Source organism: Lycium barbarum, chromosome 1, assembly GCF_019175385.1.
Source record: "Lycium barbarum isolate Lr01 chromosome 1, ASM1917538v2, whole genome shotgun sequence".
Lineage (NCBI taxonomy): Eukaryota > Viridiplantae > Streptophyta > Magnoliopsida > Solanales > Solanaceae > Lycium > Lycium barbarum.
In genome coordinates, this window is record NC_083337.1 from 157,827,734 (window position 1) to 157,884,430 (window position 56,697).

General features: G+C 35.8%; 5 protein-coding genes across 14 annotated transcripts; all 5 read left to right on the forward strand.

Annotated features, from left to right (window-relative positions):
* Positions 1-4,641: 4,641 nt before the first annotated feature.
* LOC132623791 (protein SOB FIVE-LIKE 4-like) lies at positions 4,642-5,527 on the forward strand. Its single transcript, XM_060338635.1, has one exon. It carries the CDS (start codon positions 4,803-4,805, stop codon positions 5,280-5,282), a length of 480 nt encoding a protein of 159 aa, XP_060194618.1. The 5' UTR covers positions 4,642-4,802; the 3' UTR covers positions 5,283-5,527.
* A 4,947-nt stretch (positions 5,528-10,474) lies between these two features.
* On the forward strand, positions 10,475-21,262 carry LOC132600159 (uncharacterized). 5 transcript variants are annotated; one of them, XM_060313270.1, is made up of 6 exons: positions 10,475-10,710; positions 15,826-15,998; positions 16,654-16,708; positions 16,837-16,910; positions 20,805-20,847; positions 20,960-21,262. In XM_060313270.1, exons 2-6 carry the CDS (start codon positions 15,830-15,832, stop codon positions 21,033-21,035), a joined length of 417 nt encoding a protein of 138 aa, XP_060169253.1. In that variant the 5' UTR covers positions 10,475-10,710; positions 15,826-15,829; the 3' UTR covers positions 21,036-21,262. The 5 variants fall into 5 exon arrangements, with proteins under 5 accessions (XP_060169253.1, XP_060169250.1, XP_060169244.1 ...); XM_060313267.1 differs by having other exon boundaries at positions 10,476-10,718; XM_060313261.1 differs by lacking the exon at positions 10,475-10,710 and adding an exon at positions 14,821-15,010.
* Positions 21,263-24,205: 2,943 nt separating this feature from the next.
* LOC132623884 (uncharacterized) lies at positions 24,206-25,552 on the forward strand. Of its 2 annotated transcripts, none has more exons than XM_060338725.1 (4): positions 24,206-24,351; positions 24,589-24,725; positions 24,856-24,914; positions 25,058-25,552. In XM_060338725.1, exons 1-4 carry the CDS (start codon positions 24,347-24,349, stop codon positions 25,346-25,348), a joined length of 492 nt encoding a protein of 163 aa, XP_060194708.1. In that variant the 5' UTR covers positions 24,206-24,346; the 3' UTR covers positions 25,349-25,552. The 2 variants fall into 2 exon arrangements, with proteins under 2 accessions (XP_060194708.1, XP_060194775.1); XM_060338792.1 differs by lacking the exon at positions 24,206-24,351 and adding an exon at positions 24,398-24,489.
* Positions 25,553-30,917: 5,365 nt separating this feature from the next.
* Positions 30,918-36,544, forward strand: LOC132600198 (uncharacterized). Its single transcript, XM_060313292.1, has 3 exons — positions 30,918-31,420; positions 34,458-35,748; positions 36,114-36,544. The coding sequence occupies exons 1-3, from the start codon at positions 31,058-31,060 to the stop codon at positions 36,341-36,343; spliced, it is 1,884 nt and encodes a 627-aa protein (XP_060169275.1). The 5' UTR covers positions 30,918-31,057; the 3' UTR covers positions 36,344-36,544.
* A 12,920-nt stretch (positions 36,545-49,464) lies between these two features.
* On the forward strand, positions 49,465-55,533 carry LOC132600209 (transcription factor BIM1-like). 5 transcript variants are annotated; one of them, XM_060313308.1, is made up of 12 exons: positions 49,469-49,721; positions 49,827-50,197; positions 50,299-50,370; positions 52,009-52,356; positions 52,614-52,725; positions 52,815-52,948; positions 53,032-53,140; positions 53,492-53,561; positions 53,639-53,731; positions 54,246-54,688; positions 54,888-55,017; positions 55,116-55,533. In XM_060313308.1, the coding sequence occupies exons 2-12, from the start codon at positions 50,161-50,163 to the stop codon at positions 55,215-55,217; spliced, it is 1,650 nt and encodes a 549-aa protein (XP_060169291.1). In that variant the 5' UTR covers positions 49,469-49,721; positions 49,827-50,160; the 3' UTR covers positions 55,218-55,533. The 5 variants fall into 5 exon arrangements, with proteins under 5 accessions (XP_060169305.1, XP_060169300.1, XP_060169291.1 ...); XM_060313317.1 differs by having other exon boundaries at positions 49,468-50,197; positions 53,044-53,140; XM_060313302.1 differs by having other exon boundaries at positions 49,469-50,197.
* The last annotated feature ends 1,164 nt before the right edge of the window (positions 55,534-56,697 follow it).

A 56,697-nucleotide genomic window follows, 5' to 3' on the forward strand; every position in this document is an offset into this window, starting at 1 on the left:
ATTGGGTGTCAACAAAGTCTATTCAGATTCATCCGAAGCTACAAGGCAGCCTGGTGCACTAAGCTCCCGCTATACCGGGGTCCAGGAAAGGACCGGATCACAAGACTATTGTACGCAGCCTCATCCGGAAGCTACAGTTTTACTTTTCTTCTTTTTCCTTCTTTTTTCAACTTCTGAATGTGATAAATGAATTTTCAATTCTAGGGATCTAAGCACACTGCTTGAATTTTTAATATAGCCCCTAATGGCCTAATCGATTACGGATAAGTTTCATGGAAGTATAAAGGAAGAGAACAAGAATAATTTATTTAGTACGTTTAATATTCTCCCCAAAATTTAAACAAATATACGTGATATTTGGAAGCAGGTGAAGGAATAAAGAGAGAGCAAGTAGCAAGGCTACTGAAAATTCTCAGGATTAGAAAACGTAACGAGAATATTAAAATACCCACCTTTTAAACATGTAATGAGAAGTGGCCACGTACCCAAATTCATAAATAAGATTCATCTTCTGGTCCTAGTTTGTTTCTTTATTTATATATTCCACATACAGAACCGTTGTAGGAGATACGATTCTCCAAAGAGATCAGTCCAGTTAGATATTCAAATATTCTTATGTTAACAATATATACCAAAACGTGCAAAAAAGAAAAATGCTTGATGCACTCATTTATTGTATCTAGTAGGATGATATGATTCCTTGCCGTATTCTCTCTAAATCACAATATTTAATTGGGTACATTGTCTATAAAAGCAGATAACTCATCCAGATTCATTCATAAACCAAACAAATTACACTGTAAAGAGAAATGCAGCCAGGTGCAGAATGGGAGACAGTGAAGTTTATAAAAACTTCCGCTGAATTATGGCAATGGAATTCACCAATTCCATACTTATATTGTGCTCTTGGGTTTATTTGTGCTGCCATTGCTTTTGCATTATTCTATCGGTTACAAATTCGACAAAATTCTATTTCAGTATCCGAGCCCTTATTTCTGGAGGTAGATGAGGAAAATAAAAGGCATCAAATACGTGCACTAGATGCAGAGCCTAAATTTGTGGTAGTGTTTTCTGGAAATGATAAATTACCCTTGTATCTTGCAAAGCCTACGTATACTCTTTCTTCAAATTCTTCCCGACAATTTTAGTTTAGCAACTCCTCATCTTTTGTTCTCTCTTTTTCTCCTTATTGTAACACGCTTTCTGTTTTCTAAACTTAATTTTAATGTCGCAACACGCACTCCCTTATGTGTGGTTTTTTTTTTTTTTTCATGGCCAAACGCGTAGTTTTTTTTTTTTTTTTTTTGGTGTGATAGTGAGATTTGAAACCCAAGGCCTCTTGTTTGTTCTGATACTAGATTATGTGATCGTTTCGTTTAAAAATCTAAACTGTTAGCGAGAACACAATTTTAATTACCTATAATATTATAATTATGGCGTACCATTTTTTTTCCTTTTATGGTGTGCCTAGATTGCCGAACTTCTCACCTCATTTATACATGTTCTGGTGCACTAACCACTTGGAACTAAGGACTACCATCTATTGTTCAATAATAAAAAGTTATCCGTATCCGGTGTTTACACTAAATTCTATTCTCCCGGTCCAAAATAATTGAGATTTTAGACTTGGGCACATGAATTAAGGAATTCACTTACTCCTAAAAATGAAGAGGTGTATTGACTAAAATATCCTTAATTAAGAGGGACTTTGAAACTATGACAAACATTAAATTTGGCCATTGAATTAAGAATGTGTCAAGAATAAACTGGAAAAAGAAAAAAATAACTTCTTGATAGACTAAAGCCTGAACAATTTTGGACCAACTTTTAGTGGCTAAATCCTCAATTATTTTGAACCAGAGGGAGTACTATTTTATTCAAGTGCGGGAAAGTTTTTACCCTGTCCAAGTGAGTTAGAATCAAGGAGTTCAAATTGCATGTGACAATATTTACTATGGAGGGAAAGTTCCATGAGAAAAAGGCAGCAACTTCATAAAATCTCTAACCACATAAAGAACCCGTTTGGATTGGCTTATAAGTTGCTTATAAGCTGTTTTTAGCTTTTTTGAGTGTTTGACTGGCCAGCTTAAAGCCATTTTGTGCTTAAAATAAGTCCAACAAATTAATTGAGCCCGTTTGACTTAATTTATCTAAAGCAGCTTATAAGCTGTTTTTTTTAAGCCCATCCAAACAGGCTAAAATCTGTTCACAGAACAACTTTAAGTTACATGGGAGGAACCATAATTGTATAATGCCCCATCAGAATGTGGGTGGACCTAATAATAAAGTTTACTTTTCTGATAATAACATGAACATGGGGCTTTATATTTATTCCTCCCTTTGCAATGCGAAAGACAGATTTGGCGTATCTAAGTTTGACTTGAACACTTATAAAACATTATCTTATTGTTTGTTGTTTGTTCCCTCATCCCTCTTATACTTCCCACCACATTTAAATCAAAGGGCAAAAAGTGAACTGGCCTGTTTAGATTGAAATCTTTCCAGCCTTGGGATATTTGTCTTATAGCCAAAAAGAATTTGCAGCACATTTTTACTTCACATGGAGCCCAAGAAAAGTCCAATTCAAGAGATTATCACTCAAAAGGACAAGAAACAAGAATAATAGATGGGCCTAAGTTGTCTGGCAATTTACTTATTATAAGCCAATGTCTAGGATTTACTAGTGAGGAACAACTAAAAAGGGGTTTAGAGGCAGGGTATGCCCCATCCCCATTTTTTTCCTAAATCTTAAGTCCCTTTTGCTCTTTCCCCTTGATATCAAGAAAAATGACACCTCAAAAAAAGCCAAAAAACTAGGACTTCCCCACGTAACATGAATAGCAACAAAAGAGATTTTGATAATAAGTAGTAGTACTAATGTTTTTAAATTATAGATCTAACCATTTGTCCAGATCACCATCCAAGATTGCCATCTGTCAATACCACAACTGGAAATAGATAAACAGTAACATGTACTTGCATGTAATTAAAAAGAAAAGTAAAAAGGTTTTAGAAGTATAATTGTGGTGCATGGCATGAACAAGGTTTTGGGAAAATTATAGAAGAAAAGTCCAAAGAAAATAGAAATAATAAATTAATAAAGAGAGAAATAAGTTGATTAACTATCAACGGGTATGGTGGGATCCCTCCAATCTTAACTAGAGGTTTTGTTCAAAGGCGAAGCCACGATTGAAATTTATGACCTCTGAACTTGCTACTTACCCCATACCTCATTTTAGTTATTGGGTTTGCAATTAAAAATTAATACATATATACAAATATAGGGTCTAAGTAAAGTTATTTAGTTCGTCCGAACCCGCTCGGCTTGAACCTGGATATGAAAACTCCTAGTATGGAGCTCTTCCTCTTCTAACGTGCCATTCACAGCGCGAATCAAGATTAATTGAGTTAGTAAAATTTTGATACCGAATGATTATGAGCCCGTTTGGCTATAAGCTATTTTCAACTTTTCTAAGTGTTTGGCTGGCCAGCTTATAAGTCATTTTGTTCTTAAAATAAGCCCAAAATAATAAGTTGGCTCGTTTAGCTTAACTTTAAAAAAACAGCTTATAAGCTGCTTTTTTTAAGCCCATCCATACAGGCTATATATCAAAAAGAAAAAGAAAGAAGTTAACTAAAACTTATATTTGTCCCCTTGGCACAAATCTTCACTGCTTGCTGAGAAGACTAGTAATAGAAGACAACTCCAGTTGGCTTCTCCTAGATTTGTAGTTGGCTTCTCCTAGAATTTCACAGAAGAAAAGCTGAATTTTCATTTACTCGCATGCCTTTTGTTTAATTTGACATGACATTAGAAATCAAGCAGTGAAAAATAAATGAGGCTTGTGGGGAGTATACATTATTCTCACTAGCACATAAAGGCTGTGCACCTCCTCTGTATTTTGCATTCAAAGTATACAGTTTCTTATTAATGAGTCATATTCAGAATTCACAGTAATAAAGATTTATATCTCCTCTTCACCTATTAAACCCCATGACCCTAAGATAGAGCAGCCCCAATTCTGTCCTTTCATATTTACTCTTAAGGTAAAATTTGGGGCCTTTTTTTCCCTTTATGCATTCTTATCCAAACCTTGGTCATTCGACTAATTTGAATTCGTGCAGTGTATGTCACAACACTTGCAATGAGTTTCTCCATTTTCAAGGCTTTAACTCGGAACATCTTGTTTATATCCATTCCACCACACTTGTTGTGGTGTGTTTCGTGTCTTTTTTTTATTTATGCATTTTTATTCGAAACCTACCGAGCCGACCAATCTTAATTCGTACAGTGTTACCCACCAAAGAGGAAACGCTTCTTACTAGGAGTTGCTTCATTTTTACTGTTCAAAACTAAAATATTTAATTAAAGATAAAAGGATCACATCTGTCACACCGTTCCTTTTAATAAGACAGGTTTCTCTATCAATATCTTTGACAGCTTCTACCTGTCCCTGTGGGTGATGTAAAGTCGGGAAATAATGGCTATGTACATATGTCCAGGTGGTAAAATTTAATTCCAGCTATTGAAAAAAGGGAGAACAAAAATTAAATACGGGGGTTTGGTGTTGCTTTCAAAAGTATAAGTCTGGCACGTTCTTTTCTTTGTGGGAGAATTGTATTGGTCTGCGCAGAAAAAAAACACATGTTATTAATATTTGTTTTCACCCCAATATCTTTCGCCTTTTTTCAACATCACAAACTCCAGTACTATTCTGTCTTTTAGCTCATCTAATGCACTGATCTTCATTCTTTGAAATTGCTATTACCATTTTCTCACTTAGTCTGTTTCTGGCGAATTGATGGATTCTAATTCCCAATTCTTTGGAGAAGCTGAAGAATGTAACAGCAGTGAATCTGGCTGGACAATGTACATTGGTTCTCCTTCCAATGGTGAGGGTGATGGTGAGCTGGAATACAATGGGGATTTTGATGAATTTGAAGATCATAATAACAAAGAAGCGATTAATCGAGACGATGATGAGGATGGTGACACTGATGATTCAATGGCTTCTGATGCATCTTCAGGGCCAAGTCACTTTTCAAGAAATGGGAAGAGTGGTGGTGTAGCTATGGTTCATTACAAGAATCCAAAGGAAAAGGGTAAGGCAAAAGATTGCAGCTTTACTAATAATAAAGCCAAAAATTCAGTGAAGAATGGGTACAAGAATGATCAAGGTAAGGTGAAAGAGTCTATGTTTGCTACAAAAGGAACTAAAGGTGCCTCCAATGGTGGTGGTAATAAGGTTAGGAAGAGTATTTGGATGGGCAAAGGGAAGTAAAAGTTAGTACCTCTAACTTAGTAATTCTCACTTTAGATAGTATTAGTACTACTACAGTGTATCTTTCTTTGATTTCTTCTTTGTTAGAGCACGCAAAAATTATCAGGATATTTTCAAGTACTAGCAATAAGCACGTTCTTTTTTATTTTGCTGTCCTTATGCTGGTACAAACATCCGATGTAAAAGGGTCAATCATCAAACATGTATTCAGTTGGCTTTAAAGAAGTGCATTAATATTATCATCCACACAATTGACTCTATAATTCAAAATGTGCCATGTTACTGTCGTAAAATGCATAGAGCTTAAACTTTATGCATTGAATGTAGAAATACATTTATTTAATCTGGTCACTTAATAGGTGATTTCAGATAAAACTCTATGATAACCATTGATTGTTAACTTGATAAGAAAATGACAACTAATGTGCCACCGTAAATTTGTCTATAGTATAATTTTCCTACACTGTCAACGACTTAACGTATATATAACTTAAATTCAAACATTCAACTCTAAAAGTTAGATCAAGAGGTGAGAATTGTCCACGAGGCTATAAGAAGACATATTGTCACCCACCCACCGACATAGGATTGCTAACACCCCTACATGCCTAGGCCTGAAAACTAGCGCGTGGACACATATATTATATGGGGATTCAATATTGTTGGGTGAAACAAGAAGTGGATGGGCATAGCTGTGATACCATGATAAAAAATGAACCTCGGATACAACTTTAATTCCGAAAGCTAACAGTGTAAGACCAAAGACAAATTGTCATACAATCCACCAATGTGGTACTACTAACAGTCCCAACTCCCACAAAAGAAAAAACTGATGCCTATAGAGAAGAGACTGGCTTATTCTTTGTAAATGTTCCTTATGCCTTCCTACTTATGAATGTCCTTCTATATATGACGCCCTTGATCAACTTAACTGTACCATTTGAGACGAATATGAAGCTAACATTACTACGAATCTGAAACTAACATTACTACGTACTGATGTCCTCCTATTTATTTTAACACTATAAGCTAAAACATTTTACTTTTTAAGTTCACATTTAGATATTCCGAATTTTGAACGGAAAATCCTAGGAGTACTATAACTTGCACTTCTCTAATACAAAAATGATAAAAACTATATTTCAAAATTCTAGTCAAAGTTTATTTGACTCATGGGGAATTTGGAAAAAGTGAAGAGGGGAGTATGACATCAATACAACTTCTAGGTTAGCTGAACCTTGCTCAATAAATACATGGGAAACCTTAATATCTAAGCAAGATTTTGTCTGAATTTTCATTAACATGTTCAACGTCACTAGTTGAAAATTTTCAGCAATTCAACAGACAAGAGCTATAAAAGGTCTTAATCCTAAAATACATAATAGTAGGTGAAAATCTAGTCAACGGCGCATGCAAAATGAAGTAAAGGAGGTTAAATCAAATATTCCACAATTTTTATTCTTCGTTAAGCTATAATATATAGAGACGGAGTCAGAATTTGAAGTTTATGAGTTCAGAATTTTAGTTCTTTTACAATACTAGGTACTAAATTAATAATTTGTACAAATGTCACTGGATTTAAATAATTTGACTCACAGTTAATGTGTTTGACTGAACCCGTAAAGTACACACTAGCTCCACCCTTGATAATGCATGAACGGACAACATGTTCAACGTCACTAGTTGAAAATTTTCAGCAATTCAACAGACAAGAGCTATAAAAGGTCTTAATCCTAAAGTACATAATAGTAGGTGAAAATCTAGTCAATGGCGCATGCAAAATGAAGTAAAGGAGGTTAAATCAAATATTCCACAATTTTTATTCTTCGTTAAGCTATAATATATAGAGACGGAGTCAGAATTTGAAGTTTATGAGTTCAGAATTTTAGTTCTTTTACAATACTAGGTACTAAATTAATAATTTGTACAGAAGTCACTGGATTTAAATAATTTGACTCACAGTTAATGTATTTGACTGAACCCGTAAAGTACACACTAGCTCCACCCTTGATAATGCATGAACGGACAAGTGGTTCAAGTGAAAGACTAAGGCACCAAAAAAAAAAAAAAAAGCAACCAATTAATACACAGTGCTAGCTAGCTCATGAACATCACGCATGTATGTGAATTGAATGTAAAAGTAAATACTAAGGGGTCGTTTGGTAGAAGTTATAAGCTGGGATATCCCGACACTAATTTTTATATCATGTTTGGTAGAAGGTATAAATTTATCTTGTATCAAACATGGTACAAAAAATAGTGCTGGGATATCCCAGCTTATACCTTCCTATCCCACTTATACTGGGATAAATTAGTCCCGGGATTATAATCCCGGGAAAATTTCAACTATCTACCAAACGACACCTAAGGCTTCTCTAAATTCGAGTTACAAAATGCTCCCAACCTGTCAACAGCTGGAAAACGTGATTGTGTAATCCCGGGATAATTTCATCTATCTACCAAACGACCCCTAAGGCTTCTCTAAATTCGAGTTACAAAATGCTCCCAACCTGTCAACAGCTGGAAAACGTGATTGTCACTGTTGCAGCAAAGGATAAGGTACATATTAACTTCCTCATCTGCAAACAGAGGCAGATAGATATATAGTGCCTATATAATCTTTAGCATAGATCATAAAATGTACTCGTACATGTTAATATAAAAATTTCTGGAAAGTAGTATAAACATTAAGTTTAGAACACATAGTTTTAAAGAATTCAAAACTTTAAACTCAAAACACGTAAACACGTAACTTCTTATTCAAAAATATTAGTTCTGACCCTTAATTAAAAGTGTTTTTCACCACTTTGATGCTCAAAAGCTACATAAATTCAGCTAATCAGCCTAATCCATACGGACTTTAATTGGCTGTTCTTTTGGTATATTATATAAATTAACCGTACCATATAACTGCTGCTTCTTCTTCTTTTTGATTGATCCTCTTTTGAACGTTCTTTAGATGTAAGATAACAAAAGTGACATGCATGATTAGTTGTTGATTCATTGATTACTCTTTTAATCTCATTCCCCTCGTCACAGTGACAAGAATTTAAGCTGGCAAAAGGTTTAACCAAGGAGAAAAAGGAAATAAAGAATTATAGTGTCACGGACAACTGTCAATAGTCAATCAGGTTTGTAAAGTGCTAATTTAGGAAATAACAGTTAAATAAGGTACTAGCAATTCTTAAAGGTTTCGATAATTCTAGTGGGGAAATAAGCGAGAGCTTGCATTAGTGTAGGAAGCAGCGGAACTTGTTAAAGAATACACAAAGATTGAAGCTGGAAGGATCAGTGACTGCATCATTCACTACCCATGTCATCATGTGACACAGATCTCAACTGTTAATCCACAAAGTCCCACTGACTTTAGTTTTGTGAGACAGAAAAAACGAACCTAAAATTTGTGGACCCATTAGTGTAAGATGTGGGTCTATTTTTTGTCTCACAAAAAGGAGCCTCACACAACTAATGTCAGTTGTGTGAGGCACATAGTAAAAAATTTCACTATTTTGTAGGACATTTTTAATCTAATTTCGCCTACATATGTATAGGCAAATCTGCCTACCAAAGTTTAGGAAGATAAACAAAAATTATTAAACTTTCTTTTCTTTTCCGTTAAATTAAAATTGAACTTTTGTCTGTGATATTTTATCATTTCACTTCGTTGGTTACTGGATCACACCCTTTGGCATAAACTAACCAAATATTATTCGAAAAAATTAGGGGAAAAGGTAAATGCCTGCATGAGAGATCGTTCTACTCGGTTAAAGCTAGGTTAAATCTTGGCTCGATGAAGCTCAAGCTCAATTAAACGGCCTTGGCTCAGGTTGCTTGCTTTAGTCATGTATGATTACTTTAAAACGCAATCACCCATTAAACTTAGTTTCTACGTAAATTAATAATACACCAATTAATTAAGTAGTTAATAATTACCACTAATAAACATGTTATCTTGCACTTCTTGAATTAAGTCGATGTAATTAAACTTTTAATACACACCATTAAAGTCAATTTTGTTGTTGCTTTATCTTCCTTTAAAGTTTTATTTTATGTTCAATATTAAGTTAACCTCATCTAAACTAATACTAATACTTATATATTTTTTGAAAATCAATTAGTTTATTTTTATGAACTAGTAATTTTTTCTAATAGTCAACGTAAAAACTAAACATAAAAGAGCCGATTGAGATAGCTCGGTTATACTCTAACATAGTTTTCTTGAACTCGGCTCGAGCTCAGCTTCGTATTGTAATAAGCTCGGTTGAGCTAGCTCTATTTGGAAGTAGCGCGACACGATATAATAGTAAACTCAGTTGGACTTGACGCCCTCAGTTTGACCCCTAGACAGGACATTATTGCTCATCGGAATTCCATTCCCAGCCCAGACGTTGTTGGGCTCTAGAGACTTGGTAGACGTTTGGCCATGAAAATCAAATATTTTTCACTTCATTTAAAATTTTGAAGTAGGAGTTGAAAAGAGTTGTGTTTGATTATAGTTTTTGGAAAGAATATTTGTTCTTTGAATGTATTGAAAGTGGAAAAAGTGAAAACAGAGTTTTAGTTGTTTTTCAAATTATTTGAAATTTTCATTGCCAAACGCTGATTTTAAAAAAAAGTGAAAAAATTTATGAAAAAAAGTGAAAAATTCTCATGGCCGAACGGGTCCAACTTTGAGAAGAAATTGCACGGTTTGCCCTGTTGGGTGTGCGAACAAAGTACCACATTGGTAGCTGAAAGAAAAAAGAGCTACTTATAAGGTATTAGATACTCTTAATGGTGTGAAGTCTTTTAGGAAAAACCGTACGGGCTTGGACCAAAGCGAACAATGTCACACCATATTAAGTGTATCTTTGAACCGTTTAGCCTAACATGCCTTTCAATTAGTCTGCCTTTTAGTTTATGCCTTTCAATTAGTCTGCCTTTTAGTTTATGCCCTTCAAAATCGAACTTATTTCTAACGGGCAGGCATAACTTGTGAGATATTATTATGATACGAAAATATAGATTTATGCCCCGAGAAAAAATTATTTGTTATGAGGTACAAAAATTAAAGACCAGCATAGGGACATAAGTGCAAATGGCCGAACTTCGAACATCAGAACCCAATCTTTACCTTATTAGTAAAAATAAAATAAAATATATATGTTGGTTATTTTCACTTTTACCCCTCTCCAATTTTGGTTTTCTGTCCGGCGAATACATACGTGGGAATCATAACAGTACTACTCCGACGCCATCATACTCACATAATCTTTTGAAATCAACCCACAAAAAAAAAAAAAAAAAAAAACCACACGTGTCATTGGCCTTAGAATAGAACACAATTATGCAAACAACATATTGTTCAGTGGGAGCTAATATTTAGTCCTTTGTGTAGTATTGAGTGCAACCATTGGCATTTCAATGGTTTACCCTCGTACGCCTCAAGGTGATCAGGTTTCTCTCGCTTACCCTGCAAATCTTTATTAATACTATGTCGTTTCCCTCTCTGTAATTTTACTCTTTCCGCATTTGTGTTAAACTTAACCCACATATTCTATTACTATAAGTGAACATATAAAACAAATGGAATTTTTCTAGTTTGAAAGAGAAACATACTAGTATATCAAACATTAAAATTTAAACAGTTTGATGAATATAGAAAGTGTATCCTATAAATTGGGATGGAGAGTGTACATGTTAAACTGTTTGTCCTCTTATTTTTCTATATTGTATTAGTATAAGTGAACATATAACATTTAGGAAGAAACAGAAAAATATTATTAGTATATCAAACTTTAAAATTTAGACGTTTGTTCTTATAAGCTTATCCATTGCTAGCCAATTTTTGGTTCCAAAGTATTCACAAAAGCTGTCAGCTTGCTAGTTTCATGTTCTCAATGGTGTTGTTGATAATAGTGTTGTTCAAGTAGCTGCCAAGTTGGAAAATATGATTGGGACTTGTCAGTTTATTAATTCATCTTATATTGAGAGTGAATATCAGAAAGTTGTTAAAATAGTAGTGTAAAATGAAATACTGCCAGAAGTTCTGAGCCATTTAAAAATAGGAAGTGTCATATAAATTGGGATGGAGGGTATACACGTTAAGCCATTTGTCTTCATATTTTTCTATATTCGCTTTACTTGTTTTTTCTATAGGAGGTCTCGAGCGTCACTGTTCTTGAAGATTACAAGGAAAGTGTGGTTAGCGATCCTCTTGAGTGAATGCATAGTTAGGTTTTATGTTTGTTTTTTTAACTGCTGTGATACGCCGTGTTTATTATGTGCAGAGGCAGATGTAGCCTTTTGGTACGGGGTTCATTTGAACCCATTACTTTTGGCGTGATGCATAAATTATGTATAAAAATTCCCTGAAATTGCAATAAATAGTATGTACGAATCCATAATTTTAAAGATATATTACGTTCAATGCTATCAGAAGATGAAAGTGGCGGAAATGAGAATGCTGCGATGGATGTGTGGGAACACGAGGAGCGATAGGATTAGGAATGAAGTTATCCGAGATAAGGTAGGAGTAGCCTCGGTGGAGGACAAGATGCGGGAAGCGAGGCTAAGATGGTTTGGGCATGTGATGCGGAGAGACACAAATGCCCCTGTGCGGAGGTGCGAGAGGCTGGCTATGGACGGTTTCAGAAGAGGTAGAGGTAGGTCGAAGAAGTATTGGGAGAGGTGATTAGACAGGACATGGCGCATCTTCAGCTTACCGAGGACATGACCTTAGATGGGAGGGTATGGAGGACTCAGATTAGGGTAGAAGGCTAGTAGGTAGTCGCGTTTATCCTTTCTTGCGAGTAGTTGCATTGATCTTTAGTTTCTTGCCCCTTGATTTGTGCGAGTTTCTGTTTGCACAGAATGGTTTATCATGGCTTATTCACTTTCGTTGTTTTCATTTTCATAATTGCTTTGAATTGTTTACTCATATCTAACCTTTCCTATGTTTTTTCTTGAGCCGAGGGTCTTCCGGAAATAGCCTCCCTACCTATGGTAGGGGTAAGGTCTGCGTACAATCTACCCTCCCCATACCCCACATTGTGGGACTCACTGGGTACGTTGTTGTTGTTGTTGTTGTTATTACGTTCAATGGTAACAACCTTAAATGTTGAACCCATAAAACATAAATCCTTCATCTGCCTCTGATTATGTGATCATCCAGCGCAACGTTTTTATGTCACTTCTTTGTTGTGATTTGTTGTCTGTATGGGCCTTAATGAAGAGATTCATTGGTTGCTTTATGCTTTTTGTATGAAATAAATTGGTGTTACTTTTGCGAGATTCTCTTGCTACTGCTTTGTTTGGGGTTGTGGAATTAAAGGACAATTAGAAACAAAGTCTGCTTGAAGAACAGAGTGTCTATTGAATAGAGTTACTTTTTTACCTACTAGAAAAATTCCTTCTTTCTAATGAAGTCACATCTTTCAGTACTTGAACTCCAGTCAAGTAGTTTAGATCATAAGCTATCTGCTCAGACAAAATCCAAACTTCGAAAAGTTTAATCAAGAACAAAGAAAGTTTCCAGGAGAGTATGCATGGCCTCTTAGGTATTCTTTGTGAATCTTTTGGAGCCCATTCTAAAGTACTTTTGGCTTAGGAAGAAAGGTTTAGCACATCATGTGCCACAATCAGACATAAACAAGTATGGTAATAGTTAGTAATTCTGTAGCAATTGGAAGTTAAATCTATTGGAAATGTTAGTTATGTGTTACAGTTACTCCAAAATCTAAATGGTGACGCATACATACTAAGGGAAGCATTTTGTGATTTGGGATTAAAGTGCTTGGTGAATCCTTAAAATAGATGTTCTCAGGACCCAATCACGGTTATTTGGTATTAGAGCAATTGCACGAGAGTAGTAGAAGAGAGCTGTACGTGGATGGAATTTTGGAAAGTGCCTCTTGTAGCAAAGCTGGGAAGCACAAAGATATTTCCTCTGTTTTACAGTTGAAATAATAAATGAAGTGTAGAACCATTCCATATGTCTTAACATTTACCTATTTGCGTATTTACCTTTCTGTGTAATTCTTGTATGGAAATCTTCTACTATCATTGTTATACTCTATGGCTCATAAAATAGAAATAACTACGAGTTGGTTTTGAGGCTTTAGGGTGCGGGCATGTGAAGAGGAGATGCACGGATGCCCCAGTGCGGAGGTGTGAGAGGTTGGCTATGGATGGTTTAGGAGAGGTAGAGGTATGCCGAAAAAGGATCGGGGAGAGGTGATTAGACACGATATGGCGCAATTTCAGCCTACCGAGGACATGACCTTAGATAGGGGGTTGTGGAGGAGACGAATTAGGGTAGAAGGTTAGTAGGTAGTACCGTAGTAGAGCATTGTCTCGCTTATCCTTCCATACTAGTAGTCGTAGCTTTACTCTGGCAGTTTCTTGTCCTTCGATTTTTGTCACTATCCATTGTTTCTTGTACTTCTATTACCGTATATTTGTTGTAGCTATTATTCCTCAGAATGCTTTGACATGCTTTCTATAGTATTTTGTCATGGCTTTTTCACTCCCGCTATTTCTTTTTCGACTTGCTTTGAAATGTTTTTCCTTTGAGTTGAGTGCTATTGGAAACAACCTCTCTACCTCCCAAGATAGGGGTAAGGTCTGCGTACACTCTACCCTCTCAGACCCCACTAATGGGATTACACTAGGTATGTTGTTGTTGCTGTTGGTTTTGAGGCTTTAGGTTCTCAACCACTTGAAAGACTTGGGTTTAAGCTTGTAAGCTAGAATGAACCCAACAAATTTTCTTGGCTTGTGGATGGTGGGTGGTCTCAAGTTTTCATAGTGGCTGTTAGAATGTGCTTTCAGCCAGAAGTGTAATTCATCACCGGTTGATAAAATCCTACGATCAGGTCTAACAAGGAGATAAAAGTTTTGACAGGGGAATAATGTTATACTGCTCCAATTTTGGAATATTTACAGAATGAAATTAGATGTGTATGTTTGGTGAGGAAACAAGAATCAGCAAGTTGTTTGGGCTACTAGCTATAGCCAGATTGTTACAATTACTGCCTGTTAATACAATCTTGTATAAGTTGTTCTATCTCCTGGTAAATACACTTTTGTATGACAATATTTAATAAGTCGCCATTAATTTGTATCATCATATAAGTGTTTATGTTTTATCATCCTTAGTTGGATTTTGTTCATCCTATAAATAAATAAAAAAGAATTTATCTTCTCCGTTCTGGCAGCTGCAGAGTTCTTTACTTAATGAAGAGTGTTTTTTCGTCATTTCTAGTTGATACTATCTGTGATCTTATGACCGCTTCTTTAAACAGTTGAATAACGGTCCTCCAGCTCCAACGTATATGACATGGTCAATTTATTGTTATTTGAATTTCCTCGTAGATCCATCTTGCTCCTCGTTTCCTGACTATGCTATGGCAGCGCACAGTTTGAATTTCTCTGGACTGGGCTCTTGGTGGGCTCAGTGAGAAGGGAATCTTTGTTTGGGCCCTTCAGTTGGAAAGTCTGAACTGCTGAGCTGGCTTCAGTACTCAAAATTCTCTAGAAAACCCATAGTTGTTGTTCCAACTTCCAAATGCTCAGACATTGATATTCTTTCCTACTTTATTTCCACGATCTCTATAAAGTTGGAATTTACTAATATAACCCGACTTGCTAATATCCACGTGTGTGTGTGTGTGTATATAAGGATAGAGGGTTAAGACATTAGGTTTCACTTCATTGTTCGTGTCGCCGCACTCTTGCAAGATACCTAGGTTAGTACCAGCTTTCAGTTTTATGAACTGATTTAAGTCCTTTTTTGGTCTTTATTAAATGTGTGTGTAAAATTTTTATCTGCCTGATTGATCTTGTTATCTTCTATTTTTTTTCCTGTATATTTTTGCTGCTACTTTTGTGATTCTAGATTAGTTCTGTAGCTTTGTCTTCCTTGTGTAGGTTTCATGTATTTTATCCATTTCGGCCTATCCCCTTTAAGTCTTCGCCTGGTTTTTCAAGTTAAAGCTTTGCGATGTCTAATTTTATCTCATATAAATGTATAATAAAGGCCTCTTTGCAATTCTGGAGTTAATGTACAACAATTTTAACCAATTCCCTCCTTCCCCCCACCCCCTTCTTCCGATGGGTTGGACTGGAGGTAAGCTAATAAGAATGCCGCCAAAAGATGAAATCATAAAAGGGAATTAAATTTCTAATTCTTTCCAAAAAGGAAAGGTCAATTGGTACTGCTGATTTGGTGTCCAGTTGCATTAGATAAGCTTGTGACAGCAATTGGCCTGCTGGGAACACGATGATGTATTGAGGTAATAGAGACATTGATCAATTATCTTTCATCATTCAAATTTGCTTCCATGGGCCATGAGAAGATGTAAAATTGATACTTATCTGTCCTGACAAAAAAGAAACTTCTGGTATGCATTAATCACCTCTTGTCAGTTTCCTGTTATGTTACAAGTCTTTAATATCTTGCTACAGCACTCATCTTAAGTTGTTCTAATACAAGTCTTCTAGATGTCTGATCATATTATGAACTCAAGAGAGGTCCTAACTTCTTTTTTGTCTCATCATGTAGCCACATGGAGAAGCAACAGATTGAGAAGTTGGAGAGGGAAAGTATTGAGAAGTTGGCGAAGGAAAGTATTCAGAAGTTGGAGAGGGAACAGGCTGGGAAGTTTCAGAGGTATGCAGTTGAGGGCAGAAGATATTTAATGTCCAAGTACTTCTCAGACAAGACTATATTTGGAGGTAAATACTTCTTTAGAATGCGGTTAGCGTGTCTTTTATAAGTATTAGAACAGAAGGGTTATCTTTTTGTTGATGTGCACTGTGGGTTGATAATTGCATTTGTATGTCAATACACATGATGGTTAAGGGCATTAGGAAGTGCATGCTTAACACTTGGGATCTGTTTTACAGCCTTGCAACAGTAATAAAGTAATCACCTAAGGCCTGTATAGTGAACCTCTTTCTGATTGAGAATCAACATGTAGTGATAAGTAATTGCTTTTCCAACAGTTTGCTGAGTCTACTACCTCTATTATGTTGCTAATTTTAGGTCATTTCAGGTTGGCATTGATAGGCTAACAATTACATTTGCTATTTTGCTGTCCCTTTTTCTTTCCGTCGTTTCTGCATGGGCTACATTTCTTTTGAGCCGAGGGTCTATCGGAAGCAACCTCTCTATCCCATAAAGGTAGAGGTAAGGTCTGCGTACATCTTACCCCCCCCCCCCCCCAAGACCCCACTTGTGGGATTACACAGGGTATGTTGTTGTAGTAGTAGTAGTATTGATAGGCTAACAATTGTTTTCTGTTGGAAGTCAGTCTTACCTTTTCCTTCCTTAATAGCAGCAGTAATTCATTACTTTGACATGATTGAGTATGCTGTTAATTGTTTACAGGAAACATATTTGAAGAAAAAATGACCAAAGATGGAGAAACCACAAAAATGAGCAGGTATATGAGAAAATAGTTTTAATCTGGCACATTTTGTGTTGTCTCACTAGCTGTTTTTGGCAGTCCCTTTTCTTCTTCTTTTTGTTTTTTATTTTGTTTTTGTCTTAACTTTGTTTCCCCCACCTCAGGTTTCCTGGTTACCAGTCCTATGCAGACCCTGCTAATTTTGGTGACGGTAGCAGTAGCAAGTCAATTTCTACAGGTGAAACTCCATTACATAGTGCCAAGAGGAAGCAACATCCAAAATACTACTAATATTTATCTTAGAATTTCTTTCCGTTTATTTTGCTGTTCTCTTAATAAGTGGTCTTAGATATACCTATATTAACATGTAATGAATCTTAACTTTTTCCTAGAAATTTCAATTCATCCTTGCCGATTGCACAACTAGCATCGTTATTTTCTAAAGGGAAAAGGGCCAAAAATATTCCTAAACTATTTGAAATAGGTCAGCTTTACCCTCTGTTACATTTTTGGCTCAAAAATGCTCTCCAACTAGCCAAATAGCTTAAAATTACTCTTCCTGCTAACGGTTGCTCCAAAACAACAAAGAAGTGGCCAATTTTGTCCCTGAACAATGCCAAAACAATTCAGCACAATGTAGACATTGGAATGTCATTAAAATAATTTAATCTCTAAAAAATTAAAAGGGAGAAAAGAAGAAACAATAAGGCAGTACATGTCCAAAGATATTAAAGGACACAAATAAGGTGAAAATCATATATTTTATAACGAAGACGCAGCTAAAAAAGAAAAAATACACTTTGTCAAGTGAGACCTAAAGTAAACAAATTACTAGAATTTGATGGCTCGAAGATGAAGACAGCTAAACACACTCAACAAATAAAATTTAATATTATATGACTGAAAATCTGAAATGTATATTTTTTGTTCCAAGTAAACTAATACATATCTATTTCCTTCCGAAGAGTGTAAACATTTTATTTCACACAGCAAATTTGGTTAAGTAAATAAAAATAGGGGAAATAACTCTTATATACGGTCCACATATTTAATTTTCAGCCAATGTAGCCCATTGTATTATCGATGTATAGATAATATATATGTTCTGTGTAGCTATGTGATCCATGCATCTAGTTTGCAGCCGATGTAGCCCACTGTATCAACGGTGTATAGATAATGTATTTTTTCTGTATAGTTGTATATAAACATTAAATATAGGCTTAATGCATATGCGGCCTCCTAAACTTGTCTTTTTTTTTCCCCATTTTGGCACCTCAACTAAGTGTTGTTCCTATTGAACCCCTGAACTCGTTCTCAAGTGTGTCTATCAAACCCTCTAAATCTGATTTTTATTAGAAACAAAAATTAAATTATGGTAATGAAGGTGAAGTAGTATTTTAGACGTGTGATAAGCTATTCTTTAGGTCATGAATGTGTCGGTTTCTGCAGATTCTACTCTTCCACTGCCAGCTTAATTAAGAGCTTACTCTTCTTTTCCCTCTCAATTGCTGCTAATCTTAGCTAAAAGATGGCATAATTAAATTAGAATATATATTAACATGTTGCAACATTGAAGATAGAATACTATGTAAGTCAGCTTGTATTTGATAGATACACTTGAGGACGAGTTCAGGGGTTCAATAGGAACAACACTTAGTTAAGGTGCCAAAATGGAAAAAAGGGATAAGTTCAGGGGGCTGCATATGCATTAAGCCTTAAATATATATATAATGTGTATGCTTTGTATAGTCATTTATAAACACATGAAACCAACTCAAGTTACAGCTGAATATATCAGTGTATATATAATGTATCTGCTTAAAAGAATAAAAACTTTCATAATCATTTTAAGTAAGGGATTTTACATAAATGACTACATTTTGGGGGTTTAAAATTTGTCATAGCTACATTTTCAATATTTACTTGGCACAGCTATTTTTTTTCGCTGTATTCATTTTTTTTCCGCTGTATACATTTTATTTTCACTTTATTCATGAATATAGCGATTTTTTTTTCTTTTTTCACTGTATTCATGAAATGACTATCTGTATTCATAAACGGGCTCATTGTATTCATGAATACATCGAGTAAAACTGAATACATAAAAACATAGATACTCCAAAAATTAACAAATACATCCTAAAAAAATGAATACAATCTAAAATATTAACAAAAAAAAGCTCAAAAAAAATGAATACAATCGTCTTATTCATGAATACAACAACACTAACCATTAGTTCCGGCCAGATTTGCCGGAAATTTTACAACAACAACAACAAGGCTTATGCCAACAAATACATCCCAAAAAAATGAATACAATCGAAAAATTTGACAAAAAAAGCTCAAAAAAGTGAATACAATCGCTGTATTTGTGAATACAACAACTTCCGATCAGATCTGACTGTTTCTGTCCAGATCTGACACTGACACCACTAGATCTACGAAAACATCGTTGTTACCAACAACCACCGTTAAAACGAAATCGAAGCTTGTTCAAGAACCAACAACCGCCATTACAACACCGCCATTAAAACGAAATCGAAGCTTGTCAGGGGCTATCCAGTCATCTCCATCCTCCATATTTTTTCTAAATTCAGAGAAGAAGAAGAAGAAGAAGCAGCAATTTTGGGAAATGCAAGGTTTAGAAGAGTCACGCCATTAGATCTTCAGTCAATTTGAAACTTCTTTTGTATTGGTTTTCTTTCTTTGTATATATCATATGCTTCACTTAGCCCATGGTTTCATGAGAAGGGGAGAGAGGGGCAGAAAATGGAGGTGAGAACTCTATCTACATGTGATAAGGTTTACAGAGGAAATGGAGGTGAGAGAATACAACAAAAAATCTAGTATGTGCCAAGCTGTATTACCTAATCTGTCAAAATTAGGCAAATTAAAGCCTTCTGCCGATTTTCCTTGAATTGAATTTTGAAATCAAGGGCAATTTCATCTTCCATTTTTGGTTTCTCCATGGATGAGCAATTGAAAATCATCATCTGCATGTGGGAACCCTTTAGGGTTATTCTGCCCATTGGTTTTGAATTTTCAAGCGAATTGAGAGACATGCAATCGTCGGAGAGAAAGACGAATACAAGTGATGAAAAGGATATCATCTTTCATTTTCATACATCTATTTTACACTCTCTCTCCCTCCCTCCCAAAATTATATTCTTTCGTCATCTCCATCACCAATAACTCAAATTTTCCTCTTCATTTTTCAAAAAGGATCCCTTCGTAGATCTATGGCACAACCTTAATTTTACCTAAAGTTATCACTTGTGAGGATAAAACAGTGACTAAGAGGTTCCGATTGTGGTTTTTTTTTTTTTTTTGGTCAGAACCCCTTATGCTATTGATCTCTCTTTTGGTAAAAAAAGAAATTTCAAATTATTGTTGTTTTGGAAGTACTTTAAATGATTATGAAAGTTTTTATTCTTTTAGGCAGATATATGTTGATAATACTCAGCTACAACTTGAGTTGGTTTCATGTGTTTATACATGATTTTACAAAACATATACATTATATATATTTAATCTCTATATATAGCTATACAGACATATACATTATCTATACACCGATGATATAATGGGCTATATCAGCTGCAAACTAGATGCGTGGGCGGTACGTATGAGTTATTTCCCAAAAACAAACTTGTGTGCTTCCATTTAAAGGGTACATTGAAAGAGATAAACGGACTATATGTTTTTATTTGGGCCTTACTAAACTGGAGGGAATCGAATAAAAATTGACAAAATTAAGTGGTATGACTTGTCTTTTTTGTTGGTCCAGTATTATTTCCGTCACTTTCCTGTATTTTGATTCTAGCATTCGCATATCTCTTATTCTATACTGCTTTGGATTGCTTGTTCTCATCACTAGCACTATGTGATTGTTTCTTTTACTGCGTTGTCCTATTATCTTGCTGCTATTACGGCTTATTATTATTGATGCGTTTTCATCTCTCCTTGAGCCGGGGTCTATCGGAAACAACCTTTCTACCCGTCAAAAGGTAGGGGTAAAGTCTGCGTACACTCTATCCTCCCTAGACCCCACCTGATGAGATTATAGTGGGTATGTTGTTGTTGTTGTTGTCCGTGGTATGACTTGATTGAGTTTGCTGTCAATTGTTTTCAGGTGTCAAAAAGACTAAAGATGGAGAAACCACAAAAGTGAGCAGGTATATGAGAAAATATATTGCATGTTTTAATCTGGCAGATTTTGTATTGCCTCACTAGCTATATTTTGATGGCCTTTTTCTAATTTTTTTTTTCTTTATTAATTTGCCTCAGGTTTCCTGGCTACCAGTCTCATGCAGACCCCGCTAATTCTGATGATGATAGCAGCAGCGAGTCAATGTCCTTTTAAGCACATTACCTAGTATATGGGACAATGTTGTCTTCTAATTGAATTCAGTAAGAGGATCCAAGCAATCCAACAAACATTTGAAATTATGAAAGTCATTCAAAAGTTTAGGGATTTTAAGTTCATGCTTCATCCTGAAGCTTTGATCAGTTTATTGAACAGTTATTTTTGGCCAGAATCAATAGTCCATCAACTACTCCATTTTGTGCCGACGTATTAGTCATTACTTATTTGTGACCCACTTTCTTCTTCTGCTTCTTCTGCTTCTTCTTTTTTTCTTCTCTCTCAATTGTGTCATCTGACTAGATAACAATGATGAAATATGACGACAATAGATATACTTCATAGGTGATTTCTTCTCATGAGAGTATTTAAACTTGACGAGTAGAGTTATTTGGCAATGTACTGATGCACAAACCACCATTATTTAGAAAAGGTAAACATGAATCATGTGATTGACCGTTTTGTTTTTAATTTGAGTTTTGTTGGTTTCATGTGTCCTTGTGTCCGGAAAAAGGCAAACAAGTCTTCTACTTTTCGAAAACCCAAGAATTTGAAATAGCAACAAGTTGGCGGGGCCAAGACTCAAAATTGCAAGACATCCCAAGTAGAATCCCAAAACTCTCAGTATAGTAGCTTCAGTTTCCGTACACTCAATTCCAGAGAAATGCATAGCAAATGATAGTTGTGGACTTGGAAGATATGTCCATTTTCAGTCTCCCAACTTTGGCCATTAAATACTAAACTATTACTCTGTAGTTTAAATACTGCTACCTCCGTTTCAAATGTTTGTCTTACTTTCCTTTTTAGTCTGTTTGAAAAAAAATGTCTCTTTCCTTTTTTGATAACTCTTTGATTTCAACTTTTCACATGATATGTTTAAGACCACAAGAGTAAAGGACACTTTGGTACATTCTACATATCTTTAGTGAACGACTACAAGATTCAAAAGTCTTCTCTACTTTCCTAAATTCTGTGTCAAGTCAAAACTAGACAAACATTTTGGAACATAGGGAATACTAAATTTCAGTAATTGCAAGTACAAGTAAAATATTAAAATATTGATTTGAGTTTGAGTAGGTAACAAAGTGAAATATTAGTTTTCATTCACAAATCTTCAATTTTGAGAAACTATTTTGTATGAACTAAAGTTCATGCCTAATATATTTGACCTCAACTTTCGAATGCTCTTTATCAATTCCAACTCTCCTTTTCAGCTTCAGCAAGATATTACATTATCCAAACGCCTACTAATTTGTTTGAGGATCATTTCGTTCAACCATTCTACGAAAGAAATACAGAACTGTTACGCCCAGTGTTGCAAATGAAGTATACTAAATATAGTAAATTCAGTAAGTTTGAAAATACAAGGCACCTTTGCACTTGTGTTTTTATTGAGCTAGGAAATTAATGAGGCCACGTAGCTCGTTTCAGAAAACCAATTTAATTCCTCTCCCGACAAGAAGCAAATTTCACAATTTGATGTCGACGCTTTTGTCTATTTAATTTAATGTACTTTTAGGGCATAGTCCACCTAGTACCACATTCGACTAATTTGAAGACTTCATCATCCTCGGTAAAAGTACTTTCAGCTGTAAGGTCTGACTCCTTTTGCCACATTTCATAGTGATCGCCAATAATTATTAATTTAATTAAGCTTCAAAATTAATCACCAAGTGATAAAATGAAAAAAGTGAAAGACCGAGCCCTCGTGTTGTGGACTTGTTTGTTAAATCCTAAACTGCAATGCTATTAGAAGGGTTATTTTATCAATTAGAGTAACATGATATAGATTGAGTGATTCTAGGCAGTTTACCACTTGCCCATGTTCTTCTCCTTCTCCTCCTTTTACCAATGTTTCAAAAATATGTCCGTTAATCACCATGCTTGCTTTACCTAATAAATTAAGTATATTTTAGAGTAAAAATATATATTAGAGTTTAAGTTTTATGCATCAACAGTGTAAAAATATTACACAATCAGATAACGTAAAAAATAATTTCAGGTAACTTTATTTGATTGAGAAACTAGAACTAAATGATAACTAGTTAAATTACATCGAAAATGTTTAAAAATTATTACACTATTGGAGGAAATATCATACTAAACATTCTTTTGGCTTTGAAAGAGGGCTACGTGAGAGAGTCCGCTTATCATGTTCTAATAACAAAAGTCACACGCTTAATGTATAAGGATCGGACGTAGTTCTTTGACTGGGATTGACCATGAACGTATACATGTGCTAAATCATAAATTTTATATTCTTGAAATATACCTACTTTCATTTTATCTTGCAGCGTAATACTTTAATTATCATTTTTTTAGTCTCTACATATAACTTAAAGGTGCCGATGAATAGTCAATGTAAAGCATAATTATCGCTATTCTAGCTAGTAATCTTTGGATTCTTTTATTTTAGCGGAATAAATAGAATTTCTAACTATCTATAGTTATTTATATATGTATGTTTTTCACGAAAAATTACTAAAAATGTTCGACTGCAGTTGAATGATAATAGAAAGAATTTTACTAATTTTATATACACTATCAATGTGTAGAAATTAAACTCTAAAATCTAAATTAAGAACTTGTTGCCTCTACGTAATCCTATCCAACAGACGAACTGAGCTAGATATATAGGTTACATGCATGGCAGCAGACAATAGGAAAACAGTTGTAGTATCAGCCCTTCCATGCAATTGTAGCTCTTTTTACCTAACATTGGGAATTCTAATTAGCCCTGAAAAATCTGCTGGAAATATTAGTAATTATACTAAAATGTTTTAGTTAGCTAGGTTCATTTGTCTTTTCAGTTAGTACTTGTGCATGCTTCATGTTTATGTCACAACTCTGTCATCTTTGTGCCATATGATATTTTGAAGAGTCTAATTTCATTACAACAAGTTAAGTGGTACTAAGTCGAAATCACCAACATAGTTTTCTTGCAAGGATTATTTTTCAAGGCAAAAGTGGAAGATATACACAATAACGCGTATGCAAAAAAGGATGCTGAAAAAGAAAATTATCAAAAGCAATTGAAGAATATACAAAGACATTATTTAACTTTAAGGGGAATGTTGAAATGTTAACCAAACCTTAAATGCTAAAGTATTTAGGTTCATTTGTCTTCTAAGTTATCCTATTTGTATTATGTAAGTATGACTTTTATGTTACCAAATTCACAGTGGATGTGAATGCATTTAATTAGTGTCTATAGAACTGTTTCTTGCCTTGGCACCTATAAAAATCGCCTTGTAATGTGTTGTTTCGTAGTTTTCTATAGTAATTAGTTATCTCCATTTTCTATCCAGCTTATGAGGTTAGTTTATATTTTGCAATAAAACCATCCTCTGTCTCTTTTAACTATTAGTACTATGAATATTGATCTATTTCTAATCAGTCTTTGAATTTCCCCAGGTGCTTCTTGTACCCGAAACCTTTTTTTAATCAAGAAAAAGTTAGTTGTAGTGAACCCAAGATTTGACTAAGTTTCGGACTTTGGGCTTTCTATAAATCTCCAAGTTTCTTTTCATGTGTTTCCTCTTCTTTTTTGCAGACTGATAGACAAACATACACTTAACAAAAGAAAAAGGCCAAGAATGTTGTCCTTAAGTTTTAACAGCTTTATGCTTGTTGTGATTTTCATTTTGCTATCCGTCAAAGATACTGTTGCTCATACTACTCATGACCAAGGTAATAATCATCCCTTTTGTTTTCCCAATTCAATATTTCTATATAATATCTTAATTCAATAAAAAGTTTCCTTCTTGAGAAATTTCAATGTATAGCTCTTTAATATATATACACTCCCTTCTGCATGCAGTTGAACAAAAATTTGGGGTCGATGAAGCTGGAAATCGCATTGCCAAGTCAGGAGAGAAGGTAAAAATGTGCCCTTGTTGTTGTCAATCCTTTAATTCACTATAATTCGTCACATTTCAAGATTAATTATACTCATGTGAGACCTTGTTTTTGCAAATGAGAGTGTGAAAAACTGAATTAAGGGGTTGTAATTGAAATTCCAGGAATTAGTTTCTTATGGTCATGTCCCAGCATCTATTGAAGTAATTGCAGCCGGTGGCAGAATTGGAGGAAGAAAAAGATTGGAAAGCATCATGACTAAGGAAAATTCCAAGAATTCAGTTGCAAGTGCAACATTTTCTGTTGGAAATTTTAACCATAAAGGGAAGGGTAAGTTAAGAATGCAAAGTAAATTGAGTACTACTGGCAGAAGTGTGCAGGTCAATAGAGGTAGTTTATTGGCTTTCAGTGCTGATTATCACATGCCAAAAACACACCCTCCACAGAATAACTGAGCTTTTACACAAGTCTTGAATTATTTGGCCTTTCATCATAATATATATTGTTGTGGCTGGTGAGAGAGGGAAAACTGTTTTTCCCATTCTCTTAGTTTCTATTTGATATACTTTAGTTAGATGCTCTTGCGAAAAGGGATTATATACTTGTATGTATCCAATCGAAAATCTAGCAAAGGTCTATAGAATTTTCATATTTTCATATCTGCTAACTATCTCAAATTGATGGTATTTAATGACTAAATATCTCATATCTGCTAACTATCTCAACAAATGGTCTGCAATTCTGCATCATGTGAATTTTTGTAACCTAAAATTTTTTGGCCAAAATCAAATTGCATTGCATGGTTAACTTAATTTCTTGATGTTGCAATGTACTGTATTCTCTCTTAACAAGAAGACATTCACATGTGACATAGTAAACGTGACCTGTTCATTTTAAATTGCAAAAAAATACTTATATTACCTCTTAAATTTATCTCGAAAAGTCATTTACAACTCTTAACTTTATGGCGTCTCTTTATCCCCTATTCTTATCGCAATTGTAACCAAGATCCTCCTGCATGGTAATGTGGCAAAGTACAGTCATTTTCTTGAAAGCTTATAAAAGACACAAAAGCCTGTTTGGATGGGCTTAAAAAAAGCAGCTTATAAGCCAAAAAAAAAAAAAAATTGGGGTAGCCCAACTTATTTTTTTTTTGCTTATAAGCTACTTTAGATAAGCTAAGCCAAACGAGCCCAATTATTTTTTTGGACTTATTTTAAGCACAAAATGGCTTATAAACTGACCAGCCAAACACTCAAAAAAGCTGAAAACAGCTTCAGCAACTTATAAACTAAGCCAAACGGACTCAAAATTAAGTTAAAGCAACTAAATAAGAATATGAGATAAATGAAGGCACTAAAGTGTAAGGAATGAAGAACATAAGTATTGGGTTCACATGACTCCAGCCTTTTCGACAAAATAAGAAATATATGTGAAAATCACTAAAAAAAAATATATTATAAATTCAGATTATGAACTCATGTTCTCAAAAGTGTAATGAGATCGGTGGGAAGAATCTCTGAAAATAAATTTTGAATCCGTTTGTGCGTAAAATTGAAGTGTAAATTACTTTTTGAGATAAGTTTCCGGGAAAATTTATATATTTTCCTTTTCAGTGTTACTATTAATAAATATTAGCATAACGAGCTTCGATTTCCTTTGCGTTTTCTTCCCCCCCCCCCCCCCCCCCTCCCCCCCTCTTGTTTCAGATGCATTAGTATCTAATTTTTTTGAATGATTTTTCATTAGCCTCGGAATTCTTCCAATCCCACTCACAGCTCTGGTAGAGCTGGTATATAGAGTTAAAAAAACAGAAAGTTTACCTTATATGTATATGTCAGTGTTATTTAACTAATTAAGGTAATTTCATCTAATCCTTTTTTTTTTTTTTTTTGGAAACTCCAGGAAAACCCGCAGCCGCTACACCCTCTGCCACAGCCTCTGCCCTTCGGGTGAGCACTCTGTGGTGAGCACTGTGTGCGCACTGGGTAAACCCCCCACTGTGAAATAGCCTGCAAACCCCACAGAGGATGTAAACCGCACTAGGCAAGCCCTGTACGACAGGCTCGACTGAGAAGGCATTAGGGGTGGTTCGATCCCGCGACCTCCCTTAGGGAAGCCTCCCCTCAAACCAACTCAGCCACACCCGAAGGTGCAATTTCATCTAATCCTATTCTGTGTTCCACATTAGATTTGCTATATATGGATAAACTTCACTACATAAAAGTTACTAATTCTATAAAAGGGACGCACACAATTTTATTCCACCTTTGGGTCATTAGCACTTTTGTCCCTATTTTGTGCTAATCTTTAATTTTTGTTCCTCAAGCCAAACAATTTCTCCTCCGAACATAAATTTATGTTTTTGCATTATAATATCCCACAAGTTATGTTCTGCGCCTTAAAAAACTGATGCCCCACTAAGCATAAGTTCGATTTTGAACGATAAAAAATAAAGACCCACCCATTTGAAGAAAAACCATGCAATATCTTCAAAAATTTGTGGTTGGGCTTGGGCCCTTTCGGCATGTTTTAGGGCAATTCGCAGAACATTTTTTTGCGCGGATTGCCCTTCTTTTGGGGGAGGTCTTTAAATTTTGCTCTTCAAATTTGTGGTCTTTAAATTTTGCCCCTCATATTTGTGGTCTTTAAGTTTTGCCCTTTGCTTGGAAAGGTGAACGAATACATGAAATTCTGGGTTCGAACCCCCGCTCAGACATAAAATAAAAAAATAATTTCGCCAGGCAGGACTGGAGGAGTGTATGCCGGATCCAGCATACAATCTTTAAGAAAAAGCTAAAGTTATTCCGGATCCGACATAACTAAAAGTCTGCCCCATAAGGCAGAATTTTTCCTAAGACATAGTTTAGTTATGCCTTATGGGGCAGAATTTTAGTTAAGGCATAACAAAATTATGCCCCGTAAGGCAAGAACTTTTCTTAAGGCATAGACTTTGCCTTATAAGGCAAAGTTTAAGTTATGCCTTAAGGAAAAGTTCCGCCTTATGGGCATACTTTTAGTTATGTCTTTGGGGCACACTTTTTAGTTAAGGCATAACTAAAAGTTTACCTTGAAAAGTAAATATATATATATATATATATGCTTCAAGGCAAAGTCTGCCGGAGGGGGCAGACTTTTAGTTAAACACAACTAAAAGTCTGCCCCCTCCGGCAGACTTCTAGTTAAACACAACTAAAAGTCTGCCGAAGGGGGCATAGCAAAATTTAAACTTTGCCTTATAAGGCAAACTTTTAGTTATGCCTTAAGGAAAACTTACGCCTTATGGGGCATACTTTTAGTTATGTTTTATGGGGCACACTAGTTAAGGCATTACTAAAAGTTTACCTTGAAAAGTTAAAAAAAAATATACGTATATATGCTTCAAGGCAAAGTCTGCCCCCTCCGGCAGACTTTTAGTTAAACATGACTAAAAATCTGCCGGAGGGGGCTTAACGAAATTTAAACTCTGCTTTGCAAATTTTTTTAAAATTTTTGACTAAGCGGGGGTTCGAACCCGGAACCTATGGGTTTTAGCCGAAGGGCAAAATTTAAAGACCACAAATATTAGGGGCAAAATTTAAATACCACCCCAAAAAAGGGCAATTCTGCGAATTGCCCTTCTTTTGGGGTGGTCTTTAAATTTTGCCCTTCGGCTAAATCCTATGGGTTCCAGGTTCGAACCCCCACACAGTCAAAATTTTAAAAAAAATCGCAAGGCAAAGTTTAAATTTCGCTATGCCCCCATCGGCATACACTTGTGAAGAAATTACCAAAGTTATGCCGGACCCGGCATACTTATGCCTTATGGGCAGATTTGGCATAAGTATGCCGGGTCCGGCATAACTTTGGTAATTCCTTCACAAGTTTATGTCGGGTCCGGCATAAAAATTTGCCCATTAAAAGTATGCCCCCACCAGCATAAACTTGTTAAGGAATTACCAAACTTATGCCGGACCCGGCATACTTATGCCTTATGGGCAGACTTGGCATAAGTATGCCGGGTCTGGCATAACTTTGGTAATTCCTTCACAAGTTTATGCCGGTGGGGGCATACTTTTAATCTGCAAACTTTTATAGTATGACACATAAGATAGAATTTTTCCTTAAGGCATAACTAAAAGTTTGCCTTATAAGGCAAAGTCTATACCTTAAGAAAAAGTTCTGCCTTATGTGGCATACTTTTGGTTATGCCTTAATTAAAAGTCTGCCCCATAAGGCATAGTTCCTTAAGGAAAAGTTTTGCCCCATAAGGCATAACTAAACTATGCCTTGGGGAAAAGTTATGCCCCTTCCGGCATAACTTTAGTTTTTCCTTAAGGACTTTATGCCGGATCCGGCATATACTCCCCCCAGCCCTGCCTTGCGAAATTATCTTTTTATTTTATGCCTGAGCGGGGGTTCGAACCCAAAACTTCAGGTATCCAAGCGAAGGGAAAAATTTAAAGACCATAAATATGAGGGGCAAAATTTAAAGACCACCCCAAAATAAGGGCAATCCGTGCAAAAAAATGCATGTTTTAGAGCCTGTTTGGATTGGCTTATAAGTTGCTTATAAGCTGTTTTCAGCTTTTTTGAGTGTTTGGTTGGCCAGCTTAAAGTTATTTTGTGCTTAAAATAAGCTCAAAAAAATAATTGGGCCCATTTGACTTAGCTTAGCTAAAGTAGCTTATAAGCTAAAAAAATAAGCCAAAAAAATAAGTTAGACTACCCCCAACTTATTTTTTTTTAGCTTATAACCTGTTTGCAACTTATAGGTATAAGCCCATCCAAACAGGCTCTTACTTAGATCATTTTTTTGCGCGGATTGCCCTTCTTTTGGGGTGGTCTTTAAATTTTGCCCCTCATATTTGTGGTCTTTAAATTATGCCCCTCATATTGCTGGTCTTTAATTTTTGCCCTTCGCATTGCAACACTGAACGTTCACGGATAAATCATGAGGTCCTGAGTTCGAACCCCCACTGAAGCATAAATTAAAAAAGAAAACTGCAAGGCAAGGTTTGGGTCGGGTGTATGCCAGATCCGGCATAAACTTATGAAGGAATTACCAAAGTTATGCCGAACCCGGCATACTCATGCCTTATGGGCAGACTTGGCATAAGTATGCCAGGTCCGGCATAACTTTGGTAATTCCTTCATAAGTTTATGCCGGGTCCGACATAACTTTGAGATCTCATGTCAACTTTTTACAGATTTTTAGTGACATCAAAATGCTCTATTAAAATTCAAGTGGTTTTCGTGTCAATGTGACCTAAAGACTTTCTTTGCTACATTTCCTGTATTGGATATATTATAACTGCTCTTATTAATATATTATGGGGTAGTGTTAGAAAAGAGTAGTTGTCGTGATTTTGTTCCATTATATCTAAGCCTAGTTTTTCATGAGTATTAACACTATGATAATTGTTGACGGCATTTGCATAACGATGAGTGGAAGAGGCCATGCACAAAGTTTTACCATGAAGCCTTTTAGTTCTGTAATAATATTAGAAGGAGGACAATGAAATTCTTCCTAGGTACCCTCATCCGGTGGGGGCATACTTTTAATGGGCAAACTTTTATGCCGGATCAGACATAAACTTGTGAAGGAATTACCAAAGTTATGCCGGACCCAGCATACTTATGCCAAGTCTGCCCATAAGGCATAAGTATGTCGGGACCGACATAAGTTTGGTAATTCCTTAACAAGTTTATGCCATTGGGGGCATACTTTTAATGGACAAACTTTTACGCCGGATCCGGCCTAAATTTGTGAAGGAATTACCAAAGTTATGCCGGGCTCGGCATACTTATGCCAAGTCTGCCCATAAGGCATAAGTATGTCGGGTCCAGTATAACTTTGGTAATTTCTTCACAAGTGTATGTCGGTTGGGGCATAGCGAATTTAAACTCAGCCTTGCGATTTTTTTTTAAAATTTTGATTGGGTGAGAGTTCGAACCTGAAACTCATGGGGTTTAGCCGAAGGACAAACCATAAAAATTTCAAATATGAGGGGCAAAATTTAAAGACCAGCCAAAAAAAAGGAATTGCCCTCCTTAGATTCGAAGCCATGGGCCCAAAAATCTCTTCCATCAAGTGAAAAGGATCATTATCCATATTCTTGTTACGCTGAACAAAACAACTAACGACGGAAACAATTCCGGCACTCCTCCAAAAATCCTGAGACATGGAGTCCGACCCGGAAAATAGCGGAGCTCCAGAAACCCATCCAAACAAACGAGTCAAAACCCTAACCATAAATTCACTCGAATCGTCCTCATCCGCCAAAGGCAAATCAAAGCTCGAACTTTCTGATTCGGAATCGGATTGTTGTGGAATTTGTTTGACTGAAACTGGACATGGAACCACAATTATACGTGGTTTTATCGATTGTTGTGACCATTACTTCTGTTTTGTGTGTATCATTGAGTGGTCTAAGGTTGAGTCCAAATGTCCTATGTGTAAACGCCGTTTCTCCACCATCCGTCGCCCGATGAAACTTCCCGTTTTTCCTACCGAGCGTGTTGTTAATGTTCCTCTTCGCGATCAGGTTGTTTACTCTTTCTTTTATTTAGTCTTTAATTTTATGTTGAATGTTTGATTGCTGAATTTGCTCTTTTTGGACTCCTGTGAGCTCAATTTTATACCTTAATTTGACTCATTTATGTAGTAAAACCATTAAGGCTCAAGGTTGTGGGTTGAAAAACCACGAGCTCTCACGTCCAATTCCCAACCAGGCAAAAAACACTTGTGATTTCTTCCCATTTGTCCAGGCCTTGGTGGACAGAGTTACTCGGTACCTGTGTTGGTGGGAGGTAGCAGGTATCGTGTGCAACTACGGTTATAAAAAGAGCACGTTAAGGCGATTGTCAATCTATGTTTAAATAAAACTAAAATCTGCCAGTAATGCCGATGATTATGGTCGACTTGTGAGTTACGTCTACAGATAAAAGGGAAAAGATAAAGAGGTTTGCACTAGGATAACATGTGTTTGTAGATATCCTTTTTAATGATGTATTAGGGCTCGTTCTTGCTGATTTTTCAACTCAGAAATTGGCAAACTATTTCTGTTTGTTAGTTATACTATGTAATTTACTGAAATGATGAAAAGCTGATGTTCATTTGCTGTATGAAAAGCTATCGACTTGGTCTATGGTGATTTCATTAACCTGCATTTACGCATTTATGTCTCCGAAATTATCGAACTGCTGTTTACACATTAGGATACATCATAGATTTCTAATCAATTTATTTTGAGCCGAGGGTCTTTTGGAAACAGCCTCTCTACCTCCATGAGGTAGGGGTATGGTCTGCGTCAGGGGCAGAGCTACAGCCTAGTAAGGGTGGTCAGGCGAACACTCTTCGCCGGAAAATTATATTGTGTATATAGGTAAAATATTATACTATATATGATTATAAATCACGTTTTGGACACCCTTGAAACATCTAGACGAGATAGTCCAGCGGTATAGTGTGTTCTGGAAAATCATGGAGCAGTTGGGCCCGGAGGTACGATTCCCAGCAGCTGTGCGCGCCCCTCACCTTTCCAACCTCCTAGTTATTCTTAACATTTTTAAAAGAGCAACACTAATCCAACCACACCTTTCCTATTTTAGTGCTCATAAAGAAGAATACTAATATTAGAATCATGAGAGTGGAAAAGGAATAAATTGATTCCTTAATATAAGGATAATTAATTACTTTCTATATCTAATTTCTATTACACATAAGCACAGTGGCGTACGCAGGGTTTCTGTAAGCAGTGTCGATATTTAAAGAAGTGAAATATAAATACATAACTATAGTGACATCATATTTTAGAAAAATAAATTCAAGTTGAATTACAAATTAAAATTTCAATTCAGATGAACCTTAGATAATTCCATAGATTCAACCCAACCCACCTAAAGAAAACAATGAATGTTTTTAAGAAATTCCAACTAGAAAGAAAAAATGAAAAAAAAAATATTAAAAGAACTCACATTTGAAAGAGCAACGGACAACACCAAAAATTGTAAAGCAACTTTAATCTCCAATTGCAAATTTAAAAGAAAAGTGAGTAGTTTTTTCAAAGTTAGGATTTTAAGTTGCTTGAGTAATCCTATTCCACAATAATATTAAATTATTTATTGACTACTACAATAATATACTCCTTGTTAGGTAAAGAGTCGCAGGTTTTAGCTCGGTTTAGATATTGCTGATTAGGTAAAGAGTCAAAGTAAGAAATAAATCTCATATTGGCAACATTTTGAACAGAATAAAGTTGGCTCGGTTGGATAGAGCTTGGCTCTTTTGAGCAAGGCATCAAGAGTTCAAATCTTTGTGGCTTCTTTATTTTTAGAATAAGCCTAACAAACTTTCAAATATATGCTACTCAATGGGATCGAACACGCGACCTCAAGGTGACTGGTTAAGTGCCAAGCCAGTGAGCTATCAGCGATGTAGTGTTAAGCAACGTCATCTCTTTAATATTTATCGAAATACTTTCTTTTGCATACTATTATACATACATAAATAAAAAAAAATCCTGATCAAGTGGTGTCGAATGACACCCCTTGGATACACGTGGGTCCGCCCCTGCATAAGCAAGTTCGTGCTATAATAATAGTTAATAAATATGTTATTTTGAAATAATTCAAAAGTAATATTACTTACTGAAATAATCCTTAATTAAAGACCTACAATGTAAAAATCCCTGAAGAAAAATAAACGTATCAGTAGCCAATTGGATTCCCAACCAATTTGCTTTTGACTTTCTATTTCTTTTCATTAATTTTCTTAAAATAAAACTTAAAAGTATTTGTTTAATCGAAAGTTAATTAGCAAATCCTAAACTCTCTATAACTCTGCCGAAATCGAAAGCAAAAGGCTCCATAAAGAAACTAAAAGAAAACCTGATTCTGCTTTCCATTCTTCGTGTCTTGGTGCTATCACTGTAGTCGTAAGAAGCAGGCGAAAGTTTGAAGCCTAAAAGTGGTTTCATTCTAGGTTAAATTCTCTTTTCCTTCTCGTATTTTTTGCTTAGTCTGTTCACCTCATATTAATTTAAATATGAACTCATTAAAGCTAAATATTACGCAGTTTGATTTTTGAAATTTTTGGTGCATCCATTCATTTAAAAAATCAATTACTTATATTATGTAGTTTGATTTTAAATTTCCGTGCACCCATTCATCAAAAAAAAAAAAAAATTACTTATCCAATGCTTGAACACCCTTCGTAAAATTCCTGGCTCCGCCACTGGTCTGCGCACACTCTACCCTCCCCAAAACCCACTTTTGGGATTACACTGGGTATGTTGTTGTTGTTGTTATCTTTAGCCAATAGTCTATCAGAAGTCTCCTATTAGTTATCTGCTATCTTTAGTTCATTTACTTCTCACTGCACTCTGAATAATAAAATATTTATTATAGTCATCTTAATGCTTCAAAGGTTTGGATTGGAAGACTTTTCCGTTGTTTCTACTTTTTGTGGTTCATTCATGTTCATATGTATATTTTGAAAGATTCACGTGGTTTGTGGTAGGGTAGACTAGGTATAATCTCCTGACTGCCTCACATGTATCACTGACGAAAGTGCTTATGCAGGTTTGTCATCACCTTGGAAATGTAACAACTGGACCGCGGGATCTCTACGCGGAAGTGCAATGTAACATTTGCCACAGCACAGCCGATGACAGTCTCCTGCTGCTGTGCGACCTTTGTGACATTGCTTATCATACTTACTGTGTTGGCCTTGGTGCTACTGTTCCTGAGGGTGATTGGTTTTGTGCAGACTGCTCACTTCTGAAGGCTGAACAGGCCCAGAATGAGACAAAAACTGATTGCTATACTCAAACTAGTTTCAGTGATCACCACTCAGCAGAATCAGCAAGACCTGTATCTGTATATGATATTGTACGAGAGTCTGTTGATGGTGTTGAGAGCGCTCCAACTGGCTCTTTGGTTGCGTCTGGAAGGCAAAATACTTCTCAAAGAAGCTCAATTAGGTTGGGTTCGGTAGGACAAAATGGTGTTGCAGGACGTGCCGCTATGTTCAATGCCAGAACCCTAGGGCATTGCCGTAATGTCCATGATAGGATTCGCACATTACGTGAACATTGGAATGGTTTTCAAAGTGGATCCTTGACGTTTCCTTCTAGAAAAACTAGTGCTAGTATTGCTAAACTAAAACCTGTGCGTAGCAGCTGTTCTGGTGAACGGCCTTTAGTTTCTTGCTCGAGTCAACCAATGACTTCTCAGTCTTCCAATCAAAATAGACAGGACAGTAAAGGATCAATAGAGGTGGAGAAGGCATGGAAAATGTTGGATATGGCTAAGGCAATTGAACGAAATAGTGACAGGAATAAATGTTCCGGTCAGGCCTCAAAACACGCAGTTAAGAAGAATACTAGCAGCAAAGAAGCTGGTGAATCAAGCTCAAGGTCTATCTCAGTAAAGATTGAACAGCATCGGCCTAGTCATTCCGAGAGTCATGTTTGTAAGTTGGACACGAAATTAAAAGGTGCCTCAGGTGTATATAAAGGTTCTTCAACCGCATGCGGACCATTATATAGTGAACTTGTATCTTCGAAGGAGTCTCAGACTTCACTTCAGTCAGATGTCTGTCATGCGAACAATAGACTACCACAGGAGAATAAGTTGTGTGCTGGTGGGTCCACACACTTGATTTCTTCTATCAAGTCGGCATCAAGTGCTACTATTGTAGACAAAGGAATCTGTTGTTCCTCAGATAGCATTGTGAATCCTCCTCAGGAGAAACTCAAGATCGAAAAGAGTGGCATTAAGAGAAGAGTTGCGGTGGAATGTGATGCCAAGACTGAAATCCAATCTCTTGTGAAGCTCAACCTGAAAATCCTGTGCAAAGATAAAAAGCTCGGTACGGCTTTTACTTTGACCTGTAGTTAGCTGATACATCAATCACTTCATTGCATTCAAATGGTAAATAACTGTTGTAGCATGATGCATCTGGTCTGAGTTGGTTATTCTTTCTTCTACTTCTATAACTACATATATAAAGCAAATGGGACTATATACAATTTTGTCAATGTGTGCTAATAATGGGTGTGGAAGTCATTCACAGTAAGTGCATACATCTGGTTATAATACTTTGTCTCATTGATAGCACTTCAGCGCATGGAATCTTCAGTCTTGTAATCTGTATGACCAAAAACGAAATTTTTACCGCATGATATTCTATTTCTTGACGCTTGATATGATTTTAATAGACTTTCATCTGTGCAGAAGTTGACACATTTAAGCAAGTTGCAAGACTAGCCACTCACTCCATCTTAGCAGCTTGTGGTCTGGAGCACAAAACATCTGGCATTTCTTCCGTTCCAGAATGTGTGTGCGTCCATGCAGAGGAAGTTAAGGAACTCAAGAGATCTACTCTAATGCCTAAATCGTGCCGAGAATGTTTCTTTTTGTTTGTAAAGAATGTGGTGAATACTATAATGCTAGACAACAGCTGAGGATTGGTACTTCATTTTTAACAAGGCCAAACAAACTAGATAGCGACGATGGCTAGTTTACAACACAATTAGACACTTTGCTGTACTTGCTTGAGGGACAGGTTACAATTGTACCATCGATAGATTGGTCATGGGATATTTATCATTTAGTGGGTTATTCTGCATTCTATCATATTCATGAAAGCTCATTTCCTTTGTCAAGTCATCCCATGTAGTTCTGTAACTTTTATTTCATATCCTCCCAGTTTAGTGAGACACAAATATAAACAGAGACCTGTTTTATCTCTTTGATTGTACCCTCTGAAGTTTGAATCGAAGCACACACCTTTTTTAGGTTGGGCTGATTTTTGAGTGTGGGCCCTTGATGTGGACTTAACAGTAGCAGTTTGGAGTCCATAATATGGGCCGGGAAGTACTTAGCTCGGAAGTAAAAGAAGGCATAAAATACACAATTAACCATTTTTTAACTCCTGATATTGAAGTCATGGAGTTTAAAATTTCACAAGTAAAATGTAAGGATATTGTCTTACAATTTCACATTCGAAACTCAATCTCTATGACAACGGTTATTTTAAAAGACAGGTCCCAAAAAGGCCAGTGAACACTATCTCTCTATGATAAAAGGAGTGTGTCATTGCAAAATCTATTTTAAAACAAAAAACAGAAAAAGAAGTTGGCGAAAGCTTTGTGGAGGTACTTCTAGCATGTAAGTAAGCTACATCAGCAGGACTTTTAGAAAAGGGAATAAAAGGAAAATGGACTCCTAAAACGAGAGGTCACTTGGGAAAAGGGACTAAATTTGCTTTTCTTTTTATATTTACCTAGCCAAATTTGGAATGTGAAATAAAATGTCGACACTTTACGAAAGGGAAGTCATCTATTCAACAATAAGAAATATTGAAAGATAAACTATATGTAGGAGTAATAGTTTACTTAGAACAAAGAATACGCATGTCATATAGAAGCAGTAACTTTCACTTTATGAGTGTTTTTAGCCATCTTCATCTTCGAACCATCAATATTCTAGTAACGGAAAAGGGCCTAAAATACCCTCGAACTATTGAAAATGGAGCAAAAATACCCTCCATCCACCTTTCAGCCCCCAAATACCCTTACCATCCACCTATTGGGTCTAAAATACCCCTATTGCTAACATAATATTCTGGTCAAACACGTGGCATTTTTTTATTGGTTGACTTATAAAATTAATTAAACTAATTGACCAGATAACCCAAGTGCCCCCCCTACCCCCCCCCCCCCCCCCCCCCCCCGTGAATTTTTTTTTTTTTTTTGAAAAAAAAGTTGACATTTTTTTTTGCACCCCACCCCACCCCGCACCCCTACCCCCCCCCCCCCCCCGACGCAAAAAAAATTAATATTTTTGAAAAAAAATGTTTTGACGTTTGTTTTGGGTTTTTTTAGCTGGGAGGGGAGGGGGGCGTAGGGGGAGGCTGCGGGGTGGAAAAAAAGCCAACTTGTGCCTTTTAGATTTTTGGGGGGTGGGGGAGGTGTAGGGTGCGGGGTGGGGTGCAAAAATTGTAGTCTACACTTGTGCCTTTTAGATTTTTGGTTGAAAATATACCATGTTTTTTAGGGTGAGATATTTTTTTTTTTTTTTGGTAACTCAATTACATTAGACATTTTAATTTATCAAGACATTTCACAGTACTTGTGCTTTTTACTAGGAAGTTGAGAAGCGTAACAATATTTTTTTTGCACACCACCCCGCACCCTACACCTCCCCCCCCCCCTCCCAGCTGAAAAAAAAAGTTGACTTTTTTTTCCACCCCGCACCCTCCCCCTCCCCCCAAACCCCGCACCCTACGCCCCCCTCCCCTCCCAGCTAAAAAAACCCAAAAAAAAACGTCAAAAACTTTTTTTTTCAAAAATATTAATTTTCTTTGCGTCGAGGGGGGGGGGGGGGGGGGTAGGGGTGCGGGGTAGGGTGGGGTGCAAAAAAAATGTCAACTTTTTTTTCAAAAAAAAAAAAAATCACGGGGGGGTGGGGGGGGTCGGGTCGGGGGGTGGGGGCACTATCTGGTCAATATTGCAAAAATTAATTAGTTTAATTAATTTTATAATCCAACCAATAGAAAAATGACACGTGTTTAATGAAAAGATTTTGTTAGTGATAAGGGTATTTTAGACCCAATAGGTGGTGATAAGGGTATTTTAGACCTAATAGGTGGATGATAAGGGTATTTGGGGGCTGAAAGGTGGATGGAGGGTATTTTTGCTTCATTTTCAATAGTTCGAGGGTATTTTAGGCCCTTTTCCGTTCTAGTAATGTGTTTACTTTAATCTCATTTGACAAAGTTCTTTTTCTTTTTTAGCTGTTACTTTAATCTCATTTGACAAAGTTCTTTTCTTTTTTAGCTGTGTTTTCGTTATAAAATATATTTTTTTCACCTTATTTGTTTCTTTAGTATCCGTGGACATGTACTGCCTTACTGTTTCTTTATGGGAAAAGGGTAAAAAATATCTCTCTATTTTGAAAAAAGGGCTAAAAATATCTTCCGAACTTATTTTGGGTCAAAATTACCTCTTTCGTCCTTAAAGTATTCAAATATACCTCTATTTTGATAGAAATTATCTTCTAAAATAACCCGAAATTATTTTTTAAACTCGCTCCATCATTTAAACCCTACCCAACTAAATAATAACCCATAAAACCCGCTTATTCCCTTAAACTTCATACCTTAGTATCGGGGAAATAAAGGGATCCAGCGGCACATTGAGACGGCAAGCAGAGTGGCAGGTTAACGGCAGGGAATGGGGTGCACGTGAGCTGCTGGTCACTTTCTCATGCTCGCGTGCGTCACGTAGCCTCCCACGTCAACTCAATTTGTATACGCAAATATGGGCCTCTTGTTTTGGGCCCCTCCACCCTTCAAGAACACTCCCATCACGTCACTATGTTTCTTCAATTCCCAGTCACAAGTCATAATCCTCACCCTCTAACATCCAAATTGAAGTGTAGATATTACGTATGCATTTAGACAAAATTTGATTTTCGCATATTTCGGTGTTGTTATTATTTTTTTTTTCTGAATGTTATGTACTACTTTCTCTATTAGTTGTCAAGTGTCCTTCATTTCCGTATTTCCTTTTTCAAACTGGTTTGGAATGCTTTACTTAAAATGGGGTCTTTTGAAAACAACCTATCTATCTTCACGAAGGTTTTCGTACTCTCTATCCTCTCTAGATCACATGTGAGATTACAGTGAGTATGTTAATGTTGTTGTTTACTCTTTATCGATCTTCCAGTAACTAAAGTAAAAATAATGAAAAAATTTGCTATGAATATAATTGAAATTAAAATTTTGAAGCTTATGAATTTGAAATTCTAATTTATTTTAGCTACAAATTTTAAATTAAATAATTCATATAAAAATATAAAATTTAAATCAAAACTAGATTGAAAGCACTCCAAACAAAAACAAAAAAAAAAAGAGAGAAAGGAGGAAGATGGATTATTTTATGCTAGAGCACCAAAAAGAATAGATCACTTGTATAAACAGAGGGGACCACCCAATCACCACATGAGTTGGCCACGTGATTTGGGAGGTGGAACAGATGCGGTTAGTAAACATTTTTAATCACGTGACTTTACCGTATTTCACGGAGCACACGACACGTTTCAAGTACGCGCGTGTTTTCTTATTGCAAATAAAAGCAAAAAGGATTATATTAAGTATTAATCAATTAATTAAGCTCTAAGCTCCGACCTTCCCAAAATAAAAATTATTGTTAACTGATCCCCATAATGATACCTTGAGCAGAGAATGTGTGTTACAGCCAAGACACGCGGAAGCTAAAGAAGCTTCTTCAACTCTACAAATATTATTCGTTGATTAAAATATCATTCACAATATAAACTAATGGTATATTTTTACAAAAACTAATTAAACTAATGATTGAAGCTTCTTACAGTGCAATAGATTCCTCTAATGAGAGGCGGACTCAGGATTTTGATACAGAGGGTACACCAATGATCACTACCTTAATATAAATACGTCACTTATTATGTGAAAATTTAGCGTACAACTCTTTGAAAACTTAATAATTATGTTAAGTTATTGGTAAAGTAGTAGTACAAAGTATAAACTTTAAAATTGGAGGAAACGAAAATAAATTTAGAACGGAAACAAAACAAACTTAACAAAAAATAAAAATAAAGATGCTGCAAGCGAGACTCCAATCTAGGTGTCATATAAGGATCTAAGGGGCACAACAACCAAATACACCAAAGCAATGAATATCTCTAAGGGGTCCTTTTAAATACATATATATTCATATATGTACATGGTATTCCATAGATTAGGGGGACACTTGACCCCCTCCTAATAGGGTGTGTCCGGCCCTGCCTCTCATGTTGTTATCTGTAAATGTAATCGTCGTTTCATTTGCTTGATAGATCGCCTACGTTACCTTTATCTTGTGGTGTCCAAGTTAATGAGCTATGGAAAGCTTAATCATCATTGGTTTATTTCACATTGTAATCCAGGATGCTTTCAATTGTTAAAAAGAAAAAAACAGTTGGTTAAATAATTGGATAAGCTTTGTTGTTATAAATGCGTTGCATTGTCAATGTCCATTTAAGTACTCCGGTCTTCTAAAACTTGCAATCAAGCAGATATTTTGCAAGTTGCTCTTTTAAGCAGTTCATGCAGAAATCTTGCAGTAGTTTCTTTAGACTTGTAATCAACTTGCAAATAGCTCAATCGAACAGCTTGTAAGTAACTTTTGAAAAGCTTTGCAGCAACTTTCTGAAAAGCTTCTGCAACAATTTTTTTTTCTTCTTCTATAAATAGAAACTAAACCAATTCATTTGACGTCATTCTGAAGAGCAAAAATCTCTTCCTATCTCACCCAGCCTCTTTGACTACATCTTTTATTGTCTTATAATTTTACTATTACTTATTTCATAGTCAAGAACAGCTTAATTAATGTGAATATATTTAATAAAAATACATATTTTGCATCTATTGGTTTAATGAAATAAACCAAAGTCTTAGGGCTCGTTTGGTACAAGGATAAGAATAAATAATTTCGAGATTATGAAAGAGTAAAATAACTAGTCTCGAAATAAGTTATCCCAAGATTACAATGAAACGTGGATAATTGGGTGATGTTGAAGCAAGTAGGAATTTTGTTGGCACGTCAAAACTCACAAGCCTAGAATTGGACTATTCTTTGAAGAAGCTCTTTTGTTGTTTTCTGGAAAAGCACGTGATTTGCTGTGTCAAACTCGGATGTCCCACCGTTTTGTACAAAATTTGTGACTGTGACTACTGCTCACTTTTCTCCCCTATTCACGTACTATCGTTATCCCTTTAATTTGTCCTGCATATGTATTTATAAAGAGATAGTAATAAAACAAAAATGATTAATTTCGGTGTAATTTTCTGATAGAGCTCTAGTACGAAAATTGAATAGGATAAATTAAATTGAATGACCTTATCGTACCTTCAAATCATATTGCATAAAAGAACAAGACGGTTTTGAGTAAAGTGCAGTTGATGTAGAGCTTCCTTTATGTTGTCCACTAAATTCACCATATTTTGTTGGACTCACAACATTGCGTCCTATAGTACTGTCTTAGATACCAACAAACAAGTCATAGTTGAGATCACATGATTTGTTCTAATCTAGCCTTAATACAATACACACACAAAATTAGAATAATTAAGATGGTGAACGCAGAGAGTCCCACCCATATTGTAGTTCTTTTGTGATAATAAATAGGTATAAATATAGTATATATATTTAGAAAAAACATTAATCGTAGAAATAAGTTTGGAGTTAAACCCCGTGAGTGTAACAACTTCCATAATCGAAAAGCTACGTCCGTCGTAGTCGTAGAGGCAGATGCATCTTATGTAATATGAATTCGACTATATTAATTCAATATTTTCGACGAATATTAAATGCTCCGTCAATTATAAGTATAATAAGTTTAATTGAAGAACCTAAAGGAGTACTGAATCTATTAAGTCTAAACTTTAAATTATGAATCCGCATTTGATCCATCCTATACATATATACATACAATATGTGTACTAGTGCTAGCCTGCCATATAGTGTTCCGTATAAATTTGGTAGCACTATATATGTGTAACATATATGGGGTGGCATTTTTTTAATATCACCGAGGAGGACTGCACGTTACCGACGTCATGCACGGTCGATTAAACAATTACAGCGACTTCCAAAAGAACAACGGAAAAGAAATGATTGGCGTAATGGGTTAAGCAAACCAACAGTTCGATTGCAATTGATTAAGATATATAGATATGTCCAAATACGGCTTTAAAGCAGAGATGCAAAGAACATATTATGGAATACATACAACCTGTGACTGCATGGAGCTAAGCTGCTAGTCTAATTAGTTTGTTAAGTTAAAGAGAGGAGTGGACCAGCCATGCATGTTCTGCTATACTTTTCTTTTCCCAAAAGGAAGTTAAGATAACAAAATAAAGCATAAAGCTAATTAGGATGATGAGTGACTACTTAATTTAATTAGTTAATAAGACAATTAAATTTAATAATGAGAGACAACCTGTTCGGTTGTAGGAGTGCACCTTAATGTGAATGCTTGCTTTGATTGTCGGAACTAAATATACTTTACTTTTTCAACATCAAGATTCCATCCTTTATCTCAACTGTGTAGCCTTTAATTTTGTTAAATGAATGGTTGATTTGGGCTGATTACTTGTCGTTATTTGGTGTTAACTACGTCAGTCTGCTACGCTGGAGAGAAAAAACTTCTCTTTTCACCTTTTTTTTTTTTTTGAAAATACTGGTGAAAACTTAAAAGTAAATGAACCCGTTTCACTTGAAATAGCAATCAAAGTATTTGTTATGATTCCACCTTATATACTATTTAGGTATATGTATTAAGCTATAAAAAATAATTTCCCTCAAACTCATTTTTACACTAAATTTGTTTAATTCTCCTAAATCTAAGAAAAGCATGTTACACATTGATGTGGAAATACTTATTAAATTTATGATTAAATGGTAAAAGTTTATATAAACAGACATATATCATATAGGCTTAATACCTAGATGGACCCTTAAACTTGGCATGTTTTGTAAGATAGGCATATAAATTTACAAGGTGACCAGATAGACACTTAAACTTACTCATAGTGTATTTTTCAAGTTTTCCAGTTGTTTTGAAAATAAAAACTATATTTTTCAAACACTCACAATTTTCATGGCCAAACAAACCCTAAATATATCACAAAATATTTTTTTAAAATGCAAAAATAAGGCAAACGCATATACATGATACTATAAATGTGCACTTAAACCAATAAATACTCGCTAATCGCAATTTTGCAGCTTTCAATTAACTCGGATTTTTTTTTACACTTGAATAATTAAAAAACAATAACTTTAACCAATAAAAATCCTTAAAAAAAGAAATTTCAAATTAAGAAATTTCTTTTTTTTTAAGGATTTTCTTCTCGGCTTTACAGTTTTCTTAATTTGAAATTTCTTTTTTTAAGGATTTTTATTGGTTAAAGTTATTATTTTTTAATTATTAAAGTGTAAAAAAAAAAAAAAACGAGTTAATTGAAAGCTGCAAAATTGCGATTAGCGAGTATTTATTGGTTTAAGTGCACATTTATAGTCTCATGTATATGCGTTTGCCTTATTTTTGCATTTTAAAAAAAAATATTTTGTGATATATTTAGGGCTTGTTTGGCCATGAAAATTGTGAGTGTTTGAAAAATATAGTTTTTGTTTTCAAAACAACTGGAAAACTTGAAAAATACACTTTGAGTAAGTTTAAGTGTCTATCTGGTCACCTTGTAAGTTTATATGCCTATCTTACAAAACATGCCAAGTTTAAGGGTCCATCTAGGTATTAAGCCTATCATATATTTACTAGTTTGATGTGACCACAAAATGCGTGTAAATTTCATCCCAATTGTATTCGGTCAAACGGCCTGTTCTTTTTTCCTTCTCTTCATTCATTCATAGGTCTGTTCCCCCTAAAAACTTTTGATAACATTCAACAATTTATGACATCAAGTTATATACTTTCATGTGATATGCTTTTCTCATTTGAACAATTCTTGTTTCAGTTTTTTCTTCCAAATTTATAGATACTTATAAATTATGTCACGGGCCGACTCCTGCTAAGCGGCAGCAGCCCACAAATAGCCCGTGCGGCACCCGTAGTCCCACCTGACTACAAGCCAGCCTTCCTACCCCAGGTTTCCTCGCACGACCCGTTAGCTATGATGAAGCTTGCCTCAAGGCTTAGCTTCCTTTGTGCTGTCCGTTTGTTGTCAAGGCTTCAGCCTTGTCTTGCTACCATACTCTTGTGGTGCATTACATATGATGGGTCTCATCTATGCGCACACCTTGGGTTGGCTACGGACATGCATGTCCCTTGCCTAACATTAAATGTCGCTCCTGCGCTCACAGTCCAATCCTCAAGCTTGATACTTGCCTTATGCCTTGCCCGAGTAGGACAACTTCCAATCCTTGGCCTTTGTCATATGCGGCTTTCATGATATGCTCATGTTTGTCTCATAGCATTGGCAAACATAACCCTCGTAACATACTTCTACCTCTCTTAGTGCAGCGTCGCCCTGCGACTGTACGTCTAGGCCAACAGACCATTGCTTGCAAGGCTGAACCCAAGCCAAGCTCACAAGTCAATACACGAGGCTCTTTAGTATGGTGCATCCAGTATGCAATCAGCACGAAGGTCTTTAACATTCATAAGAATAGCCCGCGGGGCATAATCAGTCTATACGTCAAGCCTCCGGGACTCGTTGCACGCCCAACGCTAGCTTGCAAGCGTGGCACCGTCCATAGAGTTTCCTAACTTGTATGGATACCTAGGACACTCCTCTGAGATGCCTACAGGCCCTTGAGGTCCTCCCTCAAGGTTGCTCATATGGTGTGACTGGCTGGCAGTACGCACAGGAGACGGGCTGAGCTTTCAACACCTCTTGCCCCCTTATATATGCTCTTAAGAAATAAACCCAGATTCCTCCTGTCACAACCCAAATCGGAGGGCCATGACGGGCACCCGGATCCTACCTGCCGAGTACCGCTAGTCAGGCTTTCATATCATAATCATAAATAAGGGTGGACCACGAGGGTCATCAGATAGCAACCTGCTAAATCATAAGAAAACTATACTAAAAAGGAGCGAACCCAAAGGACATACGTATATAACCATGCTAGACAAAACTGTACAAGCCGACAAGGCCATCATGGACACCTATACAACAAAATATAGGCCGAGGGGGTCGTACAACGTTTAACTGTACCACAACTATCTACAAGCCTCTACCAGAGTACATGACATAATAAGGTCGGGACAGGGTCCCGCCATACCCATATGTACAATAAAAATGTAACGTACCAAAACACGACAGCAACTCCGAGACAAGTGGAGTGCTCTAATATCAACTGAACGGCAACCTATTGAGGTGGATCATCAACCTATCTACCTGAACCTACGGGCATGAAACGCAACGTCCTCCAGGCGAAAGGGGCGTCAGTACGGATAATGTACCGAGTATGTAAGGCACGAAAGTAACATAAAAGTACGTAAGATAAAAAGAATGCAACCTGTATGTCTGAACTGCCTGTCAGGGCCAATGATATGCATAAATACTGTATATATCCATATAATATATATGTATATCCCATCGTATCATATCGTCCTATGTGGGCATAATCATCATCATATGACCAGTTGATCAGGTTGTAGTGCGTATATAACGCCGTAACCTTCCCCAAAACATATATATATATATATTTTCAATGCATGAACATGATAAGAGTACATCCTGAATCTGTCGAAGTGACGTAAGGTCGTTACACCTCCGAACATCGTTATGAGATAGCATCTTCATTAACCAATGACTCTATGAAGCATATTAAATCTGGAGAGGAGCTTGCTAAGAACACTATCACAGGGACATGAATCAACATAGAACATCTCTAGCTGCTAAGAGTAGAATCATTATGGAGTAGCGTTACATTTACATTTCATTCATATGGATCATGCCAAAAGAAGGAAAGTTAGCCTTAACATACCTCAAGTAGTCAACACAATCCCAGAACGAAGTCGTTGAACTAGTACTCCAATCCCATAACAAAGAAAGGCATTTTCAAGCTTAGATGGTACTAATATATCATGTATGTCAAACGATAAATCGATTCTAAAACGAAACGACCAGCATTTCCCCTATTTCTTAACCATCACAATGCATCCAAATGCTAACAATCAACATAACAACCTCATATGATCCTCTTTTAACTCATATCATCAATATTTAGAGATGTACAATAAATAGTCTGATAAACGCTTCCCATACGACACTTATACAACTCCTTCTTTCAAATATACCAAGTATAACATCCTCAACACAATCTCAACATCAACTACTATCCATACAACAAGATTTTAGCTCAAAAACACATTAACACTCATGGCTCGAAATAGATTACAACTCAACATAACCTCAAGTTCATATTTGAACTTTCCCTCCAACTTCTTTCCCTCTAAACCTAGTATAACCATCACATAAACTCATAAACATGAAAATAAGATGGAATCTCACCTCAAGAACTCAAGAACACTTCAATTTCAAGATTACTTCACCTTGAAGTATCCTCTAAAGCTTCTACAAGAAGGAGAAACAAGCTTCAACAATACTTTGGAAACTTTAGGCGCTTGATCTTCTCTTTTAATCCTTGGTTCACTTTTTGAAGTTGATCATATATGTTGGAGAGGGGTTTCTATAAGTGTTAGAGGTCCGTGGAATGAAGAAAAAATGAGATAAAATGAGGGGGTACGAAATATATAAAAAAGAAAACTGGCACCGACTTAAATTTACGGTCCACTTTTACGAACCGTGAAAATTATACGATCCCTATAATTGGACAATAAAAAGCCAACAGTGGCTCACCCCCACTGTTATCATTTTACGGTGGCGGTTAACCAAATATACGGTCTGTATATCCAACCACAAAACCCAACTTTTTTGAAACGCATTCTCGTCGATTCGTTTAACCTCTAATCCTTTCATCACATATTAAGCATCAACTTAGACCTTCATATACTCAAGATGAACACATCTAATCTTATAAAACCTCGAAGATAATCCACTCTCCAAATCTATAACAACCAACTCATGAAGTTACTGAACGTACAAAAGTACGAGGTGTAACACCTCCACTGGACATGTTTTTGCCAGAGAATCATAATGGGGTTTTCTCATTGATCTGAACTCCAAATGAGCTGTCGTTTGTTCCTAACTCTTCCTTTTGTCTTTATTCACACCTCCATGAAGCTTTATCCCATTCCTACACTGGAACGAGTTATAGCCTTCGAAAGCTTCAGCTAATTACGACAATGCCACTGCTTCTTGGCTAAGTCAAGCCCATAGGTAAACGAATGACGCCAAACTTGGTAAGCACATTCCTTAACATCCTAGGAAGGGTCCTCTCACCCTGAATCCCAAGATTCCAACCATAGCTCGGAAACACACCGGACGGACACTCAAGTTCGCACGTGGCCGATCGTCCGCCGACAAAGCCCTTGAGCTCCTCCCAGATCCTTGCTAAACTCTCTTGGCACTCTTAGATATGTAATACAACATATCTAGATGGTCGTTGTCTCCGGAATAGTCCTTTGGCCAGATGCTCCTTCTGAAGCCCATTGTCAGCACACGTCGCCTGCACAGCTGACACTCGCTTGGCCCGCTCGGGGCGCGTAGGGTTACGGGCAACAAGGCACTACGAAGGCAGCCCGTAACAGTTATAATTATATTTGTGGTCATAGAAAGTTAGAGACTTATGTTATAGTTAATAGGTTCTTTTATTACATTATTTTGAAGTTAACATCACACCAAAAGAAATCCAATGCGTCAGTTTTCATGCCGATTTCGTTTGAGTCTTCTTACTCCCTCTCCATTTACGTAACTCTTTCTTTTTTAGTTAGTCTAAAAAAGAATGACGCGTTTCTATATTTAATAATAATAATAATAATAATAATTTAAACATTAAAATACCTATGTACCCTTAATAATCTAACTTATAACTTAATAATATAAGTTATAAGTTATAACCACACAAGACACAAATTTCAAAGAGTATTAATTTATTTCTTAAATTTCATGCACGGTTACATCAAGTAAAATTGGGACGGATGGAGTAATTTTTTGTGACCACCCCTAATACTCTTTAGTTGCACTGCGTGAAACCTTTTTTCCTCTCTAATTTGGATACACACAATTTTAAATAAGTAGCAGTACTCCCTCCGTCACATATTAGTTGGTTATATTACTAAAAATATTTGTGTCAAAATATTTATCCATTTACAAAATCAAGATACAATTAGTTAATTTTTTTCCTATTTGATCTTTAACATTAATTATTTTTTAAAGTAACCAATATTAATCAGAGTGTAATTTATTTGAGAAAAATAAGAATAATATAGTAAAAATATATTTTTATTTATGATTTTTTAAAAAATGTGTAAAAAAAAATGATCAATTAATATGGAACGGAGAGAGTAGTACTACTCTTACAGGATAACAGGTTGGGATCTGTGCACTAATCATAGTCATTAAGTGCTTAAATCTATTTAGTTGTGTGGGGTCAATGCCAACTCTTTACTCAAGTAATGTGGATTGCGCGTGTCGAGGCCACGTGAGCTATCACAGATGCATTACTCACAAAGTCACAATAAATCACTCTTAATAATTAGATTATTTAAATTCTCAATTGATATTTCTCGATTAAAGTAATTTCTTCAATTACTTATAATATTTTTTTTCAGTAATAACATAACACTATATAAATCGGATTAACATTTTAAATTCAGATTCATTTAAGATAGAAATACTAAGACAAGTTGGCCCCAGTACTATACGCATAAAAAAATTAGTAGAAAACGTCGACAGTCCGTTGAAGTACAATATATTATAATTGAGCAAGAACACAAAAAATAAAAAAAAGTTCATATAAGAAATTCCATACTACTCTATCCTGACGTGACATAAACAACGTTAATTCCTAACGGAGTTAGCACGTAACAGCCAAAGGACAACGAACGTGACCTTTAAAACATCTCTCACCAAAGAGAAACAGAGAGAGAGAGACCCATTTTCTTTTTACTTCTTTTCATATTTAAGGAAGCAATCGAGGCGGGTGTTATTCATCGTGTGCGTTAATCAAGACAAGGACCTACCATTAATCCCTCAAAAAAAAATCACTGTTTTGATCAACTCATCATTACGCTTAGGGAATTGAGTAGTTCTGTTTTCATTATTTTCCTAGGAATCTAAACCAGAATTTTGCATTGTCCATCACCAATTCACATTAGAAGCACGTATCTTCCCACCTTTTTTTTTTCCTTCTGGATCTTCATTTTTTGTTGTTCCATTAAAAAATTATGTTCTCTCTTTCATAATTCAGTTGAATTTTTGATTCGCAGATTTGGTGGAATAGACCCTGAAGCATCCTGTTTCCGGAAACACGTACAGAATATATATATATATATCGAGGATTGTTAGGACCAACCTTACTAGTAGTTTGAGATTGAGACGTAGTTATTGTTATATGCCGAATTATTCTCGGGAAACAAGAGCAACTTTCAAGAATGTGCCTCTGAAGCTCTGATCCCCTGTTGGAGGCCGATCTGTTTGAAACTAGAAGAGGTTTGGGTTTGAAAAAGTTGAATTACCAAACTTTTGGGAATTCAGTTGAATTCTGCTGTACAGAGTGCAATATAGTCCCTTTTGTTTCTCAAACACTGAATTCTGGTTTCAATGGAGCTGCCTCAATCCAGGCCTTTTGCAACAGAAGGTAATATTTAAGGTTCTTTGGTTTGTACCAAAAAAATAAATAAATTGAATTTTGAATAGATAATCTGAATTTAGATTTCCATGTATATTTTTATTTGGCAGGGGGGAAAAGGACGCATGATTTTCTTTCACTGTATTCTTCACCTATTGAACAAGATCCAAGACCTTCGCAAGGTAAATCTCCGTACATGCAAGGATTTTTCTTTTCCATTTGAAAAGTCTACTTTTTTTTTTTTTCTTTTTTCTTTTTTATAACATTGGTTGTTCTTTTCGAAATCATATTCTGATTGGAAGTTCGTCTTTTAGTAATTCTGTTTGGCTTGCATGTGTTTGTTACGACTCTAATCTTTAAGATAGAATTTCGTTTTCCAAACACATTTTCGCAATTCTGCTATACTATTCAAAAGAAGGATTCAGTTTTTGACAAATAGTACTATAACTAATTAACTTGTTGTTTAAAATTTATACTACCTCCGTCCACTTTAACTGTAGTTTTTTTTGCGCTCATTAACAAAAACATAATAAACACTATGTATAGTCTACTAAGTTACCTTAATGTTTATTGAAAATTGAGTACTAATAAGAAGACTTTAATATAAGCGTATAGTTTTTTGTTTTGAATTTCTAAAGCGACAATTATTTGAATTATAATTTTTTTTTTTTTTTTTTGCTAAAATGACATTTTAAATGGGATTGAGGGAGTTAGATTTATCTCGTCTACAACTCACATTTGTATTCTGCATTTATAGTGAGTTTAACTTTTAGACACTGTAGTAAATAATTATTTAGACCATCAGATCCTTAAAATATGATATTTGAAATCTTGAAAATAAAATATTTTCACATACTTTCTCCTATTTTTTTTCGATTTTTGGTTTCGAGCAAACTTATGAGTGTATATATTTGAACCTTTTCTCAAAAATTATATGGGGTTAAATTTAGTAAATGAAAGGAGTTTTGGAACATTAGATAAATATGATTTGTGATGTAAATTGTGGTGGGCATAGAAGAGGGAAATTATCTGAAATCACTCACGAGCGTGGCAATTTAATACACCCGTGACCATAACGCTGATTTGTTGCATGTGTGGACTTGGGTGGGCCTTGACTGTGATAGGCTGACAATGACTTTGCTGAATAAGGTAGTGTCATTGAACGATGAATGGAGGCTTTAGATAGAAGAATTGTATCGGGTAAAGACCAAACCAGGAGAGAATTGTTTATTACTTTAGGCTGTGTTTGGGGGATTCCATTTTGATGTGTTTGAGGAATTCCTTTCTGATGTTTAGTTACTAAAGGGAAAAAAATGAATTCCCTCACTCATAAGCACAAGTCATTTTCCATACAATTATTATAAAGTTTTATTCCATATTACTTGCTTCAACTAATTATACATTCAGATATTGATTTTTAATGATTTAAATTGGAGCAATATTATAATAGAAGTGGAAAATTTTAGTTTTCTTAAGTAGTGAGTGAAAACGAGAAAAACAAAATTATGGATCAAGAGGTAAATTTGTTCATTGCTACTCTACTCTTTTTAGGGGAGTACCTATTTTCTTTCAATCGTTTGGCACCTTTTATTTTTCTCGTCTTTTGTGACATTAATTGAAGGAGTGTATCTGTTGTTCAAATTGAAGCATTAATGCATGACGTATACAGGAAATAGGAAACAGGAAATATTTACTTCCCTTTTGATTTGCCCACACAAGGAGGAGGACAAGTTATTTTTCATCATTGTGCATGATTTTTACATGGATAATAATGTCTTTAAATGCCTTATTTGATTCTCATTTCGACATGGCTGTTGCAGGAGGCTACCTAAAAACTCATGATTTCTTGCAACCTCTGGAACAAGCAAGGAAGACAGTTGGGAAAGAAGAAAATAAAGTTGAGGTAGCTATAGAAAAGCCTCCTTCAGCAGAACACATTCTTCCTGGTGGCATTGGCACCTATAGCATTTCTTATTTGCAGCAACGGGTTCCAAAGCCAGAAGCAGATACATTTGCTGTTACACAGGCTAGTAGTACTGATAGAGACGATAGAAACTCAAACTGCAGTTCTTACTCGGGCAGTGGTTTCACACTATGGAATGAATCTGCCATAAAAAAGGGAAAGACAGGGAAGGAGAATTTCGCTGGATATAGACATGTTGTTAGAGGTACATTTTCATTTCTTGGTTTCTACATACTCCGTGTCTTTCTTGAAAGTTGAATTTTGTGAAAATGGCAGTCATCTTCCCGATGCATATATAGTCTTGCGATAAGAGTCTCCTGGTAACAACCATTTCTGAAAGAAAACTTTAAATGACCTCTCTTTTTCATTCTTTGATTCGATTAAGATCACTATAGTATTATCCGTGGAGTTAAGCTTGAAGAATTCAGCGCCAGTTAACAATTGTTATGTGCTTCGCAATAGCAGGTGTGAATATTGGAGCAGGGGAACTCACGACCTCATTGGAACGGCAATCACAATTGTCTTCAAATCATAATCATAACAACGCTACCTTGAGCTCGCTCTCATCTCCTCAGTCAGTGACTTGCCTCCATTCATAAGAATGCTTCTCACATGTCTTGATATTCTGTGCTTCTAATTCTAACTCTTCAAATTACTTTGCAGGCAACCATCAGCTATGGAGAACCAGAGTTTCATGCATATGCTAACATCGGCTAAGAATGCACAGGAAGAAGATTATGACGAAGAAGAAGAAGAAGAATTTGTTGTTAAGAAAGAGTCACCTTCACCATCCAGAGGTTTGTCTTGCATAAGTCTGATAATTGCTTCTCTCAGTACACTGAATTTGCCTTCTTTAACAGAAACATAACTAATTGTATAGGCAATTTATCAGTGAAAGTCGATGGAAGAAGCAGTGATCAGAAGCCAAATACTCCACGCTCGAAGCACTCAGCAACAGAGCAAAGAAGAAGAAGCAAGATCAATGACAGGCATGTTTACAAACATAATTTATAGTTTTGAGAAAAGAAAAGAAAAGAAAGTTTTTGATGTTGTGACCATTTTTTGGGGGAAGGGGAATGTTGGTATGATCCCAGTATTTATGCATTGACTAGCACACTCTTCATTCTGTTTTTACTAGCCTCTTATTTGAAGCACATCAAGAAGCTCCCTCTGCCTAGATGTCATGTGTTAATTTGACAGTTTTAATTCCTATGCTGAACCCATACTAGGTTTTATATTACCATCGCTCAATTCTGTCAATATGTTATGAAACTTATGCACGGTCGAGATGACAAGGTCAATGAAAATTGAACTAATACCTTTGAAACTTCTTATATCAGATTTCTGAAGTTGAGAGAGATCATCCCTCATAGTGACCAGAAGAGGGATAAAGCATCATTCTTGCTTGAGGTACTTGATGTCCTATAAGATTAAGTACTCTGTTTACCATAAAACTGTATACCGAATAAGTAAAATTTATTCTGTAGGTTATCGAATATGTTCAATTCCTGCAAGAAAAAGTGCACAAGTATGAGGGATCATATCAAGGCATGGAGAATAAACCTTCAACATTACCATGGGTAAATCCTTGGTCTTTCTCATTGTTTTGCCTACTTTCTTTAGGTCTTTAGTCTTAACTATCCTTGTTTTGAAACGTCATTGGGCTTGGATCTTCACAATAGTTAGGATGAGCGGCTTAATATTTATTTTAATACTAGTGTATATTAAGATGGAAGAGCTGGTCAGCAACTGATAAGTAGGAGATACGTTGTTGTAGTTAGCACATGCTAGATGATTGGAGATCTACATGATTGGAGATCTAGATGTATTTGGAATCTTACCTTGCTTGTGTATGTGCAAAACCATCTATCTAGCTTTCGAAGTAAATAACGTATCAATGGGATTTGGCTTTGAAATACGGGGGTTAACTGGTGGAACTCTAATTACATACTGTATATACGGTGATAATGTATACAATCAAAAGAACAGGATACATTTTGTTTCACTGTAGATAGCATCAAATCCATGTAACATGCCTATTTCTTAGTGCATTCATCAACGCAATCAGTGATTCTTCTTATTTCATGAAAGCAGAATAAGTGCCATAGATTGGCTCAAGGTTTCATTGATCATTCTCAAGGCACAAACAGTGCATCTTGCCCTGCACTTATACATGCTGCAAAGTTTGACGAGAACAAAATTGGAATCTCTGCTACAGGGCCTGCCAATGTACAGAAACTGGAGCCAATCAGAACTCCAAATGTGAAAGAAAGCAGTCTGCTGTCTGAATTAACAAACAAGGCAGCAACACATTGTATGCAGCCAAACACGTTTCCATTATGTGGAAATACTAGCATAGCGTCGCTGCAGTCAATACTGGCAGCTGATACTGGCATGTTGGAATTGAAGTCTCAGTCTCAATTTTCACTAAGCAGACCGAATATGACTAATTATGCTGTTACAAATGACAAGCCAAAAGGCCAAGAGGTGTCTATAGAAAGCGGTACAATCACCATCTCCAGTGCCTATTCTCAAAGGTTAGAATTCTCTGGTCTCTGTTGTTTTAGTTCATGCATCATTGATAATTTTGTTCTTTTCTTAATTCCTTTACTACACATAATTCTGTACTCTAATCAAAACATTTTCATCATCTTCTGAGTATCGTATTGCTTGTGCTTTACCTGGATATACTTACTTTAGTAGAGACTTGAGTTAAGTATATTTTGGTGTTGGCAGGTTGTTAAACACGTTGAAACAAGCATTGCAGAATTCTGGTGTAGATTTGTCACAAGCCGATATGTCAGTGCAAATTGATCTTGGGAAACGAGCAAGTGATAAATTAAATGCTTCAACGTCCAATGTTAAGGTACGTACACTCATTTTAGTTTCAATAATTTTCTATTACTTCTTAATTCTATAATCAAGCCACAGAAGTAACAACCTTAACTTTGACACAATTCCCAGGGTGACAACATTTCCACAAGCAATCAACCAACTCCGCAGTTCATAGATACAAGCACAGGGGAGGAATCTGTCCATGCCTTCAAACGGCTCAAAAAAAGTTAAAAGCAAATTTAACACTATTCTTTTGCAACTGATTCAGTTTAAATTTTTTCCTTCCCTTCTAGTTCTGAAGGGATATTCATGTCTACACCTGGTATAGAATATCTCCCCTAATCGGATCGTAGGCCACTGTAAATGTGATTCTTTTTCTTTTCGGCCCCCTTTTCCTTTTCGGTTGTTTGGCTGCACAGGATTGTTCTGGCTAGAGTTTGATATTTATTACTTGTAGTGAAATATCAAGAAATCATTTATCATTATATGAGGCTTCCATGCTCATGTTGAGAAGCCGCTTTTTAATATAAGGCTTCCATTCATTCCATCTGAAGTGTCTGGGACATCTTTCTAGAGTATCTTTATATAACGTGATGAGGAAACCTTAATGAAAATCATTTGATTCAATTGAATCATTTCTTTTCGTTTTATCTTCATTTTATAGTTATTAACTTGCTCCAGAGAAAGGGGTGTGACAGCAGGGGCGGATCTAGTGTAATGTATGTGGGTTCCCGGGAACCCACATCCAATAGCCCGAATTCTGTATTTATATTGGGAGTCTGTTAATTATATAACAAATTGCTAGTTGGGAACCCATTACTAAAAGAAGTTGTTGGCTCAACGGCAACGAAGGAACCTTGATTCAGCGCTCATGTTCTTGACGTAGGATGAATTCCCCTTGGAGTCTTTTTGTCCGAATTTGCATATTAGTTCATTTTACTAGGAACCCACAAGCTTAAAATCTTGGATCCGCCTCTGTGTGACAGGTTGCTCAGAAGCACAGTATGTAGAATTTTCTTTTGGCCAATCTGCTCAACATATGCTAAAAGTCTTGTTCTCGCAAATCATGAAAAGGTAACAGAGTTGATGTGCCTTGAGGTCTTTGTTATAGGTTACAGGTCTTGGCTTAGGTGAGTTGCTGGGCAAGTAATGTTGTATCATGTTTTATAATTTGGTGTTAATTTAGAGCAACGCATTGTAGTGGGATCTTGGAACAATGGCTAGTGGTTTCGTATGTCAGAAAGCGATGAACAAATTTACACATATGCCGTGTTTACACACAACCAATGAATACGTGAGACGTCTCTTATATTTACGCATTTAACATATCCATGGTTAAAGAATATAGAGATTGACATAAATAGTTGTCCACCAAAATAATAATCAGTAAATATATATTTTTTGTATATTAATGTATAATATACATAAAATATACATTTGTCATACATGATAATATATTTTTCTTATATATATTTGGCTAGTGAATGTAATTATTTTTAGCTGACCGGCCAAATGTTTAAGTTGCCCTAAAGACTGCGCAATTTTCAACTCAATCATTAGAAGAAATTGCAGGGTTTATCCTTCAAATGGGCTGGTCTTTATATTTTTCCCTTCAAATTCTAACTTATGCCTAGCGGGGCATAAGTTCTTAAGGCACGAGGGCCATTCACACAAATGTCCTATTTCAAGGGTGATCTTTAATTTTTGCCCC

Excerpts from the sequence above, each read along its gene's own strand:
- LOC132623791 (XM_060338635.1), top strand. The coding sequence starts at position 4,803 with ATGGATTCTAATTCCCAATTCTTTGGAGAAGCTGAAGAATGTAACAGC.
- LOC132600159 (XM_060313270.1), top strand. The coding sequence starts at position 15,830 with ATGGAGAAGCAACAGATTGAGAAGTTGGAGAGGGAAAGTATTGAGAAG. Across the intron at positions 15,999-16,653 it reads AGACAAGACTATATTTGGAG|GAAACATATTTGAAGAAAAA; the intron begins GTAAATACTTCT and ends AATTGTTTACAG. Across the intron at positions 20,848-20,959 it reads GAAACCACAAAAGTGAGCAG|GTTTCCTGGCTACCAGTCTC; the intron begins GTATATGAGAAA and ends AATTTGCCTCAG.
- LOC132623884 (XM_060338725.1), top strand. Across the intron at positions 24,726-24,855 it reads TCATACTACTCATGACCAAG|TTGAACAAAAATTTGGGGTC; the intron begins GTAATAATCATC and ends TTCTGCATGCAG. Across the intron at positions 24,915-25,057 it reads TTGCCAAGTCAGGAGAGAAG|GAATTAGTTTCTTATGGTCA; the intron begins GTAAAAATGTGC and ends TTGAAATTCCAG.
- LOC132600198 (XM_060313292.1), top strand. The coding sequence starts at position 31,058 with ATGGAGTCCGACCCGGAAAATAGCGGAGCTCCAGAAACCCATCCAAAC. Across the intron at positions 31,421-34,457 it reads ATGTTCCTCTTCGCGATCAG|GTTTGTCATCACCTTGGAAA; the intron begins GTTGTTTACTCT and ends GTGCTTATGCAG. Across the intron at positions 35,749-36,113 it reads GTGCAAAGATAAAAAGCTCG|AAGTTGACACATTTAAGCAA; the intron begins GTACGGCTTTTA and ends TCATCTGTGCAG.
- LOC132600209 (XM_060313302.1), top strand. The coding sequence starts at position 50,161 with ATGGAGCTGCCTCAATCCAGGCCTTTTGCAACAGAAG. Across the intron at positions 50,198-50,298 it reads CAGGCCTTTTGCAACAGAAG|GGGGGAAAAGGACGCATGAT; the intron begins GTAATATTTAAG and ends TTTATTTGGCAG. Across the intron at positions 50,371-52,008 it reads AGATCCAAGACCTTCGCAAG|GAGGCTACCTAAAAACTCAT; the intron begins GTAAATCTCCGT and ends TGGCTGTTGCAG.